Raw genomic sequence first — 60,948 nt, forward strand, 5'->3', positions numbered from 1 at the left:
CCGGGGGTATGAATTTTGGTACAATGATACTTGATATATATGGTTGATAATTGATGAGTTGATACAATGATATATAAGTATTAATGATCAAATTCTCTTTGTGTATGTATCTCATACTCATATCAAGTATCATATTCTCTTTTAGACAGCTTTCGTACTACCTTCTCATCACTACACATATGAATTTCTTTTCTTCTCGCAAGACTGCAACTCATCAGTCATCACTAGCTTTCTCTAATCACTAGCTTTCTCTAATATAACATATTGATGTAAACACAATTATTCGTGATTTTGCATTATTGCACGTAGTAATTGTTTTGTATGATTATTTTGATATTAAATGAAAAGTTTAATGTTTTTTGAGTATTTAACTTTTTTATAATACAATTATTAGTTTGGGCCCACAGTGTGATTCGCATTTAGGCCACTAAAATCTTAGAAACGGCCTGGTCTTCTGTTCCGGTGAATGGGAGGGGGCTTTTGTACATGCAATTACATATAGCCCGACGCTGGATCAAGACCGTTGATGAACATGTTAATGCTATCAATAGATGTCGCGCGGAAAACGACCGAAGAGCCATAATGGACAGTAAATACTAATCATTCTGATGTCGAACATTACGATACGCTCAAGTTGGTAAATGCACATCATTTTAAAAACACACTGAACCACAACTATATTTTTAGAAGGATAGGGTTCTGTTACCATGTTTTCGTTTATCTTTCTTTCTTTCATTTTATTTAATTTTTTTTCTTTTGTAAACAATTAAATAAATAAATGTTGCCTAGTTAAAAACTTAGGGAATTAATATAGAGTAGTGACTGAATAAAATAACAAAACAAAATCAAATAAAAGTAACCAGTAATAACTTGAATAAGTACCTTGTTTTGAAAGAAAATTACTTTTAGCTTCATTGAGTTAATTGTCTAAGCTAAAAACTAAAGGAACAGAGAACCAGTAACATAAACAACATTTGAATAAAAGAAGGAACAAAAGAACCTAAACTTGAAAGTTATTGAAAATAAAGTAGTGTAAGGAAAAGTTTTAATGTGAATGAAAGAGACCAAAACAAAATAAGAAAATGTGCGTTTGTTTCCCAGATTGTAAATGCTTTCCCAGAATATTTATTCCCATGATTATGATGGAAGACATTTTAATCCCTGGCATTTGTAAAAAAAGTGTTTGGTTAGTATTTTAACTCCCAGAATTTTTTCCCTTTTATTTTAATTTGTCATAAATATTTAATCAAGTAAAATACCTTTGCATCACATGTGGCAAAATGTTATTGATTCCCTAACAGCACTAGAAAATAACTTTCCATCAAGTAGTGGAGTGTATAGCAGTTATACATATAAAACTGATTGGAATAATTTGTTCCGGTGCTTTTAACAGGGGAATAAAATTCCAGCCTTTAAGGAAATAAAAGTTTCCCAATAATAAAAATTTCCTGGGAATAATTATGTTTTACCTTATAACAAACATAGGTACTTTTAATTCCCAACTTAAATTTCCAGGAATATACTTTTAGTCTCCGAAACAAACACCCCCTAAGAATAAAAAGTAAGAAGAGATTCGCGGGTCCAGCTTCTTGCGTATGGTTGTTAAAGAAAGTTAAGCAAAAATGATAGTGTCTTTCGTATGTGATTGTCTTTTTTAAAGACCAAAACAAATGATTGTCTTAGTTTTTGGTTAGTTTTTGTAAATCAACTTCTAGAAACACTTTTCAAGAAACAAAACAAAATAAAATCTGTTTGGTAGTCCTATTTTCTAAAATTGTTTTAGAAATGAGAAAATATAGTAAATCAGTTTTCATGCTATGTTTTAAGAACATTTTGCTACAAACATATTTTTAAACTAAGTGTAATTGCTAAAAAACAGTTTTTAAAAAGTAAATCAAACAGACTCTTATTCTCTTTATAAATAAAAAATTAGGAAAATGCTAAAAATTAGGTTTTTCATGAAGATAGTTGCGAAACTCATGCATAGGTGATAAAAATAGAAAATTGTACGTTCAAATCTATACATATAATATTTCAAATATCTCCCCCGTTGAATATGCTTGGATCTCATCCCAAAAGCTAGCTCATAGGGTGAAGTTGCCCTCACATATTTATACACTTCACGGAACCTAAGCAATGTGGGACTTCAAACAAACCAACAACACAACTACATATTCCAACACCCACCCTCACGCCTAGCGTGGTCCTGGGTCCAATGTCCATATTACAGTCCTTAACCCGACTTTGATACCATGTTATAGGGTGAGGTTGCCCTCACATATTTATACACTTCACATTCCGGAACCTAAACAATGTGAAACTTCAAACAAACCAACAACACAACTACATATTTCCAACATCTCCAACTTTTATCATGTAAACTGCATTTAATTTCACAATTCAATCATTTTTCTTTCTTTTTTTTTTATTTGTTTTTATTTTTACATAGTTCCCGTGAGGTGTGAAAATTCCATAAAAAAAATTAGTGAGCTTTGAGGGATGAATTGATATTTAATTTATACGGTTGATGAAATGCACTTTTAGATTAATAAATTTATAGTAGTTATCACTAGGCTATTAAATAACAAATTCTCTAAAAACATGGTAAAAAAGTGGGTCATACGGTTATCCCAAATTAATAGGTGGAGAAGTGAACTTTCTATGTTTGAACGTGATGGATAAGTGGGAATGTTTTTTTTTTTTTATAATTATGGATGAGTGGAGTTAATAGTGGTTGGTATTTTAATTTATTTATTTTTAATTAAGTATTTTTAGTTGTTGTTGAGATAAGTCATTTTTTATAGCAATAATAATATTGTTGAGAAAACAAAATCATATTACAACAATTTAAAAAGATTTTTGTTGAAAATATATTGTTGCCAAAATTCTTTATTCTTGTAATGTCTTAAGACACAATTACATTCTACTAATTTTTATCTATTTTTGAATAGCAAACACCTTTATTAAACAACCGATCAAGGCACAACTTGTTTGTAAGTAACTAAGACAAATAAGCTTTATCAACCGAGATGGGTAGAGGAATTGCTATCAATCGAGATGGAAGCTTTATCAAAACTAACATGCATGTTGACAAATATTAGTCCAACGCCAAACCATGCCGGCATTTTTCGGTGCGTTCAACTTATGCTTTCCTTCAAAATCGCGACGCACAAACGACTTTTGACAGTAACGTTGTGGATGCGTTACAAAATTTATGGGCGAATGATGTTCCTTCCAAAGTGAGCATTTTCGGATGGCGGTTATTATTAGCAAGACTTCCAACACGTATGGCTTTGGCGAGAAAAAATATTATTGTCAATCCTCATGAATTTAGTTGCACGTTTTGTTTCCGAGAAGAAGACATCGACCATTTATTTTTTAATTGCTCTTTTTCATTACAAGTATGGAAGAAAATTTTTAGGTGGTTGAATGTGGAATTTTAATACTTTTGGCATTTTGGTGAAGCATAAGAAAGTAAGACATATAATTTGGTTAGCAACCATTTGGAGTCTATGGCGTGCACGCAATAACATCATGTTTAGAGGAGAAGTGGTTATTTTGTCTTCCTTAATGGATCAAATTATGTTTATTTCCTGGTTTTGGTTTATAGGACGAATAGGGAATATTTCTTCTTTTGTATTTTCTGATTGGTATAATGACCCATTAGTGTGCATTTTAAGCATCTAACAATTTATTTTTTCTTGAATTGTAAGGTTTAACTATACCTAGTACTTCTTATAATTCAATTTTTTCTTATAAAAAAAAAAACTAAGACAAATAAGCTGTTATTAAAATTATGCTGACCCACAAATCTTATATGTTTCCATGCTTATGTACCTAAAATTGTCACCCTGCTTCTGGATACCTTTTGGTCAAAAAAAAAAGGAAAAAGAAAGAAAGGTTGTGGGGTTATTGTGAATGTGATGTTTTCACAAGTCATCATGTTGTGATGTTCACATTTGATTAATGCTACATCTCTCATCCAATAGAAACTTGGTATAAGTTTTATTAGTTAAAAAACTTCATTTACTTTTATTACACCCACCACAAAGGAACAAACCACACTCACTCACTAAAAGAAAGAAACACGTCCCACTCATTTTTCATTCATCATTTTTCCTTTTTTAGTTTTGAGGGGGCTTTTAGTTTTTGACTAATGCATTAGCATTTCATCAAGTTTGTTTTTCTCTAGTCCCTTAATCCTCAATTTGTCCGGTTTCAAAAATTTCAAAAATAAACGGTGTTAATGAAAAATTGTTTTTGTCTAGTCCCTAAAAAATGAAATAGTCATTGGATTGTAAAAACACTTTATAATAATTATACTATATAATATAATTACTTTATGTTATAGTACAGTGTAATTTTGCTTTTTTAATGCATGATGATTTTTTTTTTTGGTTTACAATGAGCTGAAAATCGAACTCAAGACTTATAACGTATTGCTTAAACCCCTCACCACTAGACCAAACATAGTGATTTAATGTATAGTGAAGTTAGAACAGTGTAATTGTTGTTAATTAAAATAATTCACTGCAACATGCAACATATTTATTCCAAATCATATATTACACATTCATGTTAGTTGATATGAATAAAATATATGAATGGTCCTACATGATAATGATAGCTATTACGAAAACTTCTATATATACCTCTTTCATTCTACATTTGACATAAACATAATATCAACAAATTCTCTTCTTATTTTCCTTCGTTCCATCTGTTTTCTCCTCCTCTACCGATGGCAATGCTATTCTTCTTCATTATTGTGATTTCTGCTGCTGCAGATAGTTACTCTTCTTCTCCACCACCTTATGAGCCAAACTTTGATAAAAAAAAAAATTGAATTTTTTTCTTTCTTTCTTAAGCATCTACTTATATATCCAATGTCTATTCCATTTTTGAATTATTATTATAAATTTTTTCAATTTAAGTGCACCCTAATTTTCAAGTTTTGATCTTATAATCACTTCAAGTTTTAAAAAAATAATATCTAATTTTCCTTAACTTCTTGATCTAATGATCTATAATCGTACAGTTATTGTTTGTTGATTATTGATCTATGAATTAACCACAACATTAAATAATAACGGAAAGTTATGACACATATTAAGCTAGCTAAAAGTAAAAATTTAACAAAGTGTATATCTGAAATTAACCACTTAGATAGATTCTAGTGACTAATGACTTTTATTTAAAGATGGATTATTAAAACATAATTGAGTTCAAATTATGACCGAAATAATGTGATACCCCATACTTAATTTACTATTATATTTTATCTTATTACTACGAAAAGTTATGTTTACTTCTGATTAATTAGTAGTGTGGGGAGTTGGCCGTTAGAGCATCCACAATGGAGAAATTTAATTTTGAGTGCCTAAGTGGGTCCCGCGTGTACATATCACTAATTTATAATTTTTTAATAATAGTACATAATAAGCACTCAATCTCTTCAACTCAGCACCTCTTAAAAAATTCTAAACGGGTCCCACAAATAACTCCACATGTCATCAATAACTCTACATCTTTATAAATGAGTCCCACAAATTCTATTATGTACTATGAGAGAGAGTACTTATTTGAGAAGTGATACCTATTTGATACTAAAATGTGTTGTGCTCCAATGATAGTACATAATAAATACCATAAATATCTAATAGATACTATATCATTGGAAATGGTCTTATACAAACATACGCTAAAATAACAAATAATTTTTTAGTACAACTAACTAACTACTAAGAGAGGGAGTAAGGAATATTATTTATTGACTTTCAAATTTAGTCTCCGAATGCGGGCCCTATATTATTATTTTATGAAATAGCTTTATTGTATGATCTAATTAAAATCTAAAAGGCAATGTAATGTAATTTATAAGTAAATAAATAAAGACTTTTAGCCTAAAAGACTTTTTTTAAAAAGGCAATGTAATTTATAAGTAAATAAATAAAGTTACTCAAATGTAATTAAATAATTAAATAACATGCCTTAGGAGTACTATGTTTGGCTCTCATAACATGCCTTATGTTATTTATGATGAGTACTAGTTAATAAATTTTCTGTTGCTCAAAAAAAAAAATTTAAATAAGTAAAAGAAAAATCTCTCACTACTCTTTCTTTATTGGCTATATATAAAGCCTCAGGAGTAAATTTCAGTGAGTTGAGAAGTAGAAATTCAAATGAACAATTTATTTAGATGAGTGCACATAATGATAATATATAGGAGAGGAAAAATCAATTTTCTGAATTGAGTTACTGAATTGAGGAAAACTAATTTATAAATAATAATATAAAATAACATATGTTTAATTGATTAAGTCAAAAAAACATATGTTTAGTTGATAGCAAAATTTTAATGAAGTGGGGTCAGGTCTGCTAATCTCAATAGATATTCCCCCTAGGCCACCCTGCCACGTCAAATGTCTTTGTGTTAATGCTTTTTACTCTCTCATAGACACAAAGAATATATTTGATAACTTTTTTGATGTAAATGGATCCCTGCATCAATTGTGGAGATCCGCGAGAATGTGGATGGAGGCAAAATGCTAATTTCAAAGCGCAAATATGTATAAAATTAACAATTTGAATGCAGGCTCGGTTTTGGGCCAGGGCAACCAAGCCCCCAGTTCAGGGTCTCCAAAATATTGGGGCCTCAAAATTTTTTTTCAAGTCCATGATCACAGTTATTAGTTAAGTAAATGTTTTGGTGAAAACTTCTGATGAAGTGTTGAGTGGTCTAGTGGTGTGCGCATGGCTGCTAAGTGCCAATGTTTAGGGTGGTAGGTTCATATCCTACCTATGCTAGTTTTTTATTTTATTTTAAGAGATCAATTCATAATAAATATAGTTAATTTTAATTTAATATTATTTATAGTTCGTATTGAATATGAGAAAAATTGTTTTCTTTTATAAAAAAACGAGTATTTTATAAATAGAACTCTATAGCTTACAAATAATTTTACTATTTTTTTTTTAAAAAAACTATATTTTGTTATTTCTTTGAAAATAAATAATTCATTTTTAAAATTAAGTTGCAATTTTTATTAAAAAACCATAAGTGTTTTTTACACGACTAACAATACTATCATTCTTTTAAGGTGTATTTTGTTGTTATTGATTAGAATATGACATTGTTTATATTATTGATGTTGTTTTAATTTTTTTTTTAAAAGTTACTCTCTTTTAAAAATTGCATTTTTTTAAATAAAAAACATATTAATTTTACTAAATTTATTTACCTTTAAAATGCTTCTTTATCCAATTTATCTGGGAGCTCCAAATGTATTAGAACGGCTATATGTTATTTTCAATTTAAATAGATGATGTTCTTTTAAAAAAAAAAAAATTTAACAAAAAAAATATTATTAGGGGCCCTTATAATTATTTGCCCTGGACCTCCAGAATATCGGAACCGGCCCTGTTTGAATGTACCGATTCATTTTGGCTTAACTTTTGCATCCTTTGTTGTTGTCTATTACGCAGGTTAAGACACTTGAGGGACAAGGAGTGCCTTTAAATCAAGCTGAAGTGCAGAACTCACAGGTATTCATTAATTGAGAAGTTGTTATAATGTGATTTTTAAGGACTTTGGTGTTGGTGTCTTGGTGAGTTTAGATATTTAGAAAGCAAATGTACTTAAAAGATTACATTCAAATAGATTGAGTATTTTCTCATGCATTGAAGAATTTGAATCCATTCTGCAAAATTCAAAATCAAGAATAAAATTAAACATCAAGACCAGATTAAAAATGAACCTTAACAATCTCCAACATCATTAAAAATTGCATTGTACGAGAATGAATTTGCAGTAAATTTAGCCATTGAATTCAAACTCGTTAATTTTGATTTTGAAAACTCAATAACATGCAACCAGGAAAATGTAAGAAAATGGAATGCGATGGATGTCATCGGACAGGGCCGGCCCTGTGGCTGCACAGGGCTTCAAACATTTAGGGGCCTCAAATTGTTTATATCGGTCTATTAAAAAATTTATATATGTAAAAAAATAATGACTTTGTTACTACTAAAAATATTTTAGTACTAAAAAAAATTAATAGATACACTCTTAATTTTATAAGTAACTTGCGGTTGATTGTAAAAAAAGAAACTAACATTTCGAGAAAGTTTTTTTTCTTGAAGGAACCGTAAGTTGATAATGATATTAGATTGAAGATGTATTTTAATGTTATTGATTAAAATATATCGCTTTTAGATGTTATTTACTATGATGACTATTTTTTATGTTATTTACGATTCAAATAGAGAATAACTTTTTAAAAAAATTGTATTTTTTATTAAAGATATATTTTTAATTTTCAAACAGGACCTCCAAATAATATTCGGCACCGGCCCTGACATCGGACAAAGTCAGGGTAATATTCAAATAGATTATAAGCTGAGGCAAGCGGAGAATAACAAGGTGACTATTAATGTTAACCCAAATGGTAGTGGTGATTTCATGACCATTACTGAAGCTATCAACAGCATTCCAGCACCCAACAGCAGAAGAGTAGTTGTTTTCATTGCGCCCGGTCTTTACAGGTATCAAAATTTAATATAAAGTATTATGTATTTTTTTTTGTTTAAGTTACAAAAACTGTTACTCTCATTATTTTTTCCAATTGTAATTGTTGGAATTCTAGAAAACTAAGATATGCAGAGTTTAATTTAATCCATGAAGTTTTCTAATTCGTGATGATTAATTGTTTTAGGGAGAAAATTGTGATCCCTCGAGATTTGGATTTCATAACATTCTTAGGGGATGCAACGAAGAAACCAATTATTACCGGAAATGATAGATCATCTACCATTGGAAGTGATGGCGAACCATTGGCGACGTTCAAGAGTGCAACAGTTGCAGTAGATGCAGACTATTTCATAGCTATCAACATTGTATTTGAGGTAATAAAAAAAACGAATAAACATAGTATCAATAAAAGATACCCTTTAATTTTTTTAAGCTTTTAATATGCTATTATATTTTATGTTTTTTTTCAAAGCTTTTATTATTCTATTATAATTTTTTCAACTTAAAAGTATGATAAAGATTACTCACAAAATTAATTTTCTTATTAAAACAGAACACTGCATCACCACGTATTGGATCGAAGGATGATCAAGCTGTTGCTCTTCGCGTCTCTGGAAACAAATGTGCTTTTTACAATAGCGACTTCTATGGATTTCAAGACACGTTGTACGATCATAAAGGCCTCCACTACTTCAAAGGTTGCAAAATTCAAGGCACCATTGATTTTATCTTTGGAAATGGGAGGTCCCTTTACCAGGTATTATTCTTCCATTTAAAAATTATTTGTTGCTTAATCATGTTTGTTTGTTGTTTAATCATGTTTTCTTGATGCAGGGCTGCACTATAAATTCCATAGCGCAAAATGTAGGCTTTATCACAGCTCAAAAGCGCTCAAGTTTGACAACTGATGATAGTGGATTTTCAATATTAAATAGCAAAGTAATAGGGAGTGGTCAAGTTTATTTGGGAAGACCATGGGGAGATTACTCGAGAGTAATTTTCTCTTATACCTACATGGACAATCTTGTTCTCCCTCAAGGATGGGTTGACACTATGGACGACGGTGACCACCACTTGTTAGTACTAACTATACCTTGCCTTTATACAAATTATGCAAATGCAATGCTAAAAGACTTATTGTATGTATTTCTTTGTGCATAAATGCAGGAGCGTATTCTACGCAGAATATAAGTGTACTGGACCTGGATCCAATTTTGCTGGAAGACTTCCATGGATACAGAGATTGTCAGACAAAGATGCCCAAGAATTTATCGGGGTCCATTTCATTTATGGGGAGACTTGGCTCATTACCAGTGGTGGTGCTCGGACCCTGGTCCAAGGGTGCACATTTTTAATCAATATTTTAATTTATATATACATATAAATTAAATTGTACTAAAAAAATTACTTATATATGTTTTACAATTTTTCACTCCGCGGTTTCAAGTTTTGAAATCGTTGAATGACAACTTATTATCTATATTGTCGAACAAATCTCTTTCAATATAAGTGTAACGCCCCAAATTTATTAATTTGGTATTTTATGTTAATTTAATTAATTGGCATGTTTATGTATTATTTAGGATGTCTATTTATTGGGCTAGTGTTTGGTTATGTATGAGCCCATTTTAGTGGAAGGTAAAATGGTAATTTATGGCTATATGAGGTTAATTAAGTTAAAGAGAGAGAGAGGTGATAAAAAAAATTTATAAGGTAAAGAACATTTAGACATCAGGGGATAAAACAGTCTTTACCCCATCCATTGCCCATATTTCTTTATTATATTAAAAAAAAAAAGGAAAAAAAATTAAAAAACTGGGCATATAGACCTAACCGATTGTCCAAACTTATGACGGTGACCCGAATCAACGCCATTATTGAACAACAACCATATGACGGCTTCTCCTTGAAGCATCTCCGACGAAACACAATCGCCAATGAAATGAAAACCAACCACCGCAACTACGCCAATGGAGTGGCGGTGAACAGACCCGAAATGGGTTTTCCGACCTAAGCAACCGACTGAACAAGATCAAAGCACAATCGAGCTAGGATCGATTAAGGTCTAGATCGGATTGTAGTAGAGTAGTGCTTGACGGCGGAAGAAGACTGCTATAGAACCACCCAGAAGGGGCTTTTTGGTGGTGATGACGTCGTAAGATGCTAACGCACCACCAGAATGAATGCTACATGGTTGCATCGTAGTTTGGATGATGGAGATGAGCAAAAGAGGTTGGTGGTGGTGCTTGGTTAGATAGAAAATGGCGGGCGGCGGATTCGGCTAGGTTTCAAGGTCATAATTTTGAGATTGAGAAGGAGGTAGAGAGAAGAAAAGATGAGAAATAAGAGGAAGAAGAGAAGAAGAGAGAAAGAAAAATGTTTTTGAAGAAAAGAGAAGAACATAAGAGGAAGGAGAGGAGCTCTAGAGTGATCATCAGGCCTTTCCATCATTTCTCCAATTTCATGATGTAAGGGAAGTTTGATGTTTTCTCTCCTGACCCCGTGATTCTTTTATACCCTCAATATTTCAATTTTGCCCTTGCAAAAAAATTCGGTTTGCAGAAACGAATTTTTTCTAGTGCAGATTCAGAGTAAATTTCGGTTGTTAGAAACCGAAATTTGTTTTCAAGCAAAAAAAAACTTCAGTTTCTACAAACCAAGTTTTATTTATGGGTAGAGTAGGTGGATAATGGTTGAAAGTGATTTTATCTCTCCCAAGATCCCTCATCCCTTTCATAGGTTGGGTTTTGTGATAAAACCCTTGGGTGTAAATTATTGCTTTTGTTGTGAATAATCTTGTTGGTGCTTTTAGAATTCATGTTTGAATCATATATATGAGAAAATACATGCAATATTGTTGTGTTGTTTTGAGAGAAATGGGTTTTATATGATTTTTTGAATTAATGATGAACCTTGGTGATTTGGTGTTGATTGTCGATGAAATGATGTTGTTGAGGTTCAAATATCATGAGTGTTGATTAGTGGGACTAATGGAATTCACATTGGGATTTTGGAAAATCAAAGATTCAATTTTTATAGTTTAAGAAAAACTGTCTTTTTATAAGGTCTGAAGAGAAAACGTAATTTTTTATCCTTTTGCGCTCTGAATTGGTTTTTGTCGTCAACATGAAAGTTGTAACTCTTCTCTTTAGCTTTTCAACACATGTTCACGCGTCTCAATCGGATGCTCGTATCTGAAGTTATGATCCATGCATTGAGCAGCTGTTTTTCAAAATTGTCTGTCCGCCAAATCGATTGAAACTGTCATAACTTGAGAAAAATCATGTTTTTGAGGTCCAATTGATTCCTAATACTTAGGCTACCTATTCCTAATCGTTAGGTGAGTTTATGGGAGTTTAAATCACTACTTTTCTATGATAAACTTGGTGGTTAATTAGGAGAAGTTGTTTTGGAAATAAAACGAAGTTAGTAACCAATAACTAGAGGATTTTGGGGAGTGTTAGAGAATGGAGTTGGGTGAGGTTTAAGATAAATTAAACCATGTTATCTTATCCTTATGATGTAGATGATGTGTTATGGTTGGTTGAGTAACATTGTTGTTTGTCTATGAATATTTTCATAAGATTAATGGTGATGTCAATGCATGAAAATTGATAATGAATTGATGCATGATTGGAGATGATGTATCATACCGACACATCTGCTCTCTCAATTCCTCTGCCACTGTGCCACCACCTAATCCTGCATAACCACTAATTTTTACCTACACAGTATATGCAAGAATTAGGATTTCTAGTCATTTTTACCAGATGAGCAGGACATGTGCGGTAAGGAGCTACCTGCGTTAAAAATAACACATGTATCATGCGCGGTAAGGAGCTATCTATTGTCGCGGCGTGAAAAATAATCCTCGAGTGTGAACACTCGAAAAATAACAGAGTCGCACCGAATTTTATTTACCCCAAAAAAGGGAAAGGAAAATATCAAGAAAACCTTGAGGGTGAGAAATGGGTTCGGGAGTTGGTTATGCGAGGGGAAGGTATTAGCACCCCTCACATCCGTTGTACTCAATGGAAACCTTTTAGAGGGAAATGTTTGTTTGTTTTAATGTGTTTTTTAATGTTTGCTTGATTACTTGTTCCTTGCTTCATCGATAGATAAGTTATTTTTTATTATTATTTATGTGATTGTGGATACGGGGAAAAAGGTTTGTTTTTTATTATTGTGCCCGACAAGATGTTGAATCTTGCTCCTACGTATTCCCAGGTGCAATGGGAAAATTAGGGTTTCGTAGTTCAGGGTAAAAAATGTTTGTGGGTTGGTTGTTTTTAGACGCATGACGTCTAAGTCGCATTCTCGTATTTAAACGCTGCTTGTATGCTCGCACTTTGGAGGCTTAAGCGTGGTTTGTATTACGAAGAATGTCGCATTCTCGTATTTAAACGCTGCTTGTATGCTCGTAAAGTGGAGGCTTAAGCGTTGTTTGTGTTACGGAGAAAGGACGAAAATGTCACCCGTTTTATGGAAAAAGTTTTACTTTTACTGCGCGCGTGGGCAGTGAAAATGGTTTGAGTGTGTTGAGTTGATTTTAGGAGTTTTAATGAAAACGTCCGAAAATGAGGATAATTCGAGTCACGAGCCATATGTCAGGGTCTCAAACTATCCGGGGAAGAAAGCCATACGTCAGACTAGCCCCTTTTCATTCTGATTATGCTTAAGTTCTTTTATTTGATTTAAGAAAGTCAAAAGAAAAGATGAAGCGGGTAACGAAGTGTTTTAACGTTTTTTAGCGTTTGGGAATGAGAATGATTCAAGTCACGAGCCATACGTCAGGGTCTCGAATCATTCGGAGAAAGAAAGTCATACGTCAGACTAACCCTTTTTCATTCCATTTATGATTTAGTTTGATATGTTTAAGCAAGATTACCAAGAAATAAAGCAAACAGATATAATATAACAATAAATATATGCATGACTGAAGCTTTTATCAACCGATCAATTTTGCTTAATCATGATTATTTAGAGAGAAAAAATAAGAATGGGAATAATTCGAGTCACGAGCCATACGTCGGGGTCTCGAATTATTCGGGGAAGAAAGTGATACGTCAGACTAACCCTTTTTCATTCCATTTATTTTAATTATGGGGTTTTTCAAGTAAAGAAGTGTTTTTGAGAAACAAACTTGAGATGAAAGTATTAAATCAAGTAAATAATCCAAACATGAACTTATTAAAATTAGCTTGAGAAGTTTTGATTAATTAATCATTTAACTAACAATCACTTATTTAAGTGTTTAACCATTTAAGCACTTAGTAACTTAAGCACTTTTAATTAAACAACTTAAATGGTTACTCACTTAATCAAGTGTTTAATTAATTGACTAATTAATCAACAACTCAAATAATCATTTCTAAATGATAAGCACTTATTTAAATAAGCACTTATGTGAATAAGCTCTTATTTGAATAAGCACTTATATAAATAAGCACTAAAAAATAAGTAAAATGTAACTGGGGGTGCAAGAATGGGTTCTGGGGCTGAAGCAATAGCAATCTGCAACACCAGGCCCAACCCAAGATCTAATTCGTCCAAACAAAAAAAGGATAAGCAGGATATGATCCAGTGTGGCATGAGCACAGAGGCGCACAGTAGACGTCACATATCTGAGCCTTTAGATTAAATCAGGCAGCCAGGATTTAAAATTCCCATAACAGATCTCGGCCCTTGATCTTTTAAATAAAATCAAACGGCTGTGTTTTAAAAACGGAGGGAGCCGATGACGCGTCGCCACGTCATCGTCTTCAACAACAACAACATCAATTCTTCGTCAAAAATTTAAAAAGAATATATCGTTTTGCTCAGTTTTCCGCGTAGATCATGAATATACACTTAGATTTTTCAAAAGATGTTTGTATCCAACCTCTATTCCTCTCTTCTCTTCTGCTTATATAGAGACAATAGGAACATTCTAGGCTGAAGGAATTAGGTTAAAAAGGGTGAAAAAAGAATTTTCTCATGAGTGGCATTTTTGGGAATTTTTGGAGTTATAGTGGTAGTTTTATTGGTTCCAATCATGATCCTTATCCAATGATTGGAGGGGATCACGAAAATTGATGAGGTGGCTACCTTCTAGAACATTCTAGGTTGGAATGGAGGTGTGCAATAATTGTTTTGGTATATTCCCTTTTTGGTGTTTTTGGTCACTTATTCCATATTTTTTGGTAGTGTTGACTTTGGTCAAATTGGTATTTTGGTGAGTGGACCTTATTTGGGGTAAAAGTGGAATTTTGATAGTGAAATGTGGTTTCTTGAAGGTGAAGCAACAAAATGCATATAAAAATAATATTTTTTTGAATTTTTGAAATAATAATAAAATAATGGAAATAAAATAATGATAAAAATGGGGTAGGACAAAATTAGGGTATGACAGAATTAGGATTTCTAGTCATTTTTCCCAGATGAGAAGGACATGCGCGGTAAGGAGCTACCTGCGTTAAATTGGCAGACAAATGCATCAAGTTTACTGCCTTAATGGGAATTAGGAAATCAAATTTATAGTATAATAGAACCCTAGGCATATAGTTTGAGATCCAAAACTCAGATACTTCCATTTGAAGATTCGGCATATCAGACCAATTGATAGAAACCCAAATTAAGAGAGAACACAAGAGTTAATATTATTGCTTGAAAACTAACTATCATAGAATATTTTCTCTGCCTAATCACAAATAAGTAATTTCCTAACATAAATTTCCACACTGTGGGCTAGGAAGTATGAGCCCACAATCCTAACATTGTTTTACTGTGGGCTAGGAAGTGAAATTCATCAAATGAAATGCATATGCAAAAATTTGAGTACGGGTGGGCAGGTTTATCATTATGCAAGGAAAGAACGTCTTTTGGTTTTCAGTAAATTCAAATTTAGACACCTGTTTGAATTAAAAAAAAAAAAAGGAAAAAGAAGTTAATTCAACGTGTTTGTGGTTTTCATCGTGAATAACAAAAACATGTTCTTGTAACTCATCGAAACGGTAAAAAGAAACATGTTCTTGTAACTCACCGAAACGGTAAAAAGAAGAGAGGTAACCCAGATACACATTAATGCATGAATTTATTGTGCTTGTCAAATACACATCTTAGCTTCTAGCCATTTAATAGACCGAGCTCGAATGACACCAGGAACAATTACGCGTAATGGCTAAAGAAAGACACAAATTATACTTTGGAAGTTTAGCAAGAGAACACAACACATACCTGCAGTGTGGCAGTTACATTATACTTTGGAAGCTTCCTGTAATCAAAATAACATTTTTTCTGACATGAGCAGCTGCGTAAGTGTTTAAAAGGGCTTATAAAAATAGCATATGAAATGCTCACAAGATGCTTTTAGCTTTTTTAACTAAGCTCCCTATGATAGCTTATAGAAACAGCTTTTATCATATAAATGCTTATTTATAAGCTATTTCTACAACATAAAACAAAATAAAGTCAAACTGTTTCCGTATTAGCTATAAATTGTTTTCATAAGCTGAGCTTATGGAAATAAGTAATATGAACATATCACAAGTTGTTTCTATAAGCTCTTCATAGCAGTCACACGAGTGCTTATGCGCATATGTAAGCTCAAATAAGTCAATCCAAACAAACCTAAGCATAAGAAAATTCTAAGTGAATTCCGTATTCAAAACAAACTTAACTAACCTGACATCTTTCATAAAGAGCTGTTTGGAATGTTCCACGAGACCAGATATCACCGCAGAGTATTTGTTCATAAATACCAAACATTTCATAAAATATAATAATATAAACTATTATATAAAGGCAACTCTAAAGTTAATTACCATTAACAACTAGGGTGGGTTGAGTAGCTCTACTAGTATGAGCTAAGGGTTCAACCCCAGACAAAGGCGAAAAATTATTAATCTAAAAAACTAACAACTAATATTGGTCGTTTAAGAAAAAAAAAACACTACAATTAACTACAATTAACGCTTAATATTTGTTCACATCTTAATCAAATGAATTTAAAAACCAACTACAAGATTTAGTCAATCTTTTCCTGACGAATTTGCCCACGACAATACAATATTTTCCAAATTCAATTTTCAATTCATAAACATATGACACAAATATTTAAACCGAAATTTGGATAGATTTATATTACCTAAATACTACCTCCTCTCTTACATAAAAATAGCAAGATAAAATACAATAAAACTATACTCCTTTCGGTCTCATATAAAATATCCAATATCTGATGCATGTGATCCATAATATATATTTGATACATTAGTTATTCAATTAATCTAAAAAATGTATCTTTGCTTGTATATGAGACCAACGGATGTCTGTATTTTACCAAATCACGCCACTACACTCCACTTTACTTTAATACTATGACATGAAGTTTTTTTTGTAGAGAAGAGAAGGGTGACGAGGTGGTTCTTTGGAATAATCTGATGGTGCTGTTAATCCTGCCATTTTTTTGTTTAGGAATAGAGTGAGTGGAAATGATGAAGAAAAAGAAGAAGGATTTGGAACCACATTGCAAGATTACAAATGCTCAAAATTAGGCATGACAACAGAACATGCGGGTACTCGCCTGAACCCACCCTGAGTTTGACGGGGAAAAACCGATTTAATTGGGTTTGAATTTTTCTCGATTTCAAAACATGGAGATGGGGCGGGTAACGGGATATTGCTACCCACCCCGAACCCGTCGTTTATAAAAAATTACTATATTACCCCTATTTAGAGTCTAAAACAAAACAAAATTAATTTAGTTATTAAAAAGAAAATTAACTCAAGAGGAATTTTATGAGATTATGTGGGTCTCTTGTAACTTAAGTAAAATTATGGGTTTGATTCATTTTAAGGTAAAATTTCTAACAATTAGGTTATTAGACAAAAAAAAAAATCATGGGTTTGATCTTATCTTTGGTAGTTTATGGCCAATTTGGGTCCACAAAATTCGACTAATTAGTCTTTTAGTTGTGCGCAAAGGATATTTGTTTTACGCAGAAATAAAAAACAAAAATTATATACCAACCCATCATGTATGGTGTTTAAAAACAAATAATGTGTGTCATTCATTAAATAATGTGACAACACATCATTTGGTGCATGTGTAAAAAAACATTACATTAACCGTGCATACAAACTCTTATTGATTTGAGTTTAATTGACATAAGCATACAAAATAAAAAAACTTTACACACTCGATTAATAAGAATGTTTCAACCTTCCATGTCATATAAAAAAAGTGGGGTGAAGTAGCAGAAAACATGGTCGTGATTGGTTGACAGTGTAAAATTATTTTACACTGTATGTGCATATTCTTATTCTCTATTGATTTACTTGTATTCGTATTGGAATGGTCGTAAAAAATTATCTACATAAAAAAGATGATTTTTTTTTTTGACATAAAAAAATTATATCGAATATGTCTTGGTGAGCATAACTCAATTTGCAAGGACATTGCAAATTATTGCAGGGACTGGAGTTCGAACCCAGTACTCCCACTTAAGCTATGTTTGGTAAAATTAAGCTATCAGCTAACTGGTAGTTGAAAATCTAGCCGATAGCTTATCAGCCAGCTTTTAGCTGATAGCAGCATAATGATAGCGAAATGCGATTGTTGAGGCAATATGTCCCATTCTTTGCGATGAATACATTCATTGCTTGAGTCTTTGAACGGAAAAGTACTGTTGCCATTTTAACAGGTTTGTTAGAATATGATGCACATTTCTAGAATTTACTAGAATTCATTAGTAAGTTGTGGAATAATTAATAGTTATTAAATGATGTTGTAAACTTGTAGAACTTTCTAGATTACTTGAGTAGTTAGTAGAATATGTAAGTACTAGGACATATCATGAATGATCTAGAATAAATGATCTAGAATATGTCATCCACACCTATAAATATGTAACCATGACTCATTTGTAATGTATCCAAGTGGAGAGCAATTAAATATATTCTTGCTCTAAGTGATCCTCATTCCTCACACTACTTGCTACTACTATTCAACTATCAACTAAGCATTCTACACTATCTAACTATTTTCTAAACTATCACTACTACCTCAACTACTAACTGTGGCATCAGAGCAACGTTCGATCATACATTGGGCGTAGAAATTTCATTCATATATTTTCAACCAAGCCCTCCTTATATCTACATCATTTCTAAATTTTCCCCTAAGACATGGCCAATATCTTTCAACCATCATCTATGACTATCCCTATCTTTAATGGTGAAAACTATGATTTTTGGAGCATTAAAATGAAGACATTTTTTTGCTTCCAAGATTTATGGGACATTGTAGATGAAGGATTTACTATTCCAGAATATCTTTCAACTCTCAATGCTAATCAGAAAAAAGAGTTGAAAGAAAATAAACAAAAAGATTCAAAGGCACTATTATTTTTACAACAAGCGGTAGAAGATAACATCTTTCCGAGAATAATGGGAGCTACAAGTGCCAAAGATGCATGGGGTACATTGAAGGAGAAGTTTCAAGGAAGTGATAAGGTACGTGCCATTAAACTTCAAACTCTAATGCGTGAGTTTGAATTAATACAAATGAAAGAGTCTGAGACCGTAAAAGACTACTATACTAAAATAAATGAATTAGTGAGTCAAATGAGATCATACGGGGAAAATATTCTCGACAAAAGAATTGTTGAGAAAATTATAATTTCGATTCCTTGTAAATATGATGCAATCGTGACTACGATTGAACAAACCAAAGATCTATCTACTATGTCGGTGACAGAATTAATAGGCTCACTAGAAGCATATGAGCAAAGATTGAGTAGGCATGATGACAATACATTTGAAAATGCCTTTCAATCAAAGCTCAAATTTCGGTCTCATGATGATAGAAGATATGGAGGAAAGAAAAATCAAGATGAGTATCCTCCATGTGGCATATGCAAGAGGACAAATCACGCCGAGAAATATTGTCGATGGCGCGGGAAAGAGCAATGTCAACACTGTAAGAAATTTGGACATGTGGAGAAAAATTGTTACAGCAAAAATAAGCATCAAGCAACTTTCGTTGAAGAGCACGAGTGTGAGAATGATCAACATGAATATGAGCAATATCTTTTCTATGCTACACAAGGTTCTAATGATGAATTGAGCAAAAATTGGTACTTGGATAGCGGTTGCAGCAATCATATGGCCAAAGACGAGAGCATCTTCAAGGATATTGATGACTCCGTCAATGTAAAAGTTCGACTGGGAAATGGCACTGTTGTAGAATCTAAAGGCAAAGGCACTGTGATGGTGGAGACTAATAAAGGTACGAGATTCATCAAAGATGTCTTGCTGGTTCCCAATCTCAAAGAAAATCTATTGAGTATTGGTCAAATGATGGAGAAAGGCTATATTCTTCACTTTGAAGGAGACACATGTTCAATATATGACAATAAAAGAAATGAGATAGCCAGAGTTAAAATGGACAAAAGGAATAGAAGCTTTCCAATAAACTTCAAATATACTCCAATACGTCAATCAGACATAGAGGATATGGAACACGCAATAGAAGAACCAGGTACGCTACTTTCACCTTCAAAACAAGAGATTTATTCACCAGAATCTACTCCAACAAGAATAAAATCATTGGTGGATATATATGAAACCTGCAACTTTTCCATGCTTGATTATAAAAGTTATCAAGTGGCGTCAAAACAACTATGGACAAAAGACAATCAAGAAAAACTTCCAAGACTAAGAAAACCATTATATGGACTCAAGAAAGCTCATCAAGAATGGTACAATAGAATTGATCACTGTCTCATCAAACGAGGATTCGGATAGAACAAGTTTTGAGCAACGATGAACTATGGTTAGAGTTACCGAAATATGCATCAAGGAGGAGTATGCACATTTCTAGAATTTACTAGAATTCATTAGTAAGTTGTAGAATAATTAATAGTTATTAAATGATGTTGTAAACTTGTAGAAATTTCTAGATTACTTGAGTAGTTAGTAGAATATGTAAGTACTAGGACATATCATGAATGATCTAGAATAAATGATCTAGAATATGTCATCCACACCTATAAATATGTAACCATGACTCATTTGTAATGTATCCAAGTGGAGAGCAATTCAATACATTCTTGCTCTAAGTGATCCTCATTCCTCACACTACTTGCTACTACTATTCAACTATCAACTAAGCATTCTACACTATCTAACTATTTTCTAAACTATCACTACTACCTCAACTACTAACAGTGGCATCAGAGCAACGTTCGATCATACATTGGGCGTAGAAATTTCATTCATATATTTTCAACCAAGCCCTCCTTATATCTACATCATTTCTAAATTTTCCCCTAAGACATGGCCAATATCTTTCAACCATCATCTATGACTATCCCTATCTTTAATGGTGAAAACTATGATTTTTGGAGCATTAAAATGAAGACATTTTTTTTCTTTCAAGATTTATGGGACATTGTAGATGAAGGATTTACTATTCCAGAATATCTTTCAACTCTCAATGCTAATCAGAAAAAAGAGTTGAAAGAAAATAAACAAAAAGATTCAAAGGCACTATTATTTCTACAACAAGCGGTAGAAGATAACATCTTTCCGAGAATAATGGGAGCTACAATTGCCAAAGATGCATGGGGTACATTGAAGGAGAAGTTTCAAGGAAGTGATAAGGTACGTGCCATTAAACTTCAAACTCTAAGGCGTGAGTTTGAATTAATACAAATGAAAGAGTCTGAGACCGTAAAAGACTACTATACTAAAATAAAAGAATTAGTGAGTCAAATGAGATCATACGGGGAAAATATTCTCGACAAAAGAATTGTTGAGAAAATTCTAATTTTGATTCCTCGTAAATATGATGCAATCGTGACTACGATTGAACAAACCAAAGATCTATCTACTATGTCGGTGACAGAATTAATAGGCTCACTAGAAGCTTATGAGCAAAGATTGAGTAGGCATGATGACAATACATTTGAAAATGTCTTTCAATCAAAGCTCAAATTACGGTCTCATGATGATAGAAGATATGGAGGAAAGAAAAATCAAGATGAGTATCCTCCATGTGGCATATGCAAGAGGACAAATCACGCCGAGAAATATTGTCGATGGCGCGGGAAAGAGCAATGTCAACACTATAAGAAATTTGGACATGTGGAGAAAAATTGTTACAGCAAAAATAAGCATCAAGCAAATTTCGTTGAAGAGCACGAGTGTGAGAATGATCAACATGAATATGAGCAATATCTTTTCTATGCTACACAAGGTTCTAATGATGAATTGAGCGAAAATTGGTACTTGGATAGCGGTTGCAGCAATCATATGGCCAAAGACGAGAGCATCTTCAAGGATATTGATGACTCCGTCAATGTAAAAGTTCGACTGGGAAATGGCACTGTTGTAGAATCTAAAGGCAAAGGCACTGTGATGGTGGAGACTAATAAAGGTACGAGATTCATCAAAGATGTCTTGCTGGTTCCCAATCTCAAAGAAAATCTATTGAGTATTGGTCAAATGATGGAGAAAGGCTATATTCTTCACTTTGAAGGAGACACATGTTCAATATATGACAATAAAAGAAATGAGATAGCCAGAGTAAAAATGGACAAAAGGAATAGAAGCTTTCCAATAAACTTCAAATATACTCCAATACGACAATCAGACATAGAGGATATGGAACACGCAATAGAAGAACCAGGTACGCTACTTTCACCTTCAAAACAAGAGATTTATTCACCAGAATCTACTCCAACAAGAATAAAATCATTGGTGGATATATATGAAACCTGCAACTTTTCCATGCTTGATTCTAAAAGTTATCAAGTGGCGTCAAAACAACTATGGACAAAAGACAATCAAGAAAAACTTCCAAGATTAAGAAAACCTTTATATGGACTCAAGAAAGCTCATCCAGAATGGTACAATAGAATTGATCACTGTCTCATCAAACGAGGATTCGGAAAGAACAAGTTTTGAGCAACGATGAACTATGGTTAGAGTTACCGAAATATGCATCAAGGAGGAGTATGCACATTTCTAGAATTTACTAGAATTCATTAGTAAGTTGTAGAATAATTAATAGTTATTAAATGATGTTGTAAACTTGTAGAAATTTCTAGATTACTTGAGTAGTTAGTAGAATATGTAAGTACTAGGACATATCATGAATGATCTAGAATAAATGATCTAGAATATGTCATCCACACCTATAAATATGTAACCATGACTCATTTGTAATGTATCCAAGTGGAGAGCAATTCAATACATTCTTGCTCTAAGTGATCCTCATTCCTCACACTACTTGCTACTACTATTCAACTATCAACTAAGCATTCTACACTATCTAACTATTTTCTAAACTATCACTACTACCTCAACTACTAACAGTGGCATCAGAGCAACGTTCGATCATACATTGGGCGTAGAAATTTCATTCATATATTTTCAACCAAGCCCTCCTTATATCTACATCATTTCTAAATTTTCCCCTAAGACATGGCCAATATCTTTCAACCATCATCTATGACTATCCCTATCTTTAATGGTGAAAACTATGATTTTTGGAGCATTAAAATGAAGACATTTTTTTTCTTTCAAGATTTATGGGACATTGTAGATGAAGGATTTACTATTCCAGAATATCTTTCAACTCTCAATGCTAATCAGAAAAAAGAGTTGAAAGAAAATAAACAAAAAGATTCAAAGGCACTATTATTTCTACAACAAGCGGTAGAAGATAACATCTTTCCGAGAATAATGGGAGCTACAATTGCCAAAGATGCATGGGGTACATTGAAGGAGAAGTTTCAAGGAAGTGATAAGGTACGTGCCATTAAACTTCAAACTCTAAGGCGTGAGTTTGAATTAATACAAATGAAAGAGTCTGAGACCGTAAAAGACTACTATACTAAAATAAAAGAATTAGTGAGTCAAATGAGATCATACGGGGAAAATATTCTCGACAAAAGAATTGTTGAGAAAATTCTAATTTTGATTCCTCGTAAATATGATGCAATCGTGACTACGATTGAACAAACCAAAGATCTATCTACTATGTCGGTGACAGAATTAATAGGCTCACTAGAAGCTTATGAGCAAAGATTGAGTAGGCATGATGACAATACATTTGAAAATGTCTTTCAATCAAAGCTCAAATTACGGTCTCATGATGATAGAAGATATGGAGGAAAGAAAAATCAAGATGAGTATCCTCCATGTGGCATATGCAAGAGGACAAATCACGCCGAGAAATATTGTCGATGGCGCGGGAAAGAGCAATGTCAACACTATAAGAAATTTGGACATGTGGAGAAAAATTGTTACAGCAAAAATAAGCATCAAGCAAATTTCGTTGAAGAGCACGAGTGTGAGAATGATCAACATGAATATGAGCAATATCTTTTCTATGCTACACAAGGTTCTAATGATGAATTGAGCGAAAATTGGTACTTGGATAGCGGTTGCAGCAATCATATGGCCAAAGACGAGAGCATCTTCAAGGATATTGATGACTCCGTCAATGTAAAAGTTCGACTGGGAAATGGCACTGTTGTAGAATCTAAAGGCAAAGGCACTGTGATGGTGGAGACTAATAAAGGTACGAGATTCATCAAAGATGTCTTGCTGGTTCCCAATCTCAAAGAAAATCTATTGAGTATTGGTCAAATGATGGAGAAAGGCTATATTCTTCACTTTGAAGGAGACACATGTTCAATATATGACAATAAAAGAAATGAGATAGCCAGAGTAAAAATGGACAAAAGGAATAGAAGCTTTCCAATAAACTTCAAATATACTCCAATACGACAATCAGACATAGAGGATATGGAACACGCAATAGAAGAACCAGGTACGCTACTTTCACCTTCAAAACAAGAGATTTATTCACCAGAATCTACTCCAACAAGAATAAAATCATTGGTGGATATATATGAAACCTGCAACTTTTCCATGCTTGATTCTAAAAGTTATCAAGTGGCGTCAAAACAACTATGGACAAAAGACAATCAAGAAAAACTTCCAAGATTAAGAAAACCTTTATATGGACTCAAGAAAGCTCATCCAGAATGGTACAATAGAATTGATCACTGTCTCATCAAACGAGGATTCGGAAAGAACAAGTTTTGAGCAACGATGAACTATGGTTAGAGTTACCGAAATATGCATCAAGGAGGAGTGTTAGAATATGATGCACATTTCTAGAATTTACTAGAATTCATTAGTAAGTTGTAGAATAATTAATAGTTATTAAATGATGTTGTAAACTTGTAGAACTTTCTAGATTACTTGAGTAGTTAGTAGAATATGTAAGTACTAGGACATATCATGAATGATCTAGAATAAATGATCTAGAATATGTCATCCACACCTATCACTAGTGCAGAAAGGGGTTTCCACTACTGGCCAAAGGGACTTTCCACTACTGGCCGTGGCCAGTAGTAAATGCAGTCGTCGTTGTAAGTATGTACTTTCCACGTCGGGTCATTTAATACCCGACGTGGTATCCTAATTTCTTCAGTAATTTTTATTTAAAATTATGGCGATTCCATGTCGGTTTTTCCAATTACCCGTAGTGGTATGTATGGTTTTCACGTCGGTTATAATGAATACCAGTAGTGGTATGTATGATTTCAAATTTTTTTAATATAAATCATGGGGATTCCACTACGGGTATTTACACATATCCGTAGTGGTATGTATGGTTTTCCAGTTTTTTTTTAAAGAATTGGGGATTCCACTACGGGTTATTACTTTTACCCGTAGTGGTATGTGTAGTTTTCACGTCTGTTTATTATAAATATCAGTAGTGGTATGTTAGTTTTTTTTTTTTTTTTTTTCGTTTTTTTTAATTATATGGCCTACACTTTTCCGACGCATAAATTATACAACATAGAAATTACTAGTAGCTAATAACGCACAAGAAAATTGACATAATTCCGAATATTATTTTCCACAAGTCATTGTCAATTCCTAACAAGCTAACAAAGTTACATTCAACACATTAAAAGTCAATGCTTAACATTATCACTAATTAATTCCAAGCAGACAGCCCATTAATATGAAAAGCCAAAACTCTATACATAGAACCAACTAATTTACCACCAATATTGAGACCTGACCTTTCAGCAAAGGTTCAATCCAACAGGCATCAAAATAGTTAAGACTTAGGACTAAATAAAGTTTGATTGTGCAAGAACTACTTAGGATCATAATAACTTGATCAACTCAAACAAAGAACATAGAATTGCAGACAATGTCATTCAACTTGGGCAACTGAGGGACAGGGGAGGCATTGATACCACCACCATGGCTGGAGTTAGTTTCAGACTTATCCTCAAACTTCATGAACTGTCCAACCTGGGAAGCAGCCATGTGTGCATAGCAGATAGGAGCAACTACATACAAGGTTTACACTAATATGAGAACTTACTACAAAAGATTCCATATATAATATATATATATATATAAGAATACCCTATGTTGTTAATCTCGGATAGCGGCGTGTAGCGCCGACCCTCAAAAATGCTATTGCGGTATAGCGGGTAGCGCTATAGCGGTATAGCGGTCATATACAAATTAAACATAAATCATGCAAAAAGATGAAACAATAACACCATACATAAATTAAAAAGATGCAAACAAATAACACCCACACAAAAGAAAAAATGTAGTTACAGTTAAAAGAACATCAGTCATGGAACTTTAAAAAATCAAACTCAACAGAAATGCACATCAACAAAAAAGAGTAAAAGTCACTCACAATCATTCCTGCATGTGCACACAGATAGAAATCATAATTTCTAGGATGACAAATTTTGTTGTCAACAACAGTTCCTGCAAAATAAAAAAAGTTAAGAAAACATGAATGAAACCAACTTTATGTATTAAATAATGGAACTATGAATCTTAAGAAAAAGCAGCTACCAGGTGGCACGTTATCTGGGGATCCAGGCTGGAAGAATTTCGTGTGATGGTTCTTCTGGGCAACAATCACCAAAAACTTGGGATTCCAGGTTTCATCCAGAAATTTACATGCCTAAAATTTGAATGACTGGTTAATTCCAAAAAATTAACAATTCATATATTAAAAGAAAATTTGAACAATTTAAGAACCTCAATGACTTGGCTCAGTTCAATGTTCAGCACTTGGTTAAACTGGGACTCACTGACACCATCCCTACATTCATAAGCAGAAAGAAATTCACTTATATTGTTTCATTGTAAAATATTTAAACGTTGATACGATAAGTTTATTACATTCCACGTCATTTCATCATTATGTTCCATCTCATTCCACCAATCACTATATATTCAAACATAGCATTGCAATTCAATAGCCTAGTAACTGACCTGCTAACCGAGCTGCTACCTGGTATGCACCAGTTGACTGCAACCAAAATTCCATGGTCAAGACTTCGTTGATAATTTCAAATTTGGAGTAGTTAAAAATGCAAGAACAAATCAACACTGGAAAACGTTCAAAGATAGGGATATCTCTAACTGGTCTCACATGCTTTAGATACTGCAATATTATACCAAATTAGTTTGAGTCATAATTTGATGCAAGTTACATGATGTATATTCTTATTATTATACTAGAACACTTACTTGTGACAAACCAATTACCAACAATAGCATTGGTATACCAATTTCTACGCAGTTTCCCAACTGAAAAGAGTATAATAAACAAAATCATGTAAATTTATAACAATGTACATAAAGTATGGTATATATCAAGCTATTGTAAGCTGGTTGACCATTCAAATCCACTAAGCCCACCAGCACTAGGAAACCCTCTAGAAAAGGAAACATATAAAATAATGACCAAGAACAAACTATGCATATAGTTCATAGACAAGATTGCCTTAGTATATAATCCTTAACCGTTTGAATGTTTCACATTAGGCTGTAATAGAAGGCCTCCAAAGCTACTCATATTTGGCACAACATAGAAAAACATAAATTACTAAAACAAGTGAACTGGTGGGGGAGAAGCAAAGATTGTTAATTGTTATCCTCCCAAACAGAGTTGCTGAGGAAGAACGGCGGCGTTGAGGAGCCATTCCAGCAGCACCACTCGCCTTAAGTGTGCGCTGGAGCAACAAGAGAAGTGTAGAAGCATTGGATAACCAATAAGCCAAGACATCGTTGTTCTCCTGGGTCTGAAGTAAAAAAAAAATGTTTTAGTGAAAATAAATTTGTAAAGGAAGGAGTGTGAGAAGAAAAAAGAACTATCACATGAAAGTTGAGCATTTTAAACCTCAATTGCATGGCCTATAGTTTGGATTATGCGATCAAACACGCTGGTACGCTCAACTTCAAATGATCTCCAATGCAGGAGGCATTTGTATATGATACAGGCAGCAATTGGTCTATTCCCAGAAAAGCCTAGATGTTGTGCAATACATCTAATGAGCAACTCTTGGTTCTCCTGTTGTTTCTCATTCAGTGACTTCTGTGGTTTATCCTCCACCTCAGCGGATTCCCTTTCCTTTTCCCTTTGGTTCATTGATGAGCTATGCATATCCTGAAAAGTTTATCAAGTGAAGAAAAAAAATTAAGTCCACATATAAATATCCAATACAAGTAACCATGGTTTAAAATAAGTTTTGACTTATCATACTTTCGCCTCTTATAAGTTCGAAGACATGTAACTCCACAAGATCCCCCATCACCAGAATCAAACCCATCTGAAATCGCTGCCCCATTGCTAATGGGTTCACTTTTCAAGCCTCCATCCTCTTCAGTAACACCATTTACATTCACCCCATTATTCAAGCCATCACTTTTCAAAACCTCGTTCACTTCAGCAACACCATTTACATTCATTAACACTGCCCTATCATTCACGACGTCACTCTTCGAGCACCGAGCCTCTTCAGCAACACCATTTCCATTAGAAATTACAGCCTCATCACTACTCATGGCTTCACTTTCCAAGTGTTGTGCCTCTTCAACAACCCTATTTCCATTTGAAATTGGCCCCTCATCACTCATGGCTTCACTTTCCAAGTGTTGAACCTCTTCAGAAACACAATTTCCATTGGAAATTACAGCCCCATCCCTCTCAGCTTCACTTTTCGAGCACCGAGCCTCTTCAGAAACACAATTTCCATTGCAAATTACAGCCCCATCACTCACAGCTTCACTTTTCGAGCATCGAGCCTCCTCAGAAGCACCATTTCCATTGGAAAATACAGCCCCATCATTCACCTCTTCACTTTTCGAGCATCGAGCCTCTTCAACAACCCCATTTCCATTTGAAATCGGCACCTCATCAGAAATAGCTTTACGTTTCAAACACTGAACTCCTTCAGCACATTCAGTATTACCAGAACTGCTTGTTCCTTCCTCAATTCCCATACCAAAAAAAAGACCAAAAAACCCTTTTTGCAACAGACCAAAATTAGGGTTTCAGATTGAAGCCGAAAAAACTTCCAAGATCCAAATTTTTCACCAGATTTACTTACAAAACAACTATCCAAAGTGAAAACCAATCCAAAAAAAACAATGGAAGTTAAACCACACCGTTCTTACGCTCCTGAATAACCCAAAACACGATATCAGAAAAGAAAAAAAATGGAAATCGAAGCAAGAAGGTTGCGTTTAGTTCTAATGCATGAAACTCTTAAATGTAATTTATGTGTCAAATTGCTCTTCAATGTTCTTAATTTCTCGATGGTTTGCGGAGTTGTTTATATGTAAGCCCACTACGGGTTATTCAAGATCTTTCTTTGTTAATATAAAACCCAAAAACACATGAAATGATGATGAAAATACCTGAACAAACAGAAGCAAAACGAAAGATGCAGAAGATTTTCTGGGAAAAATCCGAATGAAGAACACAGTTGCTCTGAAGAAGAATGAAAACGAATGAACAAGAAATTTGAAGGAAGAAACTTGGAGAACGATAATGAAGATGGCGCAGGAGTGAGTGTTTTGATTTTTAGGGATTTGGCGATTTGGGAATTTCGTTCTTCGTTGGCTTCGCGTAACATATGTTAGGGATTGGGTTAATGAATGAATGAGCAAATGAACACTAATAGGGATTCCACTACGGTTGAAGACCAAATCAGTAGTGAAATTCAATTAAAACAAATTTCAACGTAATTACAACATTGCCACCGTGTCTACTTTTCACTACTGATTTAAGAAAACCAGTAGTGAAATCCCTTGTCTATGAACTTTTCACTACCAGTATTCAAATATCAGTAGTGGAATCCTTTGGTCAAATGGTTTTAACTACCGGTATTCATATACCAGTAGTGAAATCTCTTAGCCAAAAGTCATTTTTCTACTAGTGTATAAATATGTAACCATGACTCATTTGTAATGTATCCAAGTGGAGAGCAATTCAATATATTCTTGCTCTAAGTGATCATCATTCCTCACACTACTTGCTACTACTATTCAACTATCAACTAAGCATTCTACACTATCTAACTATTTTCTAAACTATCACTACTACCTCAACTACTAAGAAGGTTCATTACCCTCTCCAGTTCTGAAACAAAGCACCATCATCTTGAGAGAATAGTAAAATCAGACATCAAACAAATTTAAAAATGACATATACTTGATGTTAACCTTAGAAACATATTGAGGGAAGATGAATCATGATCATAATCGGACCCTCAAAGATTTTTCCTTGTTCCGTCCCTGATTGGAGTGTGTTTAAGGAGTGTGTTAGAGGGTGTGACTATAGCACTTAGTGTTGTGTTGGGGTGTAAGGGGAAATTTTTTTATGCTCGCTACAGTTTGGAAGATATCAATTTACGGTTTAACAACACTGGCCGGTTCAAATTACATTTCCAAATTGCAGATAGCGGAATCAATTTTTTGAACTAAAATTTGGTTTGGAAAATAGAATCCAAACCATTCTCAATGGGCAAAAATTGAATTTTGGGGGGCTGACTACAGTCTAACAAGTGGATCAGTCTGTCGTCGAGTAATAATATTTATAACAAAGATTCGTCTCCACAGGATTCGTGCCAAAGCGATTAGTTTCGTTTATGATTTAGATAGTTTGCATTCATTTTTTAGTTTGAAAAGGTTTTGAGACATAAATCAGATGATAAAAACTAAAAGAAAATCAGATGAGAAATATAGGTTAAGTGCTTTCGAATTCCTCTCTTACTCCTGCTTGGTAACTGACGTTATATTGCTTCTATTCATTTTTGTTTTTGTTTTGAAGAAGCTAAATTAGCTCACCCAAATTGACACAGAGAGAATCGAACCTGAGACTTCCAGGTCTCAAGTCAATGCCACCAGACCAACCCAAGTGGGTTCTTCTATTCATTTTATTATCTAGCGAATTAATTCTAAAGTATGTGCTGTCGCATACCAAAATCACCATATTGCAATTGAGAACGCTGATACTAAACCAATAATAAGAGTGCCATTGTTTGTCACGTATTAGCATTTAACAAGTTCTCAACGTTAAGCTTACCTTGATTGAACAGCTCTAGAACATGCAGAAATTAACAATGTGTTCCATTAATCCTTTGCCCCTAACCTCGGGTACTTGTACTTCCGTTCCCAATGTTGGCTAGCTATATTATCTCTTAGTTTGGGATGAGTAGTGTTGTCACGAGATCACTTAATCCTAGAGGTTTATTCTATAATGTGATCAGTATTAAGAATCAAACATTAAAGCAAAGATAATAATAGATAATAAACCGAATAGTAATTAATATAAACTTTTTCTAACCAAATTACATAGTCTCAAGCATTCATAGAGAAGTTTACCTACTCGACCTAACCTAAAGATATTTAGCGACTCATAGTCATAATTAAAACAAAAGAGTAAAAACCACGCATACAAAGTAACCTCGATTTCTTGAAGAGGAAGTTTTGTCTCCCTATGATGAGGAGAGTCGCATTCCCTCGAGAGCTCCTTAGCCCGCCATGTTGCTCCTCCTTTACTTCTGAATTTCTAAATGAATTTCCTTAATATATAAAGAAAACACATCTGAAACTCTATTTTCAATGCTACAATATAAACTACTTTTAACCAAGACAATAAACTAAACGAGTTAGAATTTCTCCCCTAAGACAAATCTTTTGGGAAACCAACTTCTGAGTGTTTATCACCAATAAAACAATTATAAAATACATTTAAAATTATAAAAAATGTGAATATATCTCAATCGAAGCATTTTCTGTTAGATCTACTTGGTAACCCATGTATAAATTTTATTATTTTTTTGAGAAGTTGTATTGCTTTTTAATTTATTTTTGTTTTGTTTTTAATAATTTACCGTACTTTTTTTTTTTTTGAAGCAAGTTTAGACCGTACTTGTACTTACAAGATGATGTATTTATTTGTTCTTGGTCAAGTGATAATGTTTGTTTCTATAATTGTAAGCGCATATCAATTTAATTTAATACTCCGTAATATTTATCATTAAAAGATAAATAACATTATTAATTTTTTGTCAAAAAAAATCATAGTCGTCCACAACAAATCCTAACTCAAATGGCAGAAATGCTAAAATTGCTAGTGTCGCACCTTAGGACCGGGGTTCGAACCTCAGTCACTCTACTTTGTGTGTGTGAGTTTTCAATGGCTTTGCAATTTCGTCTATCAAACCAAAAAAAAAAATTCATAGTCAACCAAAGTCAAAAAACACAATTTGACTTGTTGAGAATTTACCATATATATATTAAACCTAAGTCAGACGATGAAAAAAAAAACCTAAGTCAAAATACCTGTATATTGACCAATATTCAATTAAAATAATTAATACCTTTTCTTGGCAAAAACTAAAATAGTTAACTATTTAAAATTAATAATTGAGTGTTTTACTTTTCAATTGATGATAACTATAAAACCAAGTGAGGAAACCAATCAGAGCCCGTTTGGTGCACAGGATAAGAGACAGGATAGGATAACTGTATCATATCCTGCCGCAATCCAGTGTTTGGTGATACAATAGGATATGATAAGTTAATCCTGAAGCTTATCCTATCTTGTCTCTCTAGTTATAATTCTTATCCTGAATTTGAGTTGGGTTACCAGCAGGATAAGAAGAAAAAAAAAATTACTGATTTATTTTATAAAATATTTTTTAAAATACATAAAATAAAATTAATAAAATATAAATAATAAAATAATTATTTTTTTAAATATATATATGTGATTTTCTCACAGGGGTAATTTTGTAATTTACATATTCTAAAAAGTCAAAATTTTACTAAAATTACAATATTTTAAAGTAAAATGATTATTAAAAAATTGACAAATAGGGATATTAATTTAAATTTTATAAAAAAATTAAATATAATTCTTTTGCAATAGTAGTTTTATTATTTACGTATGTGATATATCATATATTTATTTGGCTTATCTAACATGTATATATTATCGAGTTATTTATTTGATCATGATTCATATAAAATATTAAACTTGATTCTTAAAAAAAAAAAATATTAAACTTGATTATTTTCTCATGATTTTTATTTTAAATTATATAAAGTTATTTGATTACTTATTTATATTTTTTATTTATAAAATTCAAAGTATTACAAAATAATTTTAAAAAAATAACAATTGTTTTACAAGAGTAATTTTGTCAATTAAATATGTTATATATCTTATCATATTATTATGAGCAAGTATGTATTAAAAACAAAATATAATAGTTATCATGTTTGTTATCCTGTGTGCACCAAACATATGATATGATAATTGAGTATAACTGTTATCCTGCTGTTATCCTATCCTATCCTTATCCTGTTTTATATCCTATCCTGTCACTATGCTATACTGCGCACCAAACGGACCCTCAAAGTAAATACTAAGATAGGAGAACTAATAAGAAAAACAAAAAATGGTTCATCACTCTTTCATTTTGCTAGTGTTTCTTCTATGTATTACATCCTCTTATTCAACCAAAATTGTTCAAGTAGATGAGATTTGCCACAAAGTAAAAAATCCTTCATTTTGTTCGAGTCTTCTCAATTCAAAAAAAGGTGCAGACCTTGTTAGTCTTGCACAATATACAATTGGCGTGCTTCGTGTTAATATGATGAACACGGTGAAGCTAATCAACACACTGATCGGACAAAGTGGTAAGGATGTCAAAGCATTAACTCATTACAAAATGTGTTTGAAAGAATTTGTTAATGATGGGGGTGCTCTTTTTGTGCTTGGGAACGTAGAAAGAGTTTTGAATGAAGGAAATTATCATCTTATGAGTGTTGGAGCTAATGATATAATGCAAGACATTAGAAATTGTATTTATGATACTAGTTATCAAGATACTTCTTCCCTTCCAAGTTATGGTGAAGTTGCCTTGCAAATTGATCAAATTATTCAAATTATAGCAGGATTATTTACTGCTTAATTAATTAATTAATTGTTGCTTAATTCTTTTTATGTGTAATGTTAAAGTTTGCACAATCAAAATCACTAAGTTTGATCTAGTGGTGAGGGGTTTGAGTAATATACTAGAGATTCTAGGTTCGATTCTCAGCTCTATTGTAAAAAAAATAAAAAATAATTTGCACAATCATGCAATACATTTATTTGAGAATCATTTTTTAGGTTTGTAATAAAAAGTGTGGCATTCACAATTACATTTCAATATTGAGTAAGTTATCTTGCTTTGTTACAATGTATACTACTCATGATAAAATTAAGTAATCAACGGTTTTATTATGTAAGGTTTTTCATTCTTCAAATGCAACAAATGATTTATAAAAAACAAACATCCAATTAGGGGTGGATCTAGAAATATTATTATGATATATAAAAATACTGCATCCGTCTCAAAATATAAGAGAAAAAAACTCAATTTTTTATCTGAAATTATAAGATAAAAAAACAAACATATATCTTTTTCTAGAATTTTTTAATCTTCACATACAACTTAACTTACTTTAAAAAAAATACAATAACATACTTTAAATTTTTATGTTTTGATTTTTTTAATAAATTTGATTTATTTTTTTGCAATATAATTTAAGATGGATGGAGTAATGAGATATGATTGAACTTATGCATATGATTATGGCACTAGTAGAAAAATGACTTTTGGTTTGGAGATACCACTACTGGTATGTGAATACCAGTAGTGAAATACATTTTATCAAAGGATTCCACTACTGATATTTTAATACCGGTAGTGAAAAGTTCAGAGACAAGGGATTTCACTACTGGCTTTCTTAAATCCGTAGTGAAAAGTAGACACGGTGGCAATGTTGTAATTACCTTAAAATTTGTTTTAATTGTGTTTCACTACCGATCTAGGATTCACCCGTAGTGGAATCCCTATTACTGTTATTAATTTTTTCATATTCTCATTCATTCCCAATTATCCCTAATTTGTTCATTTGTTCATACGCGTTCCAAAAGTTCCTCAAACCTCCAATCGTCCCACTGCAAACTCTAAACCTAATCGTTCCTCAAATCGTCCCAATCGTTCCTCCCATTCGCCAAATCCCAATCATTCTCCAATCTCTCCATTCTCCAATCTCCAATTTCATTCGGTTTCATTCTCCAAACCCTAGACGGCAGAACGCTTGAATCGCCTCCAAATTTCTTCGTTTTCATTCGGTAAAGGTATGAATAAATCAAACTTCCTCCAAATTTCATTCGTTTTCATTCTTGTTCATTCGTTTTCATTCGCTTGGGTTTTCATTCGATTTCATTCGCTGGCTCTTGTTGTTTTCTGTATCGGTTTTTCTTTTGTTTATTATTTGAGTTAGAATTAGCTGGTTTTTGAACTGTTTTTGCTATCTTTGTGATGTTTTTGGTTGGTTCTGCTGATATATGTATATGTAACTGTGGCTTGATGAGTTTTCAGGATTTTAGTATATGGTTTTTGAGTTAGTGGATTCATTTGTATATGATTGATATATTAATGAGTTATGAGGGTATGCGCTGAATCTATGTTACTGATTATGAATTTAAATTTACTAGATTTGCTGCTGAGGATTTGTACTCTATGTTTATGTTTTACTCTCATGGTAGAATTTCAGGAAACTGTTATAATCTTCGATCTAATTGTATGTCTTATTGTTTTATTTTTGTGTTTTGATTTCTGATGTGAGTATCATGCAGGCTATTTGATTTTCTTTCTCTGCATAAACCTTGGTGTGTTTTTTTTTTAATTCATTTTTTCCAATACTATACTTTTTGTTGTGTATTTTGTTTTCATTATTGATATTTCATATACCTTATTTTTTAACCTAGTCCTACTTGAAGACTTTTATATATACCCTCACACGACCAAGTGCACATATACAACTTTCTATGCATATACATTTATCAATCTGCTGCTTCTGTTTATAATTATCTGGTACCCAATTTGCTGCTTCTGTTTACAGAGCATTATGCTCAATAAGATCATTTTTAGCTAGAAATGTTGATTTGAATGTTTGATTTTGTATTCTCGATCCTTTCATCCTTTTGATTGAAACCATTTCTCCATAATTTTCCATACTAAAGATGATTACAGTGGTAAAATCAATTTTCTTTCACCTCTAGAGTGCTGCATTCAGCCTTGGTCATCCATATGGTGATATTTTTCTTCCATTTATCATTATTTGTGGCCTTCAACAAGTTTCCAAGAGTCGATATTATCTCTTGCAATGTTTTTGGGAGGGTTATGACATCTATAGGACTAGGTGGCATGCATGTGAGGACAAGATCGGTGAAAAGCATGTTGACATTTTTGCTAGGTTTGAGAGATTCAAGACTTGAAATTTGTTCATACAAATTAAAAACTTTTTCAATCAATAACTCTTCTTGGCAAACCATGTCGACACTATGAGGTTATGAGAAGACTTGGTTCAAGAAAACATACAACTTGGCCATGGGCAGGGGTCAATATTTATGGCCAATTGTATAAACATACAACTTGTTTTGATATTAACTAAGTTGTATAAACATATTTATAAAATTAATGTGGATGCTTTTCTTAGATCATGTATGAATTGAGGGTTGATGCTTTTCTTAGATCATGTATGAATTGAGGGTTTCAATGCTTGTGCTGTGCAGGGGTTGCTGTGTTAGGCGGTGGTTGCTGCTCCTGCGTTAGGCGGTGGTTGCTGCTCCTGCGTGTTGACTGCTGCTGTGCAGGGGCTGGTGTTGCTGTTTTTTGGTGTTGTCATCTTTGTTTGAAGTTAGAAGGTTCAATCACGGTCTCATCTACAGGTACCGATTCTATTTCAAAACATAGAAGCTATAAACTTAGATGCAATGCAAATTACTATGTAAAAATTCTGCTATATGCAAATTCTGTTATAGGCTATGAATTTTTATTAAAATAGGGCGAGAGAATGTTTCGCAATAGTAACAACCTAGTCATTCCTTTAACTTAGAATGCATTAATTTCGAAACGTAGGTATGGACCGTAGTTGGATGAGAGCTAATCGATTAAGTACTGAGTACAGACATGGAGTGATGGAATTTCTACAGTTTGCGGAAAGTAATGCTGAACTAGAACGTCCTCCTCCTGAATTTCCTCCACTTTTTCTATGTCCGTGTATTTTTTGTGCAAATAAAGAACCAAAACGTACTAAGAAAGAAATCATGAATCATCTAATTTGTGACGGGATTTGTCAAAATTATACACAATGGATATGGCACGGTGAAGTAGTAGCAACGCCAAGTGTGTCCCATAGAGAAAGTGGTAGTGTGGATATCGATGATCGACTGGAAGACATGATGCGTGATATTGGAGAAGATTCGTTTAAGAGGGCGCATGTGTATGAAACTTTATACAGTGACAAGGATGAACCATTGTATCCGGGATGCACAAATTTTACCCGTTTGTCTGCGGTGTTAAAATTGTTTAATTTGAAAGCAAAAAATGGGTGGACCGACAAAAGTTTCACTGAATTGCTTGAACTGTTGATACAAATGCTTCCAGAAGGTAATGTAATGCCAAATCGTTATTACGAGGCGAAGAAAGTATTGTGTCCAATGGGTTTGGAGTATGAAAAGATACATGCATGTCCTAATGATTGTATATTATACAGAAAAGAGTTTGTCAACTATAATCATTGTCCGACATGTAAGGCGTCTCGCTACAAAAAGAAAGATGGTGATTCTAGTGATGATGAGGTTGTTGGAACAAAATTGATTTAAAAATGTTTGCCCCTAAATCTATAAAGGTTTTGATGATAACAAAGTATTAATTAACAATTGGAAGGACTAAAAATTTATTTTAAGTGCGCAGATATAAGCATCATACAAGCTCTGAGTGAAGTTCAGAGGATGTGAATTCAGAAGTTCACAAGTGCTCAGAAGATGTTGGACTTCAGAAGTTACAACCTTCAGAGGATGAAGTCTTCAGAACTTCTTGAGTGACTAAAGCGTCATCAACCTCTGAAGATCTTTTTGATATCTGTGAAGATTCTCTTTGCAAGTCAACTCTTCTATCAATGAAGAAAAGGACCTTTCAAGCCTGATCAGTTCAGCTACCCTCTGTTTGTCTGTCCTAACTTGAGAACGTGGGTCTTCAGTTTTATTAGCTGAATAAGGAAAGTCTTCTCTGCTGTAGTCAAAGTACCTGAAACTCTTTCTTAGTTTTGGATACAACCAAACTGCATCAAGACAGACTGCTTGAAGACAAAAGATTATCAACTCCAACGGTTCTTTTTGCAACGACTCTTTTCTAGTAGTATATATACTAGAAGATTCAGCTACAACAAATAACATTATTAAGGATTGAACGTACGCTGAACAAACTCTGAACTTTGTGATATACAAGCTCTGAACCGCTGTTAAGTGTTTTTGCACTTTAGTCTAATACTCTGTACTCTTTGTATTGGCTCTCATTAGGTTCTGTTAAGAGCATTTGTATATTGTTATATACTTTACTATTACTTGAGAAACTTAAGCTTGTGTGCTTAAGTGTGAAGTCTTAAGCTTGTGTGCTTAAGCATTGTTGAGAAGTCTCTTGCTTGTGTGCTTGAGCAGGTGTAATCTTGTGTGATTATAGTGAACTCCCTTGGAAGTGCAAGGGGACTGGACTACTCTCGTTTTGTGAGAGGAACCAGTATAAATTGCTTGTGTGATCTCTCTCTCTCTATCTTGTTTTTATTTGTGCTACTTATCCGCTGCTAACGTAGTTGAGTTAAAAACTTGAAAAAGTTTTAACTTGGCTAAAACACAATTCAACCCCCCCTTCTTGTGTTTTCACACCTTCAATTGGTATCTAGAGCTCTGGTCTGTTACTTTCACTTAACAGTGAGACAGTAAAGATCTTGTGAGAACACTATGTCTGGAGGAGACGATAGTAGCACTAGAACCGGTGAGGCCAGTGGTGCTGGTGGTGGTCCTAGAAATGCTTTTGGTTATGACTACTTAAGTAATGAATCACATGAACATAGTGGCAATAGAAAAGCCCCTATATTCAATGGTGATGCATCATTATTTGAGTGGTGGAAGGAAAGACTGTATAGCAATATTACTGCTATTGATCATGAGTTGTGGGATTTGGTTGAGCTGGGAGTAACTTTTGAAAACTTAAATGAACATGGAAGGTTGTCCATTGAGCATAGAAAGTTACTCACACCAGCTAACTTAAAAACCTACACTAAGCATCATAGAGTAAAGGACATTGTTGTTGGTGCTATTAGACATGAAGACTATGTCAGAATAGAGGACAAGTCTACTGCTAAATCTATCTTTGATTCTATGTGTGCTACCTATGATGGTAATGAAAAGGTTCAAGAGGCTAAAGCTAGTCTTTTGATAAGGCAATATGAACTATTCACTATGCAACAAGATGAAAACATTGAGACTATGTTTACAAGGTTTCAAATCCTTGTATCTGGTCTTAAAGCTCTCAAGAGAAGCTATTCCACCTATGACCATGTTCAGAAGATTCTGAGAAGTCTTCCTATTGCTTGGAGACCTAAGGTCACTGCAATAGAGGAAGCTCAAAATCTCAAGACTCTGAGTCTTGAAGCTCTGATAAGCAATCTCAGAAGCCATGAGATGGTTCTGGATGCTGACTCAGAAACTAAGAAGAAGTCCAAGTCAGTGGCTTTACAGTCAACTAAGACTACTTCTAAGGCTCTTAAGACTCAGCTTCTTGATATTGAAGAAGAATCTTCTGCTGATGGTCAAGAGGATGAGATGAATGAGGATGAGTTTGCTTTATTCACCAAGTTTCAGCAATGGAACAGATTTAACAAAAGAAATTTCAGAGGTAACAGCTCCAGAAATTTTGTCAGCAAAAAGGATGATCAGAAGAACTGCTTCAACTGTAAGAAGCCAGGACACTTTATTGCTGATTGTCCAGAAATGTCTGCTAAAGACAAAAACAAAAGATACAGCTCAAAGAAGCAACAATTCAAGAGCAAATTGAAAAAGAGTCTGATGGCTACTTTTGAAGAGCTATCATCTGAGGAAGAAGTTGAGGAAGAAGAAGAGGCAAATCTAGCCCTGATGGCTTCAGCTGACTCAGATGTAGACTCAGACGATGAATCAGAATCAGATTCAGAAGTAACTGATGAGGTATTTTCTGATTGCTCTAAATCTCAACTTATAACTGCACTTAACAAGGTCATTGAGAAACATCTCAGAGTGTTAAGTAAACAAAAAGTTTTACAAGAAAAGCTTAACACTCTGACTGAGCAAGCAGAACATTTTCAAGGTCTATATCAAGAAACTCTGAATAGAGTAGATGACTTTGAAAAGGGTTGTGCTGTTTGTCACAAACCTATTGATGAGCAGGAAATAGCTCTTCAACAGTTTGTGCATCTCAACCTTGGGAAGAGCAAAGCTGCTAATAGAATTTATAATGTTTTAAGACATAGAGGAGAAGGACTTGGTTATGAATATGGTAGAACATATTCAAAGCTGAAGACCTTTGCCAAAAAGGTTGGAAAATCTTGGGTTTATTATGTTGTTCCACCAAGTGAAGAGGGAAAGAATCCTGGTATTTGTGAAAACGACAATGATGATCTGAGTGATTTAGAAGCTGACAGCTCAGAGGAACCTAGTTCCTCAGGATCTGGAAAGAGAAGTTCAGAAGATAGAAGTTGTTCAGAATCAGAGAACATTAGTTCAGAAGTTCTGAAAACTTCAACATCTGAGACTTCAAATTCTGGATTCAAAGGAACTTCAGTACCTGAAGCTAGTCAACCTAAAACATCAGAAGTTTTTAAAAAGAAAAATTCTAACTCCAAATCTCAGATGAAGTACAAGACTCAGATTATTTATGATTCTAGAGTCAGTAGATATAATCAATCAAAACATGGGATTGATAATAGATACAAACCCTGGAATCATAAACAATCCAAATCTTGGAACAATAACAAATTTCAAACAAAGAAAAGATTTCAAAAAGGTTATTATTCCAAATCAAGATCTTTCTCTGACACTAGACAACATAGTAAGCATGTGTGGACTAACAAGCGTGGACCCAGAAGATGGGTACCAAAAGCTGAAATAATGTATCATTCAGATTTACCAACTAGGAAAGGATATGTCTTACCTATAGTGTGGAAACAAGTCTTATGCAAAGGAAGAAGGGCTTATGTCCTAGACCAATGGTTGACAAGTTCTCAAGTTAACAATCAGAACTTGGAAAATGAAGAGGAAGAATACTGGGATGACTTTATCATTAATCTTGATGAAGAGTTCTATCGCAATGATTAAAGTTGTTTCTCATACAGCCTACCACTCAAAGAAGTATCATGAATCACTCATGGTATTTAGATAGTGGATGTTCAAGGCATATGACTGGTGACAAACAACTATTTTCTAAGCTGACTATGAAAGAAGGAGGATCTGTTGGCTTTGGAGGTAATCAAAAAGGAAAGATAATAGGTACAGGTACAGTAGGTAATTCTTCCCTATCTATTAATGATGTTTGGTTAGTGGATGGACTCAAACATAACCTATTGAGCATAAGTCAATTTTGCGACAATGGTTATGTAGTTGTCTTTAATAAGGAATCATGTACTGTGTCTAAACAATCTGATAACTCCATGATATTCAAAGGTCTGAGAAAGAACAATGTTTATAAAATTAATCTTTCTGATTTGAATGAACAAAAAGTGATGTGTCTTTTGACCTTGAGTGAAGAAAAATGGATCTGGCATAAGAGGTTAGGCCATGCTAACTGGAGGTTAATCTCTAAGCTTAGTAAGCTTGACCTTGTCAGAGGTTTACCTAAAATCAAATATCACTCAAACACACTTTGTGGTTCATGTCAAAAAGGAAAGATTACAAAATCATCTTTTAAACCTAAGAACATTGTCTCTACCTCAAGACCATTGGAACTTCTTCACATTGATCTTTTTGGGCCAGTTCACACTGCCTCTATCAATGGAAAGAAGTATGGATTAGTGATTGTTGATGACTACAGTAGATGGACTTGGGTAAAATTCCTAAGAACAAAAGATGAAGCTTATGATGAGTTTAGCATCTTCTGCAAACAAATTCAAAATGAAAAAGGCTACACTATTTTAAAAGTTAGAAGTGATCATGGTGGAGAATTTGAAAATGAACCGTTTGAAAACTTTTGTGAAAAATATGGCATTTTGCATGAATTCTCTTCTCCTAGAACTCCTCAACAAAATGGGGTTGTAGAAAGGAAGAATAGAACTCTGCAAGAAATGGCCAGAACCATGATGCATGAAACAAATGTAGCAAAGTTTTTATGGGCAGAAGCTGTAAACACAGCATGTTATGTTCAAAATAGAATCTATATCAGATCTAAGTTGAACAAAACTGCTTATGAATTGTTCAAAGGAAGAAAACCTGATATTTCTTATTTTCATCAGTTTGGATGTACGTGTTACATCTTAAATAACAAAGTCCATCTAAAGAAATTTGATGCTAGAGGTTATAAGGGTATTTTTATAGGATACTCTGAACGCTCAAAAGCATACAGACTGTATATTTCTGAAACACATACTGTGGAAGAAACTATGCATGTCAAATTTGATGACAAAGAGCCTGACCAAGTGTCAGAGCTTGTGGAAGGTTTGTCTAGATTTCAGGTATCAGAGGATCAATATTCAGATATTCCAAACTACTCAGAACATCCATTCTCTGAAGAACCTCTGAATACAACAGTTCCTACAGACTCTGAACAACAAAGAACTGAAGCAACTGCTGAACCTGATGTTGATGAGTCTGAAGATGATGAGCCCCCAAGAAATACTTTCAAATATAAATCATCACATCCAGAGGAACTGATATTAGGCAACAAGGATAGTCCAAGGAAGACAAGATCTCAACTAAGAAATGAGGAATCTTTAGTTGGTCTTATCTCAATGATGGAACCTTCAAAGATTGATGAAGCTCTGAAAGATGATGCTTGGATTGTAGCAATGCAAGAAGAGCTGAATCAATTTCAAAGGAATGATGTGTGGACTCTTGTGCCTAAGCCTTCACACAAGAACATTATTGGAACAAAATGGGTGTTCAGAAACAAGCTGAATGAACAAGGTGAAGTGGTAAGAAACAAGGCTAGATTGGTTGCACAAGGTTATAGTCAACAAGAGGGGATTGACTATACTGAAACCTTTGCACCAGTTGCTAGACTTGAAGCAATCAGGTTACTTCTATCTTATGCTGTTAATCATGGAATAACCTTGTATCAGATGGATGTTAAAAGTGCCTTCTTAAATGGTTTTATTTCTGAAGAAGTGTATGTTAAGCAACCTCCTGGTTTTGAAGATGTCTCAAACCCAGAACATGTTTTTAAATTGAAGAAATCACTGTATGGTCTGAAACAAGCTCCAAGAGCTTGGTATGATAGACTCAGTAATTTCCTTCTTGAAAAGGGTTTTGAAAAAGGAAAGGTTGACTGCACACTCTTTAGAAAAACAACCAAAGAAGACATTTTAATCATTCAAATTTATGTTGATGATATTATTTTTGGTTCAACTAATGCTTCCTTGTGCAAGAACTTTTCTAAGATAATGCAGGATGAATTTGAAATGAGCATGATGGGAGAATTGAAATTCTTTCTTGGAATTCAAATCAATCAGAAGAAGGAAGGAACTTATGTTCATCAATCAAAATATACCAAGGAACTTCTGAAGAAGTTCAATCTAGATGACTGCAAGATAATGAACACTCCTATGCACTCAACTACCAACATGAGCAAGTCAGATGATGAAGGAAAAGTAGATCAAAAGGTCTACAGAGGTATGATTGGTTCCTTACTCTATCTGACAGCCTCTAGACCAGATATTTTATTCAGTGTATGCTTATGTGCAAGATTCCAGTCAGATCCTAGAGAATCTCATCTTACAGCTGTAAAGAGAATCTTTAGGTATCTGAAAGGAACAACTAATCTTGGACTTCTCTATAAGAAATCCAATGATTATGTGCTAAATGGATTCTGTGATGCTGACTATGCTGGAGATAAAATTGAAAGAAAATCCACAAGTGGCAATTGTCAATTTGTTGGTGAAAACCTTATCTCCTGGGCTAGTAAGAGACAAACTACTATAGCTTTGTCTACAGCAGAAGCAGAATACATTTCAGCAGCTAACTGTTGCACACAACTACTCTGGTTAAAATATCAGTTAGAAGATTATCAGGTAAGCAGTAACAATATTCCTTTATATTGTGATAATACTACAGCCATTCATTTATCTAAAAATCCTATTCTACACTCTAGAGCCAAACATATTGAAATTAAACACCATTTTATCAGAGATTATGTTCAGAGAGGCATTATAGATATTAAGTTTGTTGATACTGAAAATCAATGGGCTGACATATTTACTAAAGCCTTACCTGTTGAAAGATTTGATTTTATAAAGAAACATCTGAACATGTTTTCAATCTCTGAATGAAAATTTTTTTGGCATTTAAAGTGTAAGAGGTTATGTATATCAGAACTTATGATTCAGAACATCTGAAACACAAGCTCTGAAGTACTTGACTCTGATAGAGAATTTTAAATAACTCAGAGGCTCTGAACTATTTAAGTGGGAAACGTTTAGTATTCACTGCTGAACAATTGTCCATTAAAATAGCAGTTACCGAGTAAATTTCTGCACGTGGTCTACGTGTGTCAGGTAGTGGGTGGTTAATGATGACTTTTGGTATTCAACTTTCTGTCAATTAGCGTAACTTCCCAAATTTGCTATTTTCGTGTTAACTGTGTGCATTTAAATAAAACTTACACAATACACTTGCACACTTCTCACTTTCACAACCTACACTTTCATATTCTCTCTAAACCTCCAACACACTTTCTTTCTCTCTCGTTAGTTTTCCAAACCCTACCCTATCTCCAACAATGGCTGGACCTTCGTCTTCGTCGTCAACAAAGATTCCACCTTTTATGTTCAAAAATCTTCAAATCGTTGGGAACGAGATGGAGTTTCCAGAATCTGAGCTCATATTCCTTTCTGAAAAGATGATCGACTTCGACAGTATAAAGGCAAATGGGTTTGATGTGAAACATTACTTCTCCGCTCAAGGTTGGGATAAATACTTCAGCATGTTAAATGGTCCTATTTACCCAGATCTCTTGAAGAAATTCTGGATGAAAGCTAAGGTCTTTGACAAGCATGAAGCTAAGGAAGAAGAACGTGCTGCTATTGAGAGAAATCCTAGTTTAAAAGGTAAATCTAGGAAAGAAATGGGTTTATTGGAATTCACTGGAAAGCAAATTAGGTCTAACATCTGTGGTATGAACCTAGCTTTCTCTCCTATTCACTTTAATGCGTTGCTTGGTTTGGATAACTCTGGGATAGAGTTGGATGTTTTTGAGAAGGACACAAGGTACAGAGATGATCTTCTGGCTCTGATGTGTACAGATTTGAAACTGAAGGGTAAAGTCAAGGGTTTGACTGACGTCTGCAGGGTACTTTTCAAGATCATACTAGCTTCTATCAGTCCAAGAGTTGGTGGTACTGATACTATTTCCTGGACTCATCGTCATCTGATCTACTTTCTTCTGAAAGAAATGAAGGTGAATCTGGGAGAATATTTCTTTGAGAGGATCTGTGAGGCAATCTTCTTAAGCAAATCTCAGAGGAAGACAGCTATAGCCTATCCAAGATTACTCTCAGACCTTCTATATCAAGGTCATGTTGTTGAGAATCTGAAGAAGTTTCATCCGGAACTTGTTGAAAAGAAATTCACTCCTGAAATTCTGAATGCCAGCTTCCTCACCAAGATGCGTCTCATCTCTTCCAAAGTGGTTCCACCTCCACAAGAGTTTACAGCCAATCTTGAAGATCGTCTGTATGTGGATGGATATCCAGTTATCTCAGAAGCTGATGCTGAGCACATCATTCAGGACTATTTGGAAGTGCTCAGACAAGAAGGATTTGTTGTTGATAGAAGTATGGTTCCTCCAGCTCCTGTAAACATGTATAATCCTAAGAGGAAACCAAAGAGGAAAGCTGAACAAGAAAAACCAGATCTTCTGGCTCAGAAGAAGGTTAAGGTAGAAGAAGCTACTGCTGAGCAAAGAACAAAGAGGAAACATGAAGCTTTGACTGGAAAAGCTGCTGCACCATCATCAAAGGAGCCTATCATTGTTGATGATGAAGAGGAAAGTGAAGAAAGTGAATCCTCTGAATCGGAAACTGAATCTGATGAAGAGTCTCTGGCTGCTCGTTTGAAGAAAAGACCTGCTCCTACTCCTAAAGGTAAAGGTAAATCGACTAAGTTCATCTTTAATGAAAATGAGATTGGATTAGGTTACACCAAACCTCTCAGAACTGTTTTACCAACCTCTGATATTCCAACCTCTGACAACCCTCTTTCTGAACTAGAAAAACATCTGAGCCCTGACCCTCTCAATAATCAACCTCTTTCTCATGAAACCCACAAATCTAGCTCATCTCCTAAACCAAAATCACCTCTACCTCAACCACAACAGCTATCACCTGACATTCCACCATCTGAACCTCAACCAGATATTCCAAATACTGAACCAACCTCTCCTATCAAACAACCCTCTCCTAACCCAACCCCTGAACAACTTGCTCCTGAACCAACCCCTGAACAACTTGCTCCTGAACCAACCCCTGAACATAAATCTCCTGAACCATCTCCTGAACATATTTACCCTGAATCAACTTCTGACATCTCATCATCTGAACCAACCCCTGAACCCCATCCTAACCCAAGTGCTGAACACGCTTCTCCTGAGCGTATTCACACTTGTGCTCCCAAGCCTACAGAGGCAGAAGTTGTGATTATTGACAACCCTGCTACTGAAACACCTAATCTCTCTACCATTCCCAATCCTTCACCCTCATCATCCAACCCTTTTTGTAATCTATCCACTCAGTTTCATGATGACTTGGTTAGATTATCTTTGCTAAAGGACAGGTTTCTAGTTTGTCCTTCTGATGTGGATTTGGAAGTTTCAAGCATTAAGGCAAGGATTTGCAATGCTTTGGATGGTGCTGCTGAGGAAATTAAGGCTGTGATTGGAAGAAGAGATTTGGATGTGATAAGCTTCATGAGGGAAAGTCTGGCTAGGGCTGAATTGAAAAGGTTAACCATGTTTAATCATGCTGGATCTGAACTTGCTAAGCTGGAAGCACTTGCTGCTGCTGAACAACGTCTGAACGCCTTCAAAGTCATCTGGATAGACTCCAAGCTGTTTCAGAGTCTTGAAGCTCAGAGGTCTGAGTCTGAAAGGTTAGAAGAAGCTGCTGCAAGAGTTGCCCAGTTGGCAAATGAGTTGCAACCCGAGGACTTTTCAGAGGATGATGTGCTGGCTTCTCAGAATCACGAGGATGTGCTGATGATTGACTATCCAGAGGAAGGTGAACCCTCTGATAAAGGCAAGGCATCTTTGGTTGAAGAACAAGTGCCTTTGGTTCAAGATCAAGCTCCTGTTGTGGCTGATCAGCTGCAGATCTTTCAAGAAGCTCTGAGGGAGCAGCAAGAAGGATTGGAAAGGCAAAGGACAGCTCACCTCAACTTGGAATCCAAAGTGGATGGTCTGGTTTCCAACGTGGGATCTTTGAACGACAAATTTGACCAACTTTTAGCCTTTCTTAAGAAACCCTAGGATTCTTTGCACCTGTTTTAAGCTTTCTTTTTATTTTCTTGAACACTTTTTCTGGTTTATCTATTTCAAGTTGTTTTGTTTATGTTTTGCTTGATTACTTTTTTCATGTTGACTTAAGATTTATATTTTCTTGATAAATAAGAACATAAGAACACAAGATGCTTTTTAAAACGAAATTTTTTTTATTAATGCTCTAACAATGTTGAGTACATTGGTAAAAAGAAAAAGAAAAAGACAACCTAATCCTAATCAGATGGATAAAACTCAGAAGAAATCTCTGATTTCTCCTCAGCATCATCTGATGAAATCTCTATAGGATCTGGGTTTTGCTCTTCTTCTTCTTCTTCCTGTTCCTCTTCTGGAACATAGCTAGCCAAAAACTCAACATAGTCAGCATCATCTTCATTCTCCTCAGCTTCAGAATCTGATGAGATGATTATTATCTCCGCATCTTGTGGTTTCTTGTTGTCTTCTTTATTTTTCTCCTCGTCTTCGCGTTTATCTTCGTCCTTCTTTCTCTTAAACTCTGCGATGCGTAAACTAAATCTTTTCATTATTCCTAATCTCTCTTGTTTCACTTGTTTACTCTTGTTTTTACGTGAAGAAGGCATGTTAACTCGTTCACCTTTTTATAAACCTATTGAGCGCGTTGGTTTTCGTTTTTGAAATTAATTCACCTTTGTAACAACCACTCTTCTTCTTTGACTGTCTTGGTTATATAAATTTTTTTTTACTTTTTGATAATGACAAAAGGGGGAGTAGTTACGCATTAATTGATAAGTGATAAGTTCAAAACTGAAACCACTTTTATCTCGCTGTTATCTGTTATGTTAAAAGTTGTTACTTTTAAGTTGTTTTACGTATTTCAATGTGGAGACTAAGTTAGTTGAAACTGAAATAAATTTCATTAGTAAGGATAAGTTAAGAGTGCAATTTTAACTTAGCCTTATGAGACTTAGGGGGAGAGCTTGCAAACCTCTCACTCTGAAGAAAGATATGAAATTGATTTTATTTCAAACCATCTTAATCTTATACTAAATTAAAATATCATGGATAAAACATAAAGTTCAGACTTTATGGAGTATCAATCTTAGGGGGAGCTTGCAAACCTCATAAACCTAAGAGAAACATGATAAGTTAATTTAACAACAATTGTCAATTAATACTGATGTTTGTCATCATCAAAAAGGGGGAGATTGTTGGAACAAAATTGATTTAAAAATGTTTGCCCCTAAATCTATAAAGGTTTTGATGATAACAAAGTATTAATTAACAATTGGAAGGACTAAAAATTTATTTTAAGTGCGCAGATATAAGCATCATACAAGCTCTGAGTGAAGTTCAGAGGATGTGAATTCAGAAGTTCACAAGTGCTCAGAAGATGTTGGACTTCAGAAGTTACAACCTTCAGAGGATGAAGTCTTCAGAACTTCTTGAGTGACTAAAGCGTCATCAACCTCTGAAGATCTTTTTGATATCTGTGAAGATTCTCTTTGCAAGTCAACTCTTCTATCAATGAAGAAAAGGACCTTTCAAGCCTGATCAGTTCAGCTACCCTCTGTTTGTCTGTCCTAACTTGAGAACGTGGGTCTTCAGTTTTATTAGCTGAATAAGGAAAGTCTTCTCTGCTGTAGTCAAAGTACCTGAAACTCTTTCTTAGTTTTGGATACAACCAAACTGCATCAAGACAGACTGCTTGAAGACAAAAGATTATCAACTCCAACGGTTCTTTTTGCAACGACTCTTTTCTAGTAGTATATATACTAGAAGATTCAGCTACAACAAATAACATTATTAAGGATTGAACGTACGCTGAACAAACTCTGAACTTTGTGATATACAAGCTCTGAACCGCTGTTAAGTGTTTTTGCACTTTAGTCTAATACTCTGTACTCTTTGTATTGGCTCTCATTAGGTTCTGTTAAGAGCATTTGTATATTGTTATATACTTTACTATTACTTGAGAAACTTAAGCTTGTGTGCTTAAGTGTGAAGTCTTAAGCTTGTGTGCTTAAGCATTGTTGAGAAGTCTCTTGCTTGTGTGCTTGAGCAGGTGTAATCTTGTGTGATTATAGTGAACTCCCTTGGAAGTGCAAGGGGACTGGACTACTCTCATTTTGTGAGAGGAACCAGTATAAATTGCTTGTGTGATCTCTCTCTCTCTATCTTGTTTTTATTTGTGCTATTTATCCGCTGCTAACGTAGTTGAGTTAAGAACTTGAAAAAGTTTTAACTTGGCTAAAACACAATTCAACCCCCCCTTCTTGTGTTTTCACACCTTCAGAGGTGACCAAAACGGGTCCTCCCGCGAAAGTGGTATGGTACCTACCAATAATTTCAAGGTTCAAGAGATTGTTTGCTAATGCAAATGACGCAAAGAATCTTAGATGGCATGCAGAAGAGAGAAAATGTGATGGCCAAATTCGCCATGTACTGATTCTTTGCAATGGAAGAAAATCGACTCTTTGTTTCCAAATTTTGGCAAAGAGTCGAGAAACCTTAGACTTGGACTTGCTACTGATGGAATGAATCCGTTTGGTAATCAAAGTACTAACCATAGTTCATGGCCTGTTCTCCTGATGATTTACAACCTATCTCCTTGGTTGTGCATGAAGCGTAAATATATTATGTTATCGATGATGATTTCAGGACCAAGACAACCAGGAAATGACATAGATGTTTATCTAAGTCCACTAATTGATGATTTGAAAGTGTTGTGGGAGGAAGGAGTGGATGTTTTTGATTCGTATTCTGGTGAACAGTTCAACATGCGTGCCATGTTGTTTTGCACCATCAACGATTTTCCGGCATATGGCAATTTGTCTGGGTATTCCGTTAAAGGGCATAATGCGTGTCCCATATGTGAAAAAAAACATGTTATAAGCAACTGAAAAATGGAAAGAAGACTGTTTATCTTGGCCATCGAAAATTTCTAAATCGTTATCATCCATATCGTAGATTGCGAAAAGCTTTTGACGGAGACCAAGAGAATGGTGTTGCTCCAACGCCCTTAACTGGAGAGGAAGTTTATGAACGACAACGAGACATTAATGTTGTCTTCGGAAAGTGCCAAAAGCCAAAAGGGAGAGTGCCAAAAGCGAAAGTGCCAAAAGCGAAAGTGCCAAAAGCCGAAAGTGAAAGTGTCAAAAGGAAAAAGCAGCCTGTTGTAAAAAGTATATGGAAAAAGAGGTCAGTGTTCTTTGATCTTCCATATTGGTCTAGTCTTGATGTAAGACATTGTATTGATGTGATGCACGTGGAGAAAAATGTATGTGATAGTGTAATTGGAACACTTCTCGACATTAAAGGCAAGACAAAAGATGGTGCACATGCTCGTCTTGATATGGATTTGATGGGTATACGACAAGAGTTATTACCACAAAAAATCAATGACAAGACATATTTGCCTCCCGCGTGTCACACTTTGTCTAAAGACGAGAAAACAAGTTTTTGTAAGTGTTTACAAAGTATCAAAGTGCCACATGGTTACTCGTCAAATGTCAAGAGCCTTGTATCAATGCAAGATCTCAAATTAATCGGCTTAAAATCTCATGATTGTCATGTCTTGATGCAACAACTACTACCCGTGGCTATTCGTGGGATATTGCCCGACAATGTTAAGAAAGCTATATGCAAGTTGTGCTTATTCTTCAATGCAATATGTTGTAAAGCAATTGATCCATTGAAGTTAGACGAGTTGGAAAACGAAGCTGCAGTTATCTTGTGTCAATTGGAGATGTATTTTCCTCCTTCATTTTTTGACATTATGGTTCATTTGATTGTTCATCTAGTAAGGGAGATTAGATTGTGTGGTCCAATTTATTTACGGTGGATGTATCCAGTAGAGCGATACATGAAGATTTTAAAAGGGTATACAAAAAACCCACACCGTCCGGAAGCTTCGATTGTTGAGAGGTACATTGCAGAAGAAGCTATTGAGTTTTGTTCAAACTATTTGTCAGAAGTGGATGCTATAGGGGTTCCCAAGTCTCGTCATGATGGAAGATGTGATGGTGTGGGCACGCAAGGTTTAAATGTCAAGAGCATGCATATTGATATAATTCTTCAAGCTCATTTGTATATATTGAATAACACTGATGAAGTTCAACCTTACTTGTCTGCTCACAAAAGCATCATAAAGAAAATGCACGATAAGATGAATGAAAAATGGGTGTTAAAAGAGCATAATAAGAAATTCTCAGAGTGGTTTAAAGAAAAGGTCTGCCAAGATGATAGTGTTTCCAATACAATAAAGTGGTTGTCCTATGAGCCTAAATGTAACATATTGACTTGGAGTGCATATGATATTAACAAAACTTCCTTTTATACAAAATCAAAGGATGACCGCAGTACCATGCAAAATAGTGGGGTTATGATTGTGGCAGAGTCCATGCACTTCTCTAGTTCCAAAGATAAAAATCCGGTTATGGCATCTACACCCTACTTTGGGGTGATTGAAGACGCAAAATGAACTCAAGGAGGTTGTTGTCACTGAAAGCGCAAAAGGAAGTCGTTCTCCTGCACCGGTACCAGAGGCTCAAAATAACATGGACGATGTTCAGAAATTGTTAATCATGGTTCTGAAAAAGGGTGAAGAGCATTTGCATGTAAAATTAAATCATTGTCCAGCTTGTGTTAATTTTCTCATGTCTTGCAAGTGTATAAGAGAGCTGTTGGTGGGTTCTATTTGGCTCGACATGACTACTCTAAGTGTTTGGTGCTCGTAAGTGTACTTTCTTATTTACTACTATCTCAATATATGTTAATATGTTATATATCTCTCCTAACTTTAAAATTATATTCAGGTACATTCATGGTTTATGCATTGAAAACAACACCACAAATGTATATGGAATTTTGGAACCTGCTGAGTTGAATATTGTTGGTGATGGGAGAAAAAGTAATCAGAAAATGACTCAAAGTAAATGCAAAAAATACATCCAGCATAAGTTACAAAATGAAAAGAAAGAGTGTCAATTATTACCATTTAACCATGGGTAAGTTTGTATGAATTTGTGTATTTTTTTAATACTTATTTATTTTTTATAACTCATAGTTATTAACAATATAATATCATTCTTCCACGCACGCGTACAGAGGACATTGGCAGTTGATAATACTTTGTCCAAAGATAAATACTGTGGTTGTTCTTTGTTCACTACATTGGAAACTTAATTCAATAATGGAGAAAATTGTTTCAAGTTAATTAAGTTTATACTTTATGGGTTTTTGATATATACTATAAACATAAATTATTACAAAAGGAAGTTTATATTTTATATGATTTTATGCGGCTTTTTTTTCTTATGAATTAGTGTTTTTACGGTTGATCAAATGGCGAATGGCAATAGAAAGAACAATACCGTATGGCTTTATCCCAAAGTAAGTGTGGTATTCTAACTTTATATATATTTACTTTTTTGGCTTTTTGATAAGTAAGTGTGGTATTTTTTGATCAAATGTTACTATATATAATTATGTCATCCATTTGTAGGGGAGGAAACAATATAATACAAATGACTGTGGATACTATGTAATGAAAAATATGTTGGACATTGTCACTGCTAAGATAACTGAGTCTTGGATGGAGGTAATAATTTTTATTTTTTATACATCAATAATTTTTTATAACCGAGTCAAGAATAGTTTTATATTATTATTTACTTATTTTAGGTATTTAATGACCCAAGTGAGTTAACAGCTGACGAGATGTATGAATTGCGACTACGTTGGTCAACATATTTTTTGGAGTTATTGGAGGGTTAAGATTTATCTGGTGAGTTATAGAATAGTTAATTATTTAATTTTAATGCATCTGATTTTTCGGAGAGGTTTTCGTCACAGCACGGACACAAGCTTTAGCACTAGCAGCTGGCTCATTCTTTGGGGTCTGTGATGAAATTTGGTCTTGCACATATTTGAATGTTATAGCCTGTTTCATGGTTAATCTTGATGTTTTTGAATATTACATTCTGAAATGCTTGGTTTTCTGATCCAAATTATATATATTTCATGCAGCTGGGAATTGAGGATGGTGATGAAATGCTTGTTATGCTTCATCTGAGAAGACATGTTTAGTGGAAAATTATAATGAAAAGCTTGCCATGCTTCATTGTAGATGGAACTGGTTTAACTTTGGACTAGGCAAATTAATGCATAATATTTGTACCTTCTATTTTCTAGTAATATTATGGTGCAGTTGCAGCTGCTGGACTTTGCACTTCCTAATTATAACCTTAGTTTATATTAGTTTAAATCATGGATGGATTATCATAGTTATATATATATATATGCATCAGTTGCTATTGCAACTGATTTTTAACATATAGCTTTAGCACTAGCAGCAATGGCTCATTCTTTGGGGTCTGTGATGAAATTTGGTCATGCAGGCACAGGATGCTACAAAAAAACGAAAAAAAAATAAAAATAAAACTAACATACCACTACTGATATTTATAAATATCAGTAGTGAAAACTACACATACCACTACGGGTAAGAGTAATGACCCGTAGTGGAATCCTCAATTCTAAAAAAAAAAAAAAGGAAACCATACATACCACTACGGGTATGCGTAAATACCCGTAGTGGAATCCTCAATTCTTAAAAAAAAAAAACTGGAAACCATACATACCACTACGGATATGCGTAAATACCCGTAGTGGAATCTCATACATACCACTACGGGTATTTGTAAATACCCGTAGTGGAATCCCCAATTCTTAAAAAAAAAAAACTGGAAACCATACATACCACTACTGATATTGTAAATACCCGTAGTGGAATCTCATACATACCACTACGGGTATTTGTAAAAACCGACGTGGAAACCCCATAATATTAAATAATAATTACAGAAGAAACTACACATACCACGACGGGTATAAAAATACCCGACGTGGAAAGTTGAACTTACAACGTCGACTGCATTTACTACTGGCCGCGACCAGTAGTAGAAAGTCAGTTTGGCCAGTAGTTGTATCTCCTTTCTGCACTAGTGTGGGTAGGGCTGAGTATGAACCCACGATCTGACTCAAAACTGATATAACCGACAACACATTCAAGCGTTCGGCCGGATATGGCCCGTGACAAAGCTCCATACCGATTCACCCAAGGTGGGCTACTCCAGTCCTCACAAACTTTGTGAAAGTTCACTAGTGTTTGGGATAACCTCCCAAATCCGTACAAGTTTGACCTAGATAGATTATAATGTGATTGCGATACCCTCTCAAATTATGCACACAAATCCAATCTAACTAGACCAAGTAAACAACCTACAAATCATTCCTTAAGTCCAAAGAAGATTAAAGGTGTTTACAACAAAACCGCGGAAAGGATGAAAATGCTTCTCAACTCTAAACTACAGGTAGATAATTATACATTCACTTTTAATGGATAAATGATGAACCATATAAGTGTGAAGAGATATATGAAGCTTCTTGTATGCAAGAGCAAGGCAATTGTTTCAGTTTCTTTTGTTGTTCGAAATACTTTTGATCTTGGTTGATGAGAATCAATACTTTTCTTTCTTTCAAATATCTTTGAAATCTCTTACCAAAATAGGAGGCATGCCTTCCTATATGTAGGAACATGAAGTGGTTGGTGCACAAGGCTTGAAATAACCGCTATTCTTATAAATATGCTTCTGATCATGTAAGAACAAGCCATGAACTAACAATTACTTGCATGATTATGTTTCTCAAGCCTTTAGTTAAGAAACAAGGAGGCCTTGATATTGATCAGTGATGTTGATGATCATTTAACAATTGCTTCTCAAGTTGTGTAAGCATTTTTCCTTTCATGGAATCTACTTCTCATGTGGTGTAGACATTTTTTTCTTCCATATATAAGTCTTTTTTATTGAATACTGTGAACCTTCAAATTGATTTGAAAATGTTCTTCTAATTAATCGCTTCTGATCATATGATTTTCAAATCATGGTTGCTTCTTATCATGAAACATGAATGGTTCTTATGATGAAGCTTGAATGCTTCTCATCTTGTGAAGCAAAAATGTTTCTCATATATGAGTGAGACATTGGATTCTTTTAGAAAATGTTCCTATGCTCTATCACACTCAAGGAAACATATTAGATAATAAAACATATCAGAATCATAAAATGATTCTTAGTCATTAAGTTTGTTATCATTAAAATACAAAGGGATTTTTGGAATATTTCCTCAACACTACAACCTAAGGACTTTTACAATCGGAGTTATAGAGATTGTTTTGGTTTTGCATACTTTTGAGACTCCAAAGAGTGGTAAGATTACAATTGAGCGCTGAGTTTTTCAAACAACTTAGATATTCTAAGATATAAGTTTGCAAGAATCTATCTAAGTGTTTATGTTTTACAAATATTCACAAATATATACAGAGAGTTGTAAGTATCTATCTAAATGTTTGAGCTTCCTTGAAAGTTATCTCTATAAACATCATTGACTGTAGGCATGTTTGCTAAGTGCATTTAATGTAGCAGAGACAAAATGCATGGAGCAGGTTAATGATGTTGATGTTCTAGAGCAAGAGGACAAAGGTGTCAGTTATAGGAGCATGTTCTTCAAAGAAGTACAATACTTGTTATTGTCACTTCAGAATCTTGGCGAACCTTGATCTCTTCAGAGTCTCGCTTCATCTTCAGAGATCGTCTTCTGCTTTAAATGGTCTTCAGAGCTCGTTCTTCAGATTCATATGACTCTCTTGATTCTTTTTGAAGATCTTGCTCAAAGCGTTGACTTTTGTTAACTTGCTCAGAAGCTCTTCAGAGGGACACTAGTCTTCAGAACTTATTGGTCACCAGAGTTGACTTTTTACCTTCAAAGTAGAACTTTGTAGCATGATTAGTATGTCCTTGAGATGCAAGTTACTATTATTAGAAATAGAGTTTCAATATATGGTCCTGCACACTTGAACATACATTAGTATGTTGAAGTGTTCTCTTATACATTGAAAATAATCGACATAAATGTCACAATTTTGGTTCATGACTTGTTGCTATGGGACTCACAGCCCAAATTCAACACATTACCGCCATAGAGATGGTGAGTTTTGAGCTTGCATCAAAATTTTGTTTCCTTCACATCAGCCATTTCAAATGCATGTTTCAAGATTTTTTTTAAAACTTTAAAAATTGATAAATAGTTTAAAACAAACTAAATAAAAACTAAAAAAAATAAATTAAATAATATAATAATCTCTAAAACATGCATGGACACTTTTAAAATAGTGAAATACATGTATTAAGTATTTTTATTTTTAAAGTAAATTTAATAGTTAGAAATTTCATCACTATTGTGAATAAGTTGTGTGTCCGGTGTTTGAACCATAACCCCTGTACATTTTAAATATTTTATATCGTCAAGGAATTTAAACTTAGTCAAAAAATACAATTGTGGTTCGGCGTTTTTAAAACATGAAGGTGATCGTACCTGAATTAGAGTTGACCTTGTCGGTGGTGCTCCTCTTCCGCAGTGCCGTATATGAGGGAAGGCGAAAAGGGCGACTCTCTTATGTCCATAAAAATGAGTCTAAAACTTGGGCCCCATAATGGTTTTTTGAAAGAAAAAAATTTTCTACCCCAACATTTTTTCCAATATTCTCATACTACCCTTATCAAATTAATAATTGAGTGTTTTACTTTTCAATTGATGATAACTATAAAACCAAGTGAGGAAACCAATCAAAGTAAATACTAAGATAGGAGAACTAATAAGAAAAACAACAAATGGTTCATCACTCTTTCATTTTGCTAGTGTTTCTTCTATGTATTACATCCTCTTATTCAACCAAAATTGTTCAAGTAGATGAGATTTGCCACAAATCAAAAAACCCTTCATTTTGTTCGACTCTTCTCAATTCAAAAAAAGGCGCAGACCTTGTTAGTCTTGCACAATATACAATTGGCGTGCTTCGTGTTAATATGACGAACACTGTGAAGCTAATCAACACGCTGATCGGACAAAGTGGTAAGGATGTCAAAGCATTAACACATTACAAAATGTGTTTGAAAGAATTTGTTAATGATGGGGGTGCTCTTTTTGTGCTTGGGAACGTAGAAAGAGTTTTGAATGAAGGAAATTATCATCTTATGAGTGTTGGAGCTAATGATATAATGCAAGACATTAGAAATTGTATTTATGATACTAGTTATCATGATACTTCTTCCCTTCCAAGTTATGGTGAAGTTGCCTTGCAAATTGATCAAATTATTCAAATTATAGCAGGATTATTTACTGCTTAACTAATTAATTGTTGCTTAATTCTTTTTATGTGTAATGTTAAAGTTTGCACAATCAAAATCACTAAGTTTGATCTAGTGGTGAGGGGTTTGAGTAATATACTAGAGATTCTAGGTTCGATTCTCAGCTCTATTGTAAAAAAAAATAAAAAATTTTGCACAATCATGCAATACATTTATTTGAGAATCATTTTTTAGGTTTGTAATAAAAAGTGTGGCATTCACAATTACATTTCAATATTGAGTAAGTTATCTTGCTTAGTTACAATGTATACTACTCATGATAAAATTAAGTAATCAACGGTTTTATTATGTAAGGTTTTTCATTCTTCAAATTCAACAAATGATTTATAAAAAACAAACATCCAATTAGGGTGGATCTAGAAATATTATTATGATATATAAAAATACTGCATCCGTCTCAAAATATAAGAGAAAAAAACTCAATTTTTTATCTGAAATTATAAGATAAAAAAACAAACATATATCTTTTTCTAGAATTTTTTAATCTTCTCATACAACTTAACTTACTTTAAAAAAAATACAATAACATACTTTAAATTTTTATGTTTTGATTTTTTTAATAAATTTGATTTATTTTTTTGCAATATAATTTAAGATGGATGGAGTAATGAGATATGATTGAACTTATGCATATGATTATGGGTAGGGCTGAGTATGAACCCACGATCTGACTCAAAACTGATATAACCGACAACACATTCAAGCGTTCGGCCGGATATGGCCCGTGACAAAGCTCCATATCGATTCACCCAAGGTGGGCTACTCCAGTCCTCACAAACTTTGTGAAAGTTCACTAGTGTTTGGGATAACCTCCCAAATCCGTACAAGTTTGACCTAGATAGATTATAATGTGATTGCGATACCCTCTCAAATTATGCACACAAATCCAATCTAACTAGACCAAGTAAACAACCTACAAATCATTCCTTAAGTCCAAAGAAGATTAAAGGTGTTTACAACAAAACCGCGGAAAGGATGAAAATGCTTCTCAACTCTAAACTACAGGTAGATAATTATACATTCACTTTTAATGGATAAATGATGAACCATATAAGTGTGAAGAGATATATGAAGCTTCTTGTATGCAAGAGCAAGGCAATTGTTTCAGTTTCTTTTGTTGTTCGAAATACTTTTGATCTTGGTTGATGAGAATCAATACTTTTCTTTCTTTCAAATATCTTTGAAATCTCTTACCAAAATAGGAGGCATGCCTTCCTATATGTAGGAACATGAAGTGGTTGGTGCACAAGGCTTGAAATAACCGCTATTCTTATAAATATGCTTCTGATCATGTAAGAACAAGCCATGAACTAACAATTACTTGCATGATTATGTTTCTCAAGCCTTTAGTTAAGAAACAAGGAGGCCTTGATATTGATCAGTGATGTTGATGATCATTTAACAATTGCTTCTCAAGTTGTGTAAGCATTTTTCCTTTCATGGAATCTACTTCTCATGTGGTGTAGACATTTTTTTCTTCCATATATAAGTCTTTTTTATTGAATACTGTGAACCTTCAAATTGATTTGAAAATGTTCTTCTAATTAATCGCTTCTGATCATATGATTTTCAAATCATGGTTGCTTCTTATCATGAAACATGAATGGTTCTTATGATGAAGCTTGAATGCTTCTCATCTTGTGAAGCAAAAATGTTTCTCATATATGAGTGAGACATTGGATTCTTTTAGAAAATGTTCCTATGCTCTATCACACTCAAGGAAACATATTAGATAATAAAACATATCAGAATCATAAAATGATTCTTAGTCATTAAGTTTGTTATCATTAAAATACAAAGGGATTTTTGGAATATTTCCTCAACACTACAACCTAAGGACTTTTACAATCGGAGTTATAGAGATTGTTTTGGTTTTGCATACTTTTGAGACTCCAAAGAGTGGTAAGATTACAATTGAGCGCTGAGTTTTTCAAACAACTTAGATATTCTAAGATATAAGTTTGCAAGAATCTATCTAAGTGTTTATGTTTTACAAATATTCACCAATATATACAAAGAGTTGTAAGTATCTATCTAAATGTTTGAGCTTCCTTGAATGTTATCTCTATAAACATCATTGACTGTAGGCATGTTTGCTAAGTGCATTTAATGTAGCTGAGACAAAATGCATGGAGCACGTTAATGATGTTGATGTTCTAGAGCAAGAGGACAAAGGTGTCAGTTATAGGAGCATGCTCTTCAAAGAAGTACAATACTTGTTATTGTCACTTCAGAATCTTGGCGAACCTTGATCTCTTCAGAGTCTCGCTTCATCTTCAGAGATCGTCTTCTGCATTAAATGGTCTTCAGAGCTCGTTCTTCATATTCATATGACTCTCTTGATTCTTTTTGAAGATCTTGCTCAAAGCGTTGACTTTTGTTAACTTGCTCAGAAGCTCTTCAGAGGGACACTAGTCTTCAGAACTTATTGGTCACCAGAGTTGACTTTTTACCTTCAAAGTAGAACTTTGTAGCATGATTAGTATGTCCTTGAGATGCAAGTTACTATTATTAGAAATAGAGTTTCAATATATGGTCCTGCACACTTGAACATACATTAGTATGTTGAAGTGTTCTCTTATACATTGAAAATAATCAACATAAATGTCACAATTTTGGTTCATGACTTGTTGCTATGGGACTCACAGCCCAAATTCAACACATTACCGCCACAGAGATGGTGAATTTTGAGCTTGCATCAAAATTTTGTTTCCTTCACATCAGCCATTTCAAATTCATGTTTCAAGATTTTTTTTAAAACTTTAAAAATTGATAAATAGTTTAAAACAAACTAAAAAAAAACTAAACAAAAAAATTAAATAATATAATAATCTCTAAAACATGCATGGACACTTTTAAAATAGTGAAATACATGTATTAAGTATTTTTATTTTTAAAGTAAATTTAATAGTTAGAAATTTCATCACTATTGTGAATAAGTTGTGTGTCCGGTGTTTGAACCATAACCCCTGTACATTTTAAATATTTTATATCGTCAAGGAATTTAAACTTAGTCAAAAAATACAATTGTGGTTCGGCGTTTTTAAAACATGAAGGTGATCGTACCTGAATTAGAGTTGACCTTGTCGGTGGTGCTCCTCTTCCGCAATGCCGTATATGAGGGAGGGCGAAAAGAGCGACTCTCTTATGTCCATAAAAATGAGTCTAAAACTTGGGCCCCATAATGGTTTTTTGAAAGAAAAAAATTTTC

The 60,948-nt window shown here is 33.9% G+C and overlaps 4 protein-coding genes and 1 long non-coding RNA gene across 9 annotated transcripts; 4 read left to right on the forward strand and 1 right to left on the reverse strand.

The window, feature by feature from the left end:
• Positions 1–6,358: 6,358 nt before the first annotated feature.
• On the forward strand, positions 6,359–17,108 carry LOC123885904 (putative pectinesterase 63). The gene is made up of 8 exons (XM_045935244.1): positions 6,359–6,373; positions 7,486–7,545; positions 8,327–8,544; positions 8,715–8,904; positions 9,084–9,287; positions 9,365–9,606; positions 9,698–9,871; positions 16,985–17,108. The coding sequence occupies exons 1-8, from the start codon at positions 6,359–6,361 to the stop codon at positions 17,106–17,108; spliced, it is 1,227 nt and encodes a 408-aa protein (XP_045791200.1).
• A 9,102-nt stretch (positions 17,109–26,210) lies between these two features.
• Positions 26,211–29,680, reverse strand: LOC123887108. 5 transcript variants are annotated; one of them, XM_045936399.1, is made up of 6 exons: positions 29,285–29,680; positions 28,128–29,045; positions 27,765–28,031; positions 27,389–27,666; positions 27,113–27,172; positions 26,899–27,026 (listed from the first exon to the last, which is right to left on the reverse strand). In XM_045936399.1, exons 2-3 carry the CDS (start codon positions 28,865–28,867, stop codon positions 28,010–28,012), a joined length of 762 nt encoding a protein of 253 aa, XP_045792355.1. In that variant the 5' UTR covers positions 28,868–29,045; positions 29,285–29,680; the 3' UTR covers positions 26,899–27,026; positions 27,113–27,172; positions 27,389–27,666; positions 27,765–28,009. The 5 variants fall into 5 exon arrangements, with proteins under 5 accessions (XP_045792351.1, XP_045792352.1, XP_045792354.1 ...); XM_045936395.1 differs by adding exons at positions 26,211–26,338; positions 26,429–26,540 and having other exon boundaries at positions 26,618–28,031; XM_045936398.1 differs by lacking the exon at positions 26,899–27,026 and adding an exon at positions 26,857–26,891 and having other exon boundaries at positions 27,113–27,666.
• A 3,656-nt stretch (positions 29,681–33,336) lies between these two features.
• On the forward strand, positions 33,337–33,852 carry LOC123885906. The gene has a single exon (XM_045935245.1). The coding sequence runs from the start codon at positions 33,337–33,339 to the stop codon at positions 33,850–33,852; it is 516 nt and encodes a 171-aa protein (XP_045791201.1).
• A 1,014-nt stretch (positions 33,853–34,866) lies between these two features.
• Positions 34,867–37,223, forward strand: LOC123887426. Its single transcript, XR_006801483.1, has 3 exons — positions 34,867–35,069; positions 36,510–36,665; positions 36,856–37,223. It is a non-coding gene; the product is annotated as an uncharacterized LOC123887426 (long non-coding RNA).
• Positions 37,224–57,395: 20,172 nt separating this feature from the next.
• LOC123885907 lies at positions 57,396–57,716 on the forward strand. The gene has a single exon (XM_045935246.1). The coding sequence runs from the start codon at positions 57,396–57,398 to the stop codon at positions 57,714–57,716; it is 321 nt and encodes a 106-aa protein (XP_045791202.1).
• The last annotated feature ends 3,232 nt before the right edge of the window (positions 57,717–60,948 follow it).

This window comes from Trifolium pratense, linkage group LG5 (genome assembly GCF_020283565.1).
Source record: "Trifolium pratense cultivar HEN17-A07 linkage group LG5, ARS_RC_1.1, whole genome shotgun sequence".
Classification (NCBI taxonomy): Eukaryota; Viridiplantae; Streptophyta; class Magnoliopsida; order Fabales; family Fabaceae; genus Trifolium; species Trifolium pratense.

Excerpts from the sequence above, each read along its gene's own strand:
- LOC123885906 (XM_045935245.1), top strand. The coding sequence starts at position 33,337 with ATGGTTCATCACTCTTTCATTTTGCTAGTGTTTCTTCTATGTATTACA.
- LOC123885904 (XM_045935244.1), top strand. Across the intron at positions 7,546-8,326 it reads CTGAAGTGCAGAACTCACAG|GACCTCCAAATAATATTCGG; the intron begins GTATTCATTAAT and ends ATTTTCAAACAG. Across the intron at positions 8,905-9,083 it reads CTATCAACATTGTATTTGAG|AACACTGCATCACCACGTAT; the intron begins GTAATAAAAAAA and ends TTATTAAAACAG.
- LOC123885907 (XM_045935246.1), top strand. The coding sequence starts at position 57,396 with ATGACGAACACTGTGAAGCTAATCAACACGCTGATCGGACAAAGTGGT.
- LOC123887108 (XM_045936395.1), bottom strand. The coding sequence starts at position 28,867 with ATGGGAATTGAGGAAGGAACAAGCAGTTCTGGTAATACTGAATGTGCT. Across the intron at positions 28,032-28,127 it reads CGAACTTATAAGAGGCGAAA|GATATGCATAGCTCATCAAT; the intron begins GTATGATAAGTC and ends TAAACTTTTCAG.